This window comes from Leptodactylus fuscus, chromosome 1 (genome assembly GCF_031893055.1).
Source record: "Leptodactylus fuscus isolate aLepFus1 chromosome 1, aLepFus1.hap2, whole genome shotgun sequence".
NCBI lineage: Eukaryota > Metazoa > Chordata > Amphibia > Anura > Leptodactylidae > Leptodactylus > Leptodactylus fuscus.
This window is the reverse complement of record NC_134265.1, coordinates 310,888,325-310,939,627: the sequence shown is the minus strand read 5'-3', so window position 1 is coordinate 310,939,627 and position 51,303 is coordinate 310,888,325. Positions and strand designations below refer to the sequence as shown.

The 51,303-nt window shown below is 42.5% G+C and overlaps 1 protein-coding gene across 1 annotated transcript; it reads right to left on the bottom strand.

Moving 5' to 3' along the window:
- Positions 1–21,225: 21,225 nt before the first annotated feature.
- ENPP6 (ectonucleotide pyrophosphatase/phosphodiesterase 6) lies at positions 21,226–43,199 on the bottom strand. Its single transcript, XM_075266038.1, has 8 exons — positions 42,927–43,199; positions 35,849–36,028; positions 32,009–32,120; positions 30,539–30,680; positions 27,785–27,964; positions 25,641–25,778; positions 23,834–23,960; positions 21,226–22,060 (listed from the first exon to the last, which is right to left on the bottom strand). The coding sequence occupies exons 1-8, from the start codon at positions 43,165–43,167 to the stop codon at positions 21,855–21,857; spliced, it is 1,326 nt and encodes a 441-aa protein (XP_075122139.1). The 5' UTR covers positions 43,168–43,199; the 3' UTR covers positions 21,226–21,854.
- Positions 43,200–51,303: the final 8,104 nt, after the last annotated feature.

The following is a 51,303-nucleotide window of genomic DNA, read 5'->3' as shown; positions in this document are numbered from 1 at the left end:
GACATTAGCTGCTGTGTGCGGCCCCTGCAACAACCTCTTGTTACTCATGTGGCCCTCGGGGTACCCGGAGTTTGACATGCCTGTGCTGGAGTATCTCTAGCAAGTAGCGGCCTATTTACCGACCTCCCTGGACCTGCTCACTGCCGTCCCTCTTCCCCTTGTACTATAGGCTGCGGAGGACGGTAGTGAGTAGGCCCAGGGCCGGGCCGCAATCCCACTGCCGCTATTATTATACTCGGGGGTCTTTTCAGACCCCCGAGTATAATAATCGGAGCCCCAGGGGAGGGAACATAATAAACAATGTTACTTACTTCTCCGGGATCCAATGTTACTCCTAGGAGGCTTCGGGCATATATGGTAATGTCCCAGACATCACCTGGTCTGGGATATTGCCATATAGGCCAAAAGCCTGTGCTAGTAGTAATAGCCTGTTACTGCTACCACAGGGTTTGGGCCTGTATGGTACTGCTAGCACAGGCTTTGGGCCTAAATGGTAATATCATACCTCCCAACTTTTGAAGAACTGAAAGAGGGACAAAATGTGCGGTGTGCGTAGCGTGCCGCGGCAAATTTAGCCCCGCCCACGTTTGTGTTGACTCCGCCCATTCTCATTAATTTTTCATGCGCCGCACACAGTATAATCCTCCTAGTCACCCGTAAATAATATGTCCCCCCTCTATCTCTCCCTCAGTTTCATATACACCCTTCATCTGCCCCCAGTTTCATGTCCCCCCTCCATCTCTGCCCCAGTTTCATGTCCCTTCCTTCTCTGTCCCCAGATTCATGTCCCCCATCTCTGCCCCCAGATTCATGTCCCCTCCATCTCTGCCCCCAGATTCATGTCCCCCATCTCTTCCCCCAGATTCATGTCCCCTCCATCTCTGCCCCCAGATTCATGTCCCCACATCTCTGCCCCCAGATTCATGTCCTCTCCATCTCTGCCCCCAGATTCATGTCCTCTCCATCTCTGCCCCCAGGTTCATGTCTTCTCCTTCTCTGCCCCCAGATTCATGTCCCCTCCATCTCTGCCCCCAGATTCATGTCTTCTCCTTCTCTGCCCCCAGATTCATGTCCCATCCATCTCTGCCCCCAGATTCATGTCCCCTCCATCTCTGCCCCCAGATTCATGTCCCCTCCATCTCTGCCCCCAGATTCATGTCCCCTCCATCTCTGCCCCCAGGTTCATGTCCCCCCCATCTCTGCCCCCAGATTCATGTCCCCACATCTCTGCCCCCAGTGTCATGCCATCCTCTCCTTCATCTGCTCCCAGTTTCACGTTCCACCTCCACATTACACCGGAATCGTGAATGTCCCGCGGAAAACGGGACGGTTGGGAGGTATGGGTAATATCCCAGACCACGTGACGTCTGACACATTACCATATAGGCCCAAAGCCTGCTAGGATTAAAATCGGATCCCGGAGAGGTGAGTAACAGTGTTTATTATGTAACCGCATTTCCCCTGGGGCTCCAGTTTGAAAAGACCCCTGAGTATAATAATAGTTCATGGGTGTGCAACTGTGGGGCATAATAGAGCTTGAAGGGTCCACTGTGGCCCCTGCAAGCTCTATTATGCCCCACAGTGACCCCCTGCAACCTCTATTATGCCATAGGGGGCATAATATAGGCTGCTGTGGGATATATATACAGTGTGTATGTGTATATATATATATATATATATATATATATATGGGTTGGGTGTGTGGAGAAGTGAGGGGTCAAAGATGTCTGTGTCTCAAACTTTACAGATTCATGTCACAGCTGGAAGAAGTGGTCATGGCGGTCCAAAGGGAAGAGACGGGAAATGTGGGAAGATGTCTCCTGTGAGTATTACTACACAAAATATTACTGCATTGTATTTATTGTAATGTTACCGCTAGCACCTCCAACAGTTCTCCCCCAGAGGGCCAGGAGAGGTGAGGGAACATAAAAAACACTGTTACCTACCTCTCCTGAGATCTGGCATCCTCCATCCTTCTGGCCTATTTGGTGACATCACAGACATCAGGTGGGCCAGGCCAACATCCTTATTTGTCGCAACGCTGGCCCGGTTCACGTTACACCTATAGCAATATTGAAGAGGGCCGAAAGCAGCGGGGAGTGCGCAGTGCCCGGGAGAGGTAACTAACAGTGATTTTTTTAAAAAAAATGTTTGTCTTGTTCTATAGGCCTCCAATCATTATACTCTGGGGTCCGTAAAGACCCTAGAGTATAATAATTATTCATGGATGGTCCACAATGAGGCACAATACTATGAGCAGGGGCCACTATGGGGTATAATACCCTTGTGCAGGGGCCACTGTGGGGCATAATAGTGTGTGCAGAGGCCATGGTGGGACATCATACTGTGTGGACAGGTCGCTATGGGACATTATACTGTTTGGAGGGGCTACTATGAGACATTATACTGTCTGGAGGCCATTTTGAGACATTATAGTGTGTGTAAATGGGGTGTTATACTGTTTGCGGGCCAGGAAAGGGGACGCTATGCTGTAGGGGGTCCACAAGGCAAAAGTTTGCTGGAGGCCCAATCTTTGGTAGTAACGCCACTGCCTGAGGTGTATTTTTAACCCCTTCTCGCCACAGGCATTTTTCAATTTTAATTTTTTGTTTTTGATTCCCTTCCTTCCAAACCCCATAACTTTTTTATTTTTGCGCTCTCAAAGCCATATGAGGTCTTATTGTTTGCAGGACAAATTTTTCTTCATGATACTACTATTTATTATTCTGTATAATGTACTGGGAAGCTGGAAAAAAATACAGAGTGGGGATTTGAAGAAAAAGTGCATTTCGACATTCTTATGGGCTTCGTTTTCACGGCGTTCACTGTGCAGCCAAAATGACATGTCACCTGTATTCTATGTTTAGGTAAAATTCTGGGGATACCACATTTATATGGTTTTATTTACATTTGCACTCATTAACAAAAATCCAAAACTGTGCCAAAATTTTTTTTTCTCTAAAACTCTCCATTTTCTTACACCCGTAACTTTTTTATACTTCCGTGTACGGGGATGTATAGGGCGTCTTTACTGCAGCGTCAGGTGTACTTTTCAGTTATATGATTTTGGGGAATATTTTTATAGACTTGTAGACTGGGAATTTTTGGATACAGGGATACCTAATGTGTAGGTGTTTCACAGTATTTCAGTACTTTTATATGTGTTCTAGTGAAAGGGGGTGATTTGAATTTTTAACTTTTTTTTTTTTTTATATATTTTTTTTTGCATTTATTAGACCCCCCGTAGGGCTCTTGAACCTCAGGGGGTCTGATCAGTAATGCAATGCATTGCAAAAATCCGGCATTTCTATTGTAGGCCTCATAGAGTAGCCTGCAAAAAAGTATAGACTGACAGGCCAGAGAACCTTCACAAGGCTCCTGGCTGTCATAGAAACAGTATGCAGGCCCTGAAGCTTGCTCCAGGTACCTGCGATCTCCAGGAAAATGGCAGTATCCAGGCTCTGTCGCTAAAATGGCACCTTGGTCAACTTTGACTGAGGTGCTAGAGGGGTTAATACCCATGATTGATGCGGACACCGATCACAGGCATTGGCGCCGGGTGTCTGCTGTATAAAACAGCAGACACATGGCGGCCACCATCTTTAAACACCCGGCATCCACCGTACTAGTACGGTGGATGTCGGGAAGGGGTTAAAGAGGACCTTTCACCACCTCCTCCCATTCAAACTCTTAGCCCCTGTTTATAGGTGCTGTGCCACTTATTCTATTGTAGTTGAAATTTCTCTGTAGCCCCCACTGTTCCAGAGCAATAAACCCAATTACTTTGGGTGCCTGATGTGCTATTTAAGCTCTGTAATGTCAGAAGGGCGGTGTCAAGCAGGGTGTGTGAATCAAAGCACCAATCATAGATAGCCAGTGTCAGTGCTCAGAATCACACCCCTTGTCTGCTCCTGCCTGGACATCGCCCTCCTGAAAGTACAGAGTCTAAATAGTAAATCAGACACTAAAACTAACAGCATTGATGGCACAGGAATAGTGGGGGCTACAGGAATCCAACTGTGCCATAATCAGTGGAGCAGCTATTAAATGATATAGAGAACTGGACTTGGTGGAGATGGGGAAAGGCCCTCTTTACGTCCCAAGGACCACAGTAAAATTTTTAATGGGGCACCCCATTTCCATGCACTAAAATACTGGTGTCTTCTTATGTTGTAGAGAGGCTTTTGGACTCTCCCCGGCTCCAGGTAGAGAGTGCTATCTCTGCATCCCCTATAGCTATACCCCTGTTTGTGCCTAATAGGGCCGATTTACTGAGACTACTGTGTGTTAGTGGCCTGCTGGAATGAGAACACCAAATGTATTAAAAATAAATTGAATACTTTTGATGCATCTCTAGGGTAACTGCATACTAAAACGTGAAGTCTAGAGCAAGTAGAGCCTGGTGTAGATTTCAGATAGAATGTACTCCGGTTTTCTAGTGTAAATATATATAATTTGGTCAGGCCTGGTCTCTCTGCCCATGCCCTGGTCACTTTGTAAAAAAATCTGGCATGAACTGTGCAAAATATTTAATAGATAGCAAAGTTGCAAAAAATCCTATTTTACAACTTATTGGGCACCAAAATACTGGCATATAGAGCTTGATAAATGCCACTAAATTGGTATTTCCCCATATACAGCACATATAAGGTCTTATGTACAACAGTAAATTGAACCCCTAGAGCTTACTGCCAGAGGTGTAACTTGAAGCTCTGGAGCCCCAATGCAATATCTGTAATGGGGCGCCTAGTTCTTGTGCCATTTTCAATAGTGGTATATTTTATGTGGCAGAGGGAGCTTTGGTTCAGAGTCATGGGCCTGGTAGAAAACATCATTATAGAGGTATTTTACCTTGAATTGTACTGGCATGGAGTGCTGCAGTTTGCTGTAAAGCAAGTGACAGGGAGCCCTACTGAAAAACTGTGTACTATCGTTGGGGGTCCCAGGGATGGGGCCCCCCACCAACCATAAAGTGATAACATTCCCTTACAATGTGCAGTCTCTTTCAAGAGTAAAGCCACAAGTTGCGGAAATGCAGCAGAAAACACTACAGAAAAAAAATCAAATTTGTACATGTATTTTTGTATTACTTTTTACTATTCCCCACAGTGTTTCTGCAATGAAATGACTCATTGTATTTTTGCTGCTTTTTTCATTATCCCATAGAGATCAATGGGTAAAAAAAAACCTCCACAAGTAAAGTGTTCAAAAAACACACACAGATTTTTTTTCAGGTTTCCCTTACAATAAACAAAAAAAAGCTAGATCAGTGGTGGTAAAATGAAATAAAGGATTTTCTGTGGATATTTTTAAGTAAAGTCTAAACTGCTGCTGCTTTTTATTGTAAGGGTTAATGATCTCCTCACAGGGTTGGGGGAATGTTTAACAAACTCTATCATAAATCTCAAAAAGCAGCTATTCCGTAACATTTGGCCTAATTATTTTTCATACTCTCAGCAAAATAATGTCCAACCATATTTACTGCCTGAGTGCAATAAAAAAACATAAAGTAAAGCGACTTTGCAAATAGTCAAATATTAAACTGCAATAACAGTACAAGTGTAATTGTATCCACGACAATGAAGAACATGGTGAGTGAGCAGCACAGTGCCTGGCATATAACCAATACTGGGAGCTGTGTGCTTTGGGAAACAGCTGATCTGCGGGGTCCTAGGAAATAAATGGAGATCCGACACCAGGGGACCCTGCTGATCAACTGATTTTGAAGGGAGTGTGGTGCTTTTGTGAGTGCCATGACTATTTACATTGTGACTCCGTGATGTTTTAGTAAGCCTGATCACTATTTACATCGCACAGTATCTATTTTATAGTGACCATACAATGTAATTACAGACTGTATTACATGTCTGCTATAACACAGGTGGGGTGTGGTGTGAATAGTGAGGGAGCTTTATACACACTATAATATGTTTCCAAGAGCTTCCCCACAATATAATGCTCCACAGTGTCCCCACACAGTATGATATTCTCCACAGCGGCTGCCTACAAAGTACAATTTGCTCCTCAATGGCCCCCACACAGTATAATATGCTGCATAGTGGCCCCCACACAGTATAATATGCTGCATAGTGGGCCCCACACAGTATAATATGCTCCAAAGTGGCACCCACACAGTGTAATATGCAGCACAGTAACCTCCACACAGTATAATAAGTTCCATAGTGGCCTCCCCCACCTTCCAGTATAATATACTCCAAAGAGGCCCCCACACAGTATAATATGCTGCATAGTGGTCCCAACACAGTAGAATATGCTGCACAATGGCCCCACACAGTATAATAACCTCCACAGTGGCTTCCCCCTCCTCACAGTAAAATATGCTGCACAGTGGCCCCCACACAGAATAATATACTGCACAGTGGCCTCACACAGTATAATAAGTTCAATAGTGGCCTCCCCAACATCACAGAATAATATGCTCCACAATGGCGTACACTGTATAATGTTCTCCAATGGCCCCATACAGCACAAAATGCTCCCCAAAGCCCCCCTCCAGCAATTTAGGATGCGGGATGTAATTATGCTGTCACGTGACCTCTTCTCCTACCTTTAGATGTCTTCTTCGCCCCGCCATTCGGTTAAAATTCCATTTTTCCGTCGGTATGCTTACTGTGTAAGCGGCCATTTTTCTTGTGTCCTGTGGGCATGCGCAGTTGGCTCTGCCCAAGGCCTGAGGCCTACAAGTTTCACCGCCTGCGCCAGAAGAAGACGCATGAAGATGACGTTCCAGAAGAAGATGGAGGCGGCGCTGGAGAGTTCTCTTGCAACATTGAAGATGCCCCCAGTGCTGTTTGAGCGCTGGGGCCCGCCCCCAGTACTGCGAGAGAACTCATTTGCATAACGACGGAGAACGTAATTTTAACCGAACGGTGGGGAGAAGAAGACCTCTAAAGGTAAGAGAAGAATAGCCTTTCTGAAGGCTATTCTGACATGTCAACGACAAAAAAAAAAAAAAAAAGGTTTTTAATGTTAGAATCCCTTTAAGGGTCTCACACACAGCCTCCCCCCATCTCCTTCTGTCTCTATCCCCATTCCCTCATAGATTGTAATCCCTCACGGGCAGGGCCCTCTACCCAACTGTCATTGTTAAAGCACCATGGAATCCCAAATGTAAAGCACCATGGAATTAATGGTGCTATATAAATAAACAATAATAATAAACAATAACAGATGACTTAGATGCTCGTGATCACACAATCCGCCATTGTGTTGACGAGGCCCGTAGCCTCCTCTCATTTATATATATATCTATAGATGGGGGGATCCCTTACATCTGGAGAGAAAAGAATTTGGTAGATAGCAGAACTCAGGCTCTTTGTGGAGGTGCCAGTGCAACACAGTTTCTCAAAGGTGGTCAGGGATACCATCCTGGAACCAAACCTAGAGAACATCCAGTGTGCAGTTTGTTAGTAATGTATCCACTCAGTAACAGGAAGTTGCAAAGAAGCTGTGAAATAATTAAGAGGTCTACGTTCCAATGTCAATGGCTCAACCAATGCACAAAGGACCAGGAGTAGACCCACAAATGGGTCAGAGGAAAGGAACCGCACTTCACCCAGGAAAATTCAATCCAAAGCTTCTTTATTCATCAGCAACACACTACACATTTTGGGGTATGAAAATAGTGCTATTTTCTACATGTACGCTTGATAAAGGGGCTTATACCCTGAAACGTGAAGTGTGTTGTTGAGGAGTAAAGAAGCTTTAGATAGAATTTTCCTGGGTGAAGCGGGGTTCCTCTCCTTTGACCCATATGGGGATCCACTCCTGGTCTTTCTGCATTCTCTAGACACCCTACGGTGAACACGGATACTGTGGCTGTTTCCACCCAGAGAGGAACCCTCATTTGATTGGTTCCAACATGTTCATGGTGGTTGTGACCTATTTTGTTCTGCAATTCCTCTTGTGCACCACTTTACCACACTATATACAGTTCGATGCTATTCTGTTTTTTTGTTTGATCAACCAAGTCAGCAAAACAGCATAGGCTTGTTCTTGACCAAGTACGAACCATTGCAGCCATCAATCCCACTGGGAGGAGTCAGTTTGAAGAATTCAAAAAGGCTAGAGGGAACAACCTGCTACAGGTGGTCCAGATGGTCTTAGTTATGCATCCAAGAAGAGACAACTGCTTCCTCCATCTATCCAGTAAAGATATCAGTTTACAGGACAATCAAAGGTAATTAGCAGACTACGGGGAGCTTCACCACTGCCATAGGACAAGAGTACAGTGCTCCGATTGCTTGAAAAAAGAAGGTTATCATAAATGACAAGTCAAGATGGTCAAAGGCCTTATCTACATCTAAGCTAAGGGGGAGGTAAAGAACAGAATTATAGTTTGCCACCTCAGTTAAATTCACTGTCCTTCTGGTATTATCTCCTCCCTGATGGTAAGGAATGAAATTTTGCCTATGATTTGCACCGCAGGAGAAATTGTTTATTGCTTGCCCACTGGTTGACATCAAACGTTCCCCAGGTTATCCAGGGTGGGAATGGCTGTGGATAGTAACATCTCTCTTGGTGAGTGTTGAAGCTTTGAAACTATCTTGGGATTGTGACTGCTTGTAGGTGATGAGGACCGCATGGGATGCTTGGAAGCTTGTTGGACAGCTTCAGGAGTAAAGCCACCTAATAACTGTAGAGAAGTCAATATGTTTCCAGACAGAACTAATGCATCTTAAAGACACTTGTGAGTAAGAGAATGAGTTCTCCTGTGGCAGAGAATGGATCCCCCAGTAGAAGTTTGTTGTTTGGCTGCCACCACCTGCGTTACTGCAAACTAGGTCTATCACTCAACTGTTGACTCATCTGTCATACTACCAATGGAGACATATTAATGGAGACTCTGGCACGTTTGTGGACTTAGCCTAAGTGAGTACTACTTTTTTCTATTATTTTCAGCACAATCTTTGTACAGGGGCAGTAAACAAGCATCATACTGTGTCTGGAGAACTACGGAAGCATCATCTCTTGTGAGAAGGTGACAGGCGAAGTGCTGGAGTTAAAGTATATTTGCCCCCAGGGTCCTGACTTATGTGTGGTCCAGGGCAGATCAGGAGTAGACTTTAGCCCAGGTATAGATTACTGACCCATAAAAGGCTGCTGATCCTGCAGACTAGGGCAGAACCTGGGAGTGAGAGGAGGTGGGAGCTGACCTGACATTTTGAGTCTGGTGAGACGAAGTTGGACTGGCTTGTTTTTGTTTGTGTGGCTGATAGTAAACCACACGTATAGTGAGGTATTTTTGTTAATGTGTAGTTTGTGCTCAGATAAGCAGGTATTTATTTTGTTTTTGCCTGGAATTAAGGCTGCGTCTTGTTTTGTATTGTTTTGTCTGAAGCCAAGGTTTCTGTTCTGTTTTTTTTTTTTTTTTCGTAAATAAACCAGTTTGCTGCACATTTTGTGTCCCTGTCTTGACTGTTCGGGCTAGTTCCATTTCCTTTTTCTGCGAGCTCTTTAATCATTGGAGGCTAAAAGCATAAGAGGGGAGTCCTTATAGTGTAGGGATCCATCTAAAGAAAGTTACCTTGTTATTAACAGATGGGATTAAAGAGGACCTTTCATGTTCTCAGGCGCATGCAGTTTTACATACCGCTAGAAAGATAACAGTGCACTGAGTTCATTGCATGGTGAGCTTTCCTGTTATGTCCCTGGGGGAGAGAGATCTGTGAAATTATCGATACCTCTTCACTGTCAGAAGAGCGTTCCTGACAGTCTTTCTGGGAATGCCCCTCCTGACAGTACTGTGTGTAGCGCTGTAATGTTCCTTACCGCCCAGCCCCAGTACTAGTCTATAGAGGAATACTGTCAGTTGAAGGGGAGGGGGGCATTCCTCACTGCTCAGCATCATGGCTGGGTGGTAAAAATTGCCCCCTTTGACAGTACAGCACTACACACAGTACTGTCAGGAGGGGCGTTCCCAGCTAGACTGTCAGGTACACCCTTCTGACAGTGAAGAACTATCGGTAAATGCACCAATAGCTCTTCCACAGGGGCACATAACGGGAAAGCTGACAGTGCGCTGAATTTTCTAGCAGTATATAAAACCGTATGTGCCCGAGGATATGAAAGGTTCTCTTTAAATACAGGTCTATCAAATTGTAAAAACCAAGAACCTCATTTTCATGTATTCTTATATACAGTAGGTATTTGCAGTAATGCAGTAAGTGCTGTTGCACTTGTTTTCGCATAGTGTAAAAGGTGTTTAAAACACATCATACATAGATATTTAATCCTATTTGTGTTCACATTTTGCCATATTCAACTTTGGTAATATGTTCCAAGGATTTATTATATCTTGATTGTAAACTAATTTCTCTTTCAGAGTTTTCTTTTAAATCGCCTTGTTATCACATACATAGCATTGTATTACAGTCCTATGAAAAAGTTTGGGCACCCCTATTAATCTTAATCATTTTTAGTTCTAAATATTTTGGTGTTTGCAACAGCCATTTCAGTTTGATATACAGTCCTATGAAAAAGTTTGGGCACCCCTATTAATCTTAATCATTTTTTGTTCTAAATATTTTGGTGTTTGCAACAGCCATTTCAGTTTGATACATCTAATAACTGATGGACACAGTAATATTTCAGGATTGAAATAACAGAAAATGTGCAATATGCATTAAACCAAAATTTGACCGGTGCAAAAGTATGGGCACCCCTAACTACTTTTTACTGACTTACTGAAGCACAAAATTGGTTTTGTAACCTCAGTGAGCTTTGAACTTCATAGCCAGATGTATCCAATCATAAGAAAAGGTATTTAAGGTGGCCAATTGCAAGTTGATCTCCTATTTGAATCTCCTCTGAAGAGTGGCATCATGGGCTACTCAAAACAACTCTCAAATGATCTGAAAACAAAGATTGTTCAACATAGTTGTTCAGGGGAAGGATACAAAAAGTTGTCTCAGAGATTTAACCTATCAGTTTCCACAGTGAGGAACATAGTAAGGAAATGGAAGACCACAGGGACAGTTCTTGTTAAGCCCAGAAGTGGCAGGCCAAGAAAAATATCAGAAAGGCAGAGAAGAAGAATGGTGAGAACAGTCAAGGACAATCCACAGACCACCTCCAAAGAGCTGCAGCATCATCTTGCTGCAGATGGTGTCACTGTACATCGGTCAACTATACAGCGCACTTTGCACAAGGAGAAGCTGTATGGGAGAGTGATGAGAAAGAAGCCGTTTCTGCAAGCACGCCACAAACAGAGTCGCCTGAGGTATGAAAAAGCACATTTGGACAAGGCAGCTTCATTTTGGAAACAAAAATTGAGTTGTTTGGTTATAAAAAAAAGGCGTTATGCATGGCGTCCAAAAAGAAACAGCATTCCAAGAAAAACACTTGCTACCCACTGTAAAATTTGGTGGAGGTTCCATCATGCTTTGGGGCTGTGTGGCCAATGCCGGCATCGGGAATCTTGTTAAAGTTGAGAGTCGCATGGATTCCACTCAGTATCAGCAGATTCTTGAGAATAATGTTCAAGAATCAGTGACGAAGTTGAAGTTACGCCGGGGATGGATATTTCAGCAAGACAATAATCCAAAACACCGCTCCAAATCGCCTCAGGCATTCATGCAGAGGAACAATTACAATGTTCTGGAATGGCCATCCCAGTCCCCAGACCTGAATATCATTGAACATCTGTGGGATGATTTGAAGCGGGCTGTCCATGCTCGGCGACCATCTAACTTAACTGAACTTGAATTGTTTGTCCAAAATACCTTTATCCAGGATCCAGGAACTGATTAAAAGCTACAGGAAGCGACTAGAGGCTGTTATCTTTGCAAAAGGAGGATCTACTAAATATTAATGTCACTTTTCTGTTGAGGTGCCCATACTTTTGCACCGGTCAAATTTTGGTTTAATGCATATTGCACATTTTCTGTTAGTACAATAAACCTCATTTCAATCCTGAAATATTACTGTGTCCATCAGTTATTAGATATATCAAACTGAAATGGCTGTTATAAACACCAAAATATTTAGAACAAAAAATGATTAAGATTAATAGGGGTGCCCAAACTTTTTCATAGGACTGTATCTAATAACTGATGGACACAGTAATATTTCAGGATTGAAATGAGGTTTATTGTACTAACAGAAAATGTGCAATATGCATTAAACCAAAATTTGACCGATGCAAAAGTATGGGCACCTCAACAGAAAAGTGACATTAATATTAAGTAGATCCTCCTTTTGCAGAGATAACAGCCTCTAGTCACTTCCTGTAGCTTTTAATCAGTTCCTGGATCCTGGATGAAGGTATTTTGGAATCATTCCTTTTTACAAAACAATTCAAGTTCAGTTAAGTTTGATGGTCGCTGAGCATGGACAGCCCGCTTCAAATAATCTGAAAATAAAGATTGTTCCACATAGTTGTTCAGGGGAAGGATACAAAACGTTGTCTCAGAGATTTAATCTGTCAGTTTCCACTGTGAGGAACATAGTAAGGAAATGGAAGACCACAGGGACAGTTCTTGTTAAGCCCAGAAGTGGCAGGCCAAGAAAACTATCAGAAAGGCAGAGAAGAAGAATGGTGAGAACAGTCAAGGACAATCCACAGACCACCTCCAAAGAGCTGCAGCATCATCTTGCTGCAGAAGGTGTCACTGTGCATCGGTCAACAATACAGCACACCTTGCACAAGGAGAATGGGAGTATGGGAGAGTGATGAGAAAGAAGCCGTTTCTGCAAGCACGCCACAAACAGAGTCGCCTGAGGTATGCAAAAGCACATTTGAACAAGCCAGCTTCATTTTGGAAGAAGGTCCTGTGGACTGATGAAACAAAGATTGAGTTGTTTGGTCATACAAAAAGGCGTTATGCATGGCGTCCAAAAAAAACAGCATTCCAAGAAAAACACTACCTACCCACTGTAAAATTTGGTGGAGGTTCCATCATGCTTTGGGGCTGTGTGGCCAATGCCGGCACCGGGAATCTTGTTAAAGTTGAGGGTCGCATGGATTCCACTCAGTATCAGCAGATTCTTGAGAATAATGTTCAAGAATCAGTGACAAAGTTGAAGTTACACCGGGGATGGATATTTCAGCAAGACAATGATCCAAAACAGCGCTTCAAATCCTCAGGCATTCATGCAGAGGAACAATTACAATGTTCTGGAATGGCCATCCCAGTCCCCAGACTTGAATATCATTGAACATCTGTGGGATGATTTGAAGCGGGCTGTCCATGCTCGGCGACCATCTAACTTAAGTGAACTTGAATTGTTTTGTAAAGAGGAATGGTCCAAAATACCTTCATCCAGGATCCAGGAACTGATTAAAAGCTACAGGAAGCGACTAGAGGCAAAAGGAGGATCTACTAAATATTAATGTCACTTTTCCGTTGAGGTGCCCATACTTTTGCACCGGTCAAATTTTGGTTTAATGCATATTGCACATTTTCTGTTAGTACAATAAACCTCATTTCAATCCTGAAATATTACTGTGTCCATCAGTTATTAGATATATCAAACTGAAATGGCTGTTGCAAACACCAAAATATTTAGAACTAAAAATGATTAAGATTAATAGGGGTGCCCAAACTTTTTCATAGGACTGTATATTAATAATACAGCCAACAATAAAGTACAAAACATAAAGGTCTGCATAATCAATATCAGCCAGTAGATGGAGGTGTTGTACAGGATTACTTCACTAAGCACACTTTCTTCCTATTAGCACACAGGGATAATATGTCCATAATTATAACCATAACAAATAAAACAAATAGTAGCAATTACACAATAAATATCCAAGATGATTTATGCAGTTATATGTCTACACATCTGACTAATTTATTAATTTCATGTAGTTTATATAGTTATTAATGTATTCATTCCATGTTGTTTATATAGTACCAACGTTATCCACAGCACTGGGATTAGTATCTCTCACATCAGTCCCTGTCACTAATGGGGTCCACAAGCTTATTTCTATATCTCACTCACATGTCAGTCAATTAACCTATTGGTATATTTTTGGGAAGTGGAAGGAAACCAGAGTGCCTCAAGTAACCCTACATAGAAGGAATAAGCGCCATGGAGATGTTGTTCTCAAACCCAGGACCCCAGCACTGGAAGGCAGCTGCTCCTCTTCTCGCACCATGCACAGTATTTTATATAAAGAGGTTGTGTGCCACTATTGACACTTTATCCCATTGACTTGAAAAGAGCACAACGGGGTACATTGCTGTATTCAAGCTATAGACAGTTCCCCCCACAATCTCCAACATGGGGGTCCTGTAGCTCTCTGCTTGAATGGAGCTATGGATACGCATATCCATTGCACACATTTTTCAAGTCTATTGAAACTTGGGGACCCAAAAAACAAAAACACTATCCACTTAAAATGTGGTTATCCTACTGAAATTCGCACACAGAGAAGAGTCCTGCTTGAAGGACTCTTCTCTCTACCTATATTGAATGGAATGGGGGACGGAGTCCCGAACACTAGTTTGAATCAACAGCACCATGGCTCACTGGTTAGAAATGTTTCTTTGCAGCGCTGGAGTCCTATGTCCAGCCAAGGGCAATATCTGCATGGCATTTGTATATTCTCAATGTGTTTGACAATATCTTTAAAGCGCTGCGGAATAAAATATAAATATATAAGGCTAGATTCACACCAGCACTCCATTCAAGGATTCTGTCCTCCATTCTGATTGAAAGATGCAGAGATTTCGCAATGCATTTTCCAGGTGGAGACCTCACAGACCCCATTATAGTGTATGCGGTCCATGAGTTTCCACAGGTAACCGCTTTTTAAGTGGATTGTGTTCCCGTTTTTCGGGTCAACAAACAGACCCAAACAATGGACACCTGAGCGCAGGTGTGCACTTAGCATTACCTAAATAACTAAAAAGGATGCAACTGTTAACCTTACTGTAGAGGTTGTATACCTTTCATGTCACACCAAGGTTTCTTATATGTTCATGTTCATGTACAGATGAAGAAATGTGGCGTGCTGGAATGTATATTATCATATGGAGATGTTCTTTCCCTGAGCCGTTACTTCTTGGTCAAAATAATCCTCTGCAGTGCCCATCTAAAGTTAAAGAAGACCTTTAACGTCCTAATGAAAGTGCGGATTTATACACCACTAGAAAGCCAACAGAGTGTTACATTCAGTTTTCCCTGTATGTGCCCTAGTGGTGGAGATATCCGTGCTGTTAGGTTCAGCATGGCAGCACCGAGGACTAAGGCCTAATGGGATTTCAGCGCAGGCCCCTTGAGGAGGAAGATACAGTCCAAGGGTCTTATAGATACAGCCCTGAGCCCTGCAGGCCCCCTCAGCACTGCACCAGCCCAGGAGGTAAGCTAGAAGAAAAACTGAGTTTACTGGCCACCATTGACAACTCCCATTATTTCTACTACTACTCCCAACCTTGGGGTCCATCCAACGTATTGGTGTACAAACACAAAAATAATTTCATACCCCCTTGATAGTATAATTTCCCTTTATTTGTCTCCTATATCGTTCTGTGACTATAGTTTGCACTTGTTTTAATGGAGGCTTATACAAATGTTCATAAGTAGAGACATTGTCAGAAATCAACTGAGCGATTTATGGTTATATACTCCTATAACATGTCCCATAAACCTGTTAGTATTAACTAGTGGTTGAGCAACAAGTCACATGAACATACACAACTCATTTTATGGCACTTGTTAGCTACAAGACAGTAGATGGGAATTTTAGGTTTTATAGGCTGAATAATAGAAACACATAAATAAATATAAATATATTACATTCAGATACACAGATATAGCAGAGATAAAATGAAAAGTCATATTTTTAATTTTTGAATTTTTGTTGTTTTCTGTGCAGTTGAAAGCTGGTCAGCACCTGGAGATCACGAATGATCTTCATGGAAAAACCAACCAATTTCGGCTGATTTTTGCCTTTTATCCCATTCCCGAAATCCTTCATAATAGTACGGCGTATGCCGGTTGTTTATAGATGGTGGGCACTCTGGAGTCAGGTGACCGCCATAGCCGCCGAGTCTCTGTTGTTTTATACAGCAGAGACCCGGCACTAATGCCTGCTATCCCATTTTGCAAGCATCTCATTGCTATGACAACCGAGAGCCTTGTGAAGGCCTGTCATTCAGTAGTTTCTATTGCAGCCTACTCTATGCAGCCTGCAATAGAAGAGCTCTTTTTTTGCAATACATTAGCATTGTAATGCATTGCATTAGTGATCAGTCCCCTGGGGTTCAATACCTTTAGGGGGTCTAATAAATACCCCAAAAAAATCTAAAAAAGAAAAATAAATTAAAAGTTCAAATCATCCCCTTTTCCCTAAAACCCAGATAAAAGTACTTAAATACAGTGAAACACCTACACATTAAGTATCTCTGTGTCCGAAAATGCCTGTTCTACAAATCTATAAAAATCTTTTTTCCATACGGTAAACGCCATAGTAGGAAAAAAATTATAAGTGCCAAACCACCTTGTTTTCACTGTTTTGCCTCTGATAAAAATTTGAATTTGATAAAAATGATCAAAGCAATAACAATTCCCCCAAATGATATAACTAAAAAATACACCTATACATCCCTGTACACAGGAATGTAAAAAGGTTATAGGTGTCAGCATATGGCGACTTTTAGAAAAACATTTTTTTGCAGAGTTTTGGATTTTAAGGGGACAAAATGTAAATAAAACCATATAAATTTGGTGTCATTTTGGCTGCACAGTGAACGCTGTAAAAATGAAACTCGTAAGAAAGTCTTACAAACACATTTTTCTTCAAATCCGTCCCATTCTGAATTTTGTTCCAGTTTCCCAGTACATTGTACAGGATAATAAATAGCGACATCATGAAGAAAAATTTGTCCTGCAAACATTAAGACCAGATATGGCTCTGACAGCAGAAAAATAAAAAAAGTTATGGGTTTTAGAAGGGGAGGTGGGGGGAGGGGATCAAAAACAAAAATCGAAAAAATCTTCAGGCGGGAAGGGGTTAATATAAATAAGGTCCATACCTGTGCCCTTTATTAGGCCAGTTTCACACTAACCAAGCACCAATGTGTGAGTTGGATTTATTGCCTCATCAATATGCTGAGAGATGGACTCCAGTCTCCTACCATTATAGTTATCTATGATGCGTGATGTCCCTGCCTCTCCACTTCCTACTGTTCCGTTGGCCTCAGAGGTGATCCAGAGCTGCTGATGTTGCTCAAAAAGATGGGAAGATGCCCAAGAAAGAACACCAAATAGTGCAAGGTAGCCCAGGAGAGGAGAGGGACGGAGAGTATGTTTGTTTATTACTTTTCTGCACCTCCCCTGGGCCTCTGATTATTATACTATATATGATTTGTGGGTGTTGTACCCTACAAATTCTGGACTCGTTCAAACCCAACATTTATGGAAATTTTGTAGCAAACTTAGGTTGTTAGGAATTGGTTTATTTATTTCTGTACTTAGCGTTGTCCGGGGACTGTTTATATACTTACTTGTGCCAGGCTATTGCAGCCGTTGGACGAAGAAAATCCGGCCATGTTACAACCACTGGATCCCATTATATGGCCTGAGTTTTACATTTTTATCAGTTACTGTTTCTGCAACCTCTAGCATTTTTTTCAGTTTTTCCACAGCTAGTGGGCATAATAGATTGCAAACTGAACTTAAAGGTGAATCAACTACTTCGGGACAAATAGAAAGCTTCACATATAGCAGCTTGCAGTCTCTGTATCTCCTTTCTCACAGACCTTCTGCTCCCCCCTTCCATAGACTTCTATTATAGGCTGTAACATGGCTCCTTTTTGACCTTCTGTCTGCAGTTTTCTAACAAGGCAGAATCAAAAAGAGATTACAGAGTGAAAGTCAGTTTAGCATGGAAGAGAGCAGAGGCAGAACCTAGAGAAAGAGACTTTTTTTCTCATGATAAGATACAGTCATGGCCAAAAGTTTTGAGAATGACACAAATATTATATTTTCACATGATCTGCTGCCCTCTGGTTTTTATGTGTGTTTGTCAGATGTTTTTATCACATACAGAAATATAATTGCAATCATAGTATGAGTAACAAAAGCTTATATTGACAGTTAGAATGAGTTAATGCAGCAAGTCAATATTTGCAGTGCTGACCCTTCTTCTTCAGGACCTCTGCAATTCTCCCTGGCATGCTCTCAATCAACTTCTGGACCAAATCCTGACTGATAGCAGTCCATTCTTGCACAATCAATGCTTGCATTTTGTCAGAATTTGTAGGTTTTTGTTTGTCCACCCGTCTCTTGATGACTGACCACAAGTTCTCAATGGGATTAAGATCTGGGGAGTTTCCAGGCCATGGACCCAAAATCTCTATGTTTTGTTCCCTGAGCCATTTAGTTTGCTTTATGGCAAGGTGCTCCATCATGCTGGAAAAGGCATTGTTGATCGCCAAACTGCTCTTGGATGGTTGGGAGAAGTTGATCTTGGAGGACATTCTGGTACCATTCTTTATTCATGGCTGTGTTTTTAGGCAAGACTGTGAGAGAGTCGATTCCCTTGGCTGAGAAGCAACCCCACACATGAATGGTTTCAGGATGATTTACAGTTGGCATGAGACAAGACTGGTGGTAGCGCTCACCTCGTCTTCTCCGAATAAGCTGTTTTCCAGATGTCCCAAACAATCGAAAAGGGGATTCATCAGAGAAAATGACTTTACCCCAGTCCTCAGCAGTCCACTCCCTGTACCTTTTGCAGAATATCAGTCTGTCCCTGATGTTTTTTTTCTGGAGAGAAGTGGCTTCTTTGCTGCCCTCCTTGAGACCAGGCCTTGCTCCAAGAGTCTCCGCCTCACAGTGCATGCAGATGCACTCACGCCTGCCTGCTGCCATTCCTGAGCAAGCTCTGCACTACTGGTAGCCCGATCCCGCAGCTGAAACACTTTTAAGAAATGGTCCTGGCGCTTGCTGGTCTTTCTTTGGCACCCTGGAGCCTTTTTGCCAACAATGGAACCTTTCTCCTTGAAGTTCTTGATGATGCGATAGATTGTTGACTGAGGTGCAATCTTTCTAGCTGCGATACTCTTCCCTGTTAGGCCATTTTTGTGCAGTGCAATGATTACTGCACGTGTTTCTTTAGAGATAACCATGGTTAACAGAAGAGAAACAATGATGCCAAGAACCAGCCTCCTTTTAAAGTGTCCAGTGGTGTCATTCATACTTAATCATGACAGATTGATCACCAGCCCTGTCCTCATCAACACCCATACCTGTGTTAATGGAGCAATCGCTGAACAATGTTAACTGGTCTTTTTAAGGCAGGGCTGCAATGATGTTGAAATGTGTTTTGTGGATAAAGTTCATTTTCTAGGCAAGTATTGACTTTGCAAGTAATTGCTGTTAAGCTGATCACTCTTTATAACATTCTGGAGTATATGCAAATTGCCATTAGAAAAACTGAAGCTGTAGACTTTGTAAAAATTAATATTTGTATCATTCTCAAAACTTTTGGCCATGACTGTACATTCTAAAGTTTCTTATATTTGCTTTCACTAAGTAACCATTTAAATACTTTATCTTGGCTGGTTAATTTAGGTTATAATAATAATAATTACTTTTCCTACCCAACAACCTGAGACATTTTCCAGTATCGATGGTTTGAAAAGACTTGAACTTGATTAACTGGTTTCTGTTTTCATCCTTACTAAGAGGGTGGGGTCATATTTTGGCAGTACCAATATAATACCAATTTTCATATACATCATCATAGAATTACAGGTGTTTTCCCATCTCAACTCTCAGCAGTTTAACTGCTGTCTCTTCCTCTCACTTCCTGTATTTTTCCACAAGCTGGCGAGTGGCTTTGTCTGTTTGATGGACAGCACACTATGAAGTACCTCAGTACATATAGACATTGCCTTTACCATGAGGGATTATTTATTATGATTACTAGACATCTAATACAAATGCAGCTCAAATAATATGCATAGTAAATGTATATTGCATTACACAGGTTTAGAGGGGAAAAAAACAAACAGGATCCAAGATGGAGAGTGGCATTGCATTAATCTGAACACTTATCTCAGTGATATAACAGGCACTGAGCAAACCCATTGTGTGAGCCCTTATCAGCAAAATAGAATTAGCTAACCCTATAAGAGCTGGAGATAACAGCTCTGAGAGCAAGCAACTCAGTCCCCCTTCCCTCCAGAGAGCAGTGAATTACTGAGATCAGATAACAGACCAGGGACTAAGGAAATAAAGTGTAAACAATGGGAGGAATCTTACTAATATTATAAATTTGAAAGTTTGTGAGTTTGTTTGTTTGGATGTTTTATTATTCTTTCACTCAAAAATGGCTGAACCTATTTGGATGAATTTTGCACATAGATAGTTTGTAACCTCGATTAAAACATAGGCTACTTTTATTTACTTTTTGTAAATGACATGGCTTCACAACTGTTATGAATTTATGTTTATATATTATATTATACTGCTCTTGGCAACAGCTTAGAGATTGCTGATAAAGCCAGGTCTGTTATCTCTCTATGTAAACACACAGTCCATTGTGTACTTGAATTTGCATTTTATCTGATCTGCTCCAGGCAGTGTGCTGACCTTTCATCCAAATTGGCAGTTTACTACTTTTAAACACGCCAGGGGAAAAGAAAATCGAATTTGCCGCAAAATTCTAAAACAACAAGAGCTATGAAGGTAGCCAGAAGTCAACAGAGTTCTCCTCAAGCGGAACTGAGGGGGATCATTGACACCAACAATACGCTCATTATATGGCGTCCCAGTGAGCTGCTGAGATGCGGAACAATCACAGGCACAGTGCAAGGAACAAGTTCAGCAGCAGGCCAGCTTGTCAGCTGCCGAAACGCTAGAGCAAGCGAACCATCAACGACAGCAATTTGCTGAATATAGGCGGATCATCGATACCAACAACATGCAGACAAAGTCGTGGGCAGAGGCTAGTGATTTCATATAGCAGGTAAATGGCGCAGCATTTCTAAAGCAATGTATTTAGGAAAACTCTTGAATTTACATAAGCTAAAGCTAGGAGTTTAGATAGGATCATTGACATGGGAATATCCCTTTAATGATAGATCTGGGTTGTCTATTTATTTTATACATCATATATCCTGATTTCTATTGTTTGTCCAATGACATACATTCTTAATGAAAATTACAGCATTATGAATGACATAAATATTTATTAAAGATGGATCCATGGAGTAATTACCTAAAGTTGTCAATCACAGATTCTTGGTTCTTTCACCACAGACAACCCCTTTAACTCTTTGGGACAAGTCCAACTCAAGTCCAGCTGACATTCACCTGCAGTGGCCGCTTAAGTGTATATGGGTTGAGTCCTGAGGAACCCAAAATGCTGCTTGGTAGAAGCTCTCATCTGTGGTTCATAGAGGGGGGACTCTCATGCTCAGGAGGCCCAATTCTTAGCCATATTTTTGAGTAGCTACAAAAAAGCATCTGAAGGATCTGTCGTGTTCTACGTTACAGACATCACATTGACTGGAATGGGTACTGTGTAATACTTTATTTCTCCTGTGGTGGCACTGCAGAATAAATGAACACTTACTGCACAGGTTACAGCAGGCTGCTGAGGGTCCACTTAGAAGAATCCTACACAGTACGCTGATCTCCGAACAAGTAGGGATTGTACAAGGTTGGGGACCCCTTTAAATTCCATACAATGAGACAGTTATGTTAGGTATATAAATGTATTTTGTCATGAGACTGACAGAACAAACAGGTACAAATAATCATGTGCACTTTTGGCAGTTGTATTGTAAAAATGTGCTAAAAAAAAAATTAAATATGTTATATGAAAGATAAATGTTGGAAAATCCCCTATCATTAATCCTATAAAATGGCTAAATCCACTGTGCCAGAAGTATGAAGAGCAGGGGTATCATTGTGTAAGTGTCCAGGATAGCGGGATGTGCTCCACTTCTTAACATTGACTCCACCCTGGACCAGGATCCATTGTTAGGCTTTGGCTCCATACCAAGGACATGGCACAATACGTTGTAAACGTCGACTGATCTTATTGGTGCCGATTTGAAGTTCTCTTTAAAGTCTGAAAAATATAAAATCATTAAACTTCAGACTGTAAAATCTCCAGGGACACTGACTGATTGTTAGTACACGGAGCCATGAGGGGAATGTAGTGTCATGGCCTACTGATGTTTCAGTTTTATGTCATGCTTCCTCAAGGCCTTATGGGAAGTACTTATGAGTCCAAATTATGAACCTCTCTGATGTGGTTGATCACTTGTTGTAGGCATGACGAAGAAAGAAGACAACAGACAAGGGGAGGAGGCAGATGAAGAAGAAGGACGCCCCCATTGCTGCTGAGACCTCATTAGCATACCGGTAAGTACCAGTATTTCTAAGGAACGGCGCAACGGAGACCACATCTAAAGGTAGGAGACAAATAGCCTTTCTTAAGGCTATTCCGACGTGGTAATTAGAAAAAAAGTTACTTTAATGGTAGAATCCCTTTAAGGTAGGTTCACACTACCATCTGTCATAGGATGAGAGCAACAAGCATTAATGACTGATGCGGATGGAGCCCCATCTGTCTGCATTCAGCCTCATGTGGAAAACATGACAGAAGATTTCTTTCATCGTGTTTTTGACAAAAGAAAAAGTTATGCATATAGGACCTTTTCTTCTGTGATAATAGGAAGCTTCCACAATTTTTTTTTTTTTACATTAGAGTCAATTGGAATAGAAGGCAGACGGTGGGGGCTCTATCTTTGTCCATCAATCTACTACCATTAAACTTCATCCTATGACGGATGAGAACAATGGACATTCATAGTGGTAGTGTGAACATACCCTTACCTTACAAACGTGTCTGATTGTTTTTCTAATATAAAAGAACCGGCAAGGGCAAAGTAACATACACTACATATCTGGACTTCCATGCAATGAAGTGCTGTAGTATTGTACTGATCTACTGTAGCTCCAACCGCGGTACAACACTCTGTATTGCAATGACTCCACCTAAGAGTGGTAACTACTAGAGATGAGCGAGTAGTGTTCGATCGAGTAGGTGTTCGATCGAATACTACGGTATTCGAAATACTCGTACTCGATCGAACACTACTAGCTGTTCGAAGTTTAATGTTCGATGCAGAACCAGAGTTGATGGGCAGAATGCTATACATTCTGCCAATCAACGCTGGTTCTTCTCTTACCTTTCCGAAGTCTTCTCCGCGCTGCGTCCCCGCGTCTTCTTCTGGGTGGAATTCACTCTGCCTAGGCATCCGGCCTAGGCAGAGCCGACTGCACATGCGCGAGCATGCACGCGCATACATGCGCACGCATACACGCGCATGCGCAGTCGGCTCTGCCTAGGCCGGATGCCTAGGCACAGTAAATTCCACCCGGGAGAGGACGCGGGGACCCTGCGCCAGGAGAAGACTTCAAGCAGAATCCAGCCCGACCGTCACTCGTGGACTTGGTAAGTATGATTTTATCGAATGTTGCCTACCCCTGAAACGAGCATTCCCCCCCCCCCCCATAGACTATAATGGGGTTCGATATCCATTCGAACAGTCGAACATTGAGCAGCTGTTCGAATCGGATTTCAAACCTCGGACATTTTAGTGTTCGCTCATCTCTAGTAACTACACCTTCTTTTATCTGGGTCACATATTCAGTTTGCTGCTTCAGTCTTATATCTCATTTACGTGACTAAGGTGGGGTAGCCTGATGGCATTACCTGCACCTAAATCCCTCACCAGTGCCAGACCCAGACTACTCCTTTGGTTCTCCTCAATCATGATAACCTGTTAACAACAGGCTGAAAAACAGGATTGCCTAGATCATGATGAATATTTACCTGGGCCAGATGCCAAAAAGAATGCTCTCATATCCATCACCTCATTGTCATATCCATGCCACCCATGCTGCCAGCCTTGATTCGGCTTGGTGGTGTCATTATTCCAAAATGGAAGCTTCTCCTTACTCTAAATAGAATAATAATAATAAAACATAAATTTTATTTATATAGCGCCAACATATTCTGCAGCGCTGTACAATTTGTAGGGTTCAAATACAGACAGAAAGATACATTACAAGAAAAGTCATTTCACACAATGGAACTGAGGGCCCTGCTCGCAAGAGCTTACAATCTATGAGGTAGAGGGGGTGACACAAGAGGTAGTAGGGGCGGCATTGCTTATACAGAGCTCAGACAATTTTGTAATAGAGGTGACTGTCATTACACAAATATAAAACTTTGAGCTGTCACCAGTCATGTCCTTTAACATGTGGATGGAGCTTGAACATATAGAGTTAGCCTGAAATGGCATCATATCATGTGGGGTAATGTGGGAGCTGGAACAGAGGAGGGTTAAATTTTGGGGATTCTAATGAAGACGGAAGGGTTTACATTAAGAATTGTGATAGGTCTGTCTGAAAAGATGTGTCTTTAGTTTGCGTTTGAAACTGTAGAAATTGGGAGTTAATCTGATTGTCCGGGGTAGAGCATTCCAGAGAAGTGGTGCAGCTCGGGAGAAGTCTTGTATACGAGCGCGGGAGGTTCTGATAATAGAGGATGTAAGTGTTAGGTCATTGAGTGAACAGAGAACACGGGTTGGGCAGTAGACAGAGATGAGGGAGGAATTGTAGGGAGGTGCGGCATTATGGAGAGCCTTGTGGATGAGAGTGATAACTTTATATTTTATTCTATAATGAATAGGCAGCCAATGTAGAGACTGGCACAGACCAGAGGCATCGCTGTAGCGTCTAGACTGATAGATGAGCCTGGCCGCTGCATTCAGAATAGATTGTAGAGGGGAGAGTTTAGTGAGGGGAAGACCGATTAGTAAGGAGTTACAGTAGTCAAGGCGAGAATGAATCAGAGAGACAATAAGTGTCTTTAATGTATCTCTGGTAAGGAAAGGGCGTATTCTGGAGATGTTTTTGAGGTGGAGGTGACATGAGTGTGCAAGTGATTCAATATGGGGGGTGAAGGAAAGGTCTGCGTCAAACATGACCCCGAGGCAGCGAGCTTGCTGCCTAGGAGTTATAGTAAGGCCTGAGACTGCAATGGATATATCAGGGACAGATCTATTAGATGGTGAAACAGCAGTAGTTCAGTCTTAGAGAGATTTAGTTTCAGATAGAGCGAGGACATGATATTAGAGACAGCAGAAAGACAGTCACTGGTGTTCTGTATGAGTGCAGGGGATATGTCACGGGAAGATGTGTATAATTGGGTGTCATCAGCATAAAGATGGTACCGGAAGCCAAATCTGGTGATGGTTTGTCCAATGGGGGCTGTGTAGAGAGAGAAGAGCAGGGGGCCTAAGACCGAGCCCTGAGGAACCCCAACAGCAAGGGAAAGAGGGGAGGAAACAGAGCCCGCAAATGATACACTGAAAGTGCGGTCTGAGAGATAAGAGGAGAACCAGGAGAGTGCAGTGTCATTGAGGCCGACTGAGCGGGGCATAGTGAGGAGGAGTTGATGGTCGACAGTGTCAAAAGCTGCAGAGAGGTCCAGAAGAATAAGAAGAGAGAAGTCACCATTAGATTTAGCCATTAGGATGAGATGTATAAGTAGAAAGTATGTATAGAATGAGATGTATAAGTAGGAAAGTAGCAAACATAAGACCAAAATGTAGAATCACACAATTCATACCTACCTGAGCTATGAACCAGCCCTTTTCAGCTACCAGAGTTAACGGAGCCACAAATTTTCCATTTTTGTAATAAAATCTATCTGGAATTTTGTCCTTTTCGTAGACAGTCATGTGCTGTACGTCCTTCAGCTGGTTGTACACCTATTAAATGCCACAAAACACTGTATCAGAAACCCTACACAAGTGGAAAATCTGACAAACTGCAAATATTAATTTTACTTTAGAGTTCTAGGTTAAAATGTTTTTTTTTTTTTTTTTAATAATTGAATAAAAAGACTTTGTGATTGACACATTTCCAACCGACCCTTAAGAAAAATGTTGGCCAGAGTCCTTAGAGTAGGACCACAGCCTCCGCAGCACTGTGTTGCCGGCCCTCTCCCTGCTGCTCTCCCAAGTCCTGCTTCCTGGTCTCGGGGACAGGCCAGGACCTCCGCAGGGATGGGTTATTTAGTGTTTCCTAGTGTTCCTGATAGTAAGCATTCCTCTCCTGTTTGATTGCCTGTGTTTCTGACCCCGTGCTTGACTTCTGACTCTGCCTTTTGCCTCCTGATTTGTGTACTGTACCTGTTCCTGTTTATGACCCCGGCTTGCTTCCTGAACACAGTTTTTGTACTGCTCCTGCTACTGACTGTGCCTGCCTGACTTTCCTACTGTACTGTGTTGCCCTCTTGTTGACAAATCCACACTATGCTTGACTCTCTTCTGCCACCTGCTGACCCCCCTCCTCAGCCTTCTGGATTCCTTGACCTGCACTGCCACCCAAGATATCTGCTGGTAAGAGATATCAGTGTCTGGTTTACTGTGATTTGTGGTGTGTTGTGTGTTTGGTGTTTCCTGACCCATACTGCTCTGCCCATCAGTGCCGCCAAGTCCATCCCCACCATTTGGGGCTCTGGTGCACACCACTGTGGGGTTGGAGTTGGTGCGGCCCAGGGGGTGTTGGACACACAGCTCCGTATTTACCATTCTGATCAGTGTTTCTAGTACTGGTTCTCACTATTAGTTCAGAACTGCATCTGCTATCCTAACACAGAGCAGCTATAAATCAAATTAGTCACTCTGCAGGACTGATACATCCAGGCATTACAGGAACAGCCCTTCATTTTCAGGCTGAGGTCCCATGTTGCGGAAAAGCAGCTTTTTTATGTAGATTTTGCTGCATTTTTGTAGCCAAACCTTGCAGTGGCTACAAAAGGAAAGGGAAATATATAGGAAGTTCTTATACTTCTACTTTCTGCGCAATCCACTCCTGGCTTTGGTTAAACACCCCCCCCCCCCCCCCCCAAAAAAAAAAAAAAAAAAAAAAAACAACAACAGCTTTTCCGCTACAAGGGGCCTCAGCCTTAATAGGACATATGTAATGCATCATTTCACCTCTTGTGGCACTGCATGCCAATGGAGCCATACAGGTTACAGTTAATAAATAGGGTTGCCAGCAGGAGAACATAATATCATCAGCTTATTGTTTGGGGAGGTTTCTAATTTAAAAAAAAAAAAAAAAATTCTGTTTTTTGGGGGGGCTAGTCAGCAGTGGAATGAGCAGAAGGGAGAAGTATAAGAACTTCCTATATATTTGCCATTCCCTCTGTAGCCATTCTTAGCTTTAGCTCATAAAATCGCAACAAAATCTGCAACAAAAAAAGCTGTGTTTCCGTAACGTGGGGCCTCAGGCTGGGTTTCCACTGCACTTTTTTTTATATGTAATTTTTAATTGCAGTAATGAGTAGCAGACATTACTATGCACGTCATCTGTATACTAATGGACATTACATTGTAAAACTCTGGTTTACTGACATAGAATCTGCTACTTATGGCTATTAAAACTGCATGCAGTACTTCAGTAGAGCAGCGCTGTGTAAACTCAGCTTTAATGACTTATCTTACACACAAACCGTCTTCTGCTGAGCTTGATACCATCTGGTTCTGATTTTAGATTTCAATAAAATAGTTCCTTGTTTATCATTCTATAATAGGACAAGGAACTAATTGGACACAATGCTTCTCTTAATCTTTCATCTTATTTCCATACAAATTACCCAACACCTTCGCCTCAAGGTATTTCCAGCATCCTGGACAACCAGGATATGACTGACGCGATACTGAATATGCCATAACATGTAATGGAAGTATAAAGCAGCAGCACGTACCATGGAGAGCTTCCCCTCTGCCGGCCACAGACTTACAACAGGACCCCTGTCTTTCATTTGTACAATATCACCAAAGCTAATATATTTCTCGAGTTCTATTACTTTCTCCATCCAGGATATATCCGTCATCCCATGGTCAGAGAAGAGAACAACATTTACTTTATTCTTTAGACCACTTTCCTAACAAAACAGGACAGAAAAAAAATATTATGATATTGAATACCATTTAGTTTTAACCCAAATAAAAAAACTCTGTTCTGATAAATTTCTGTATAAATATTTCAAATTTTGTCAATGCTCTGTTGTTCTGGTAAGGAGCAGTGACCATCAAAATATACTTCTTGTCCTATTTTTGGCCTTTTTCACGGATCCCTCCATACACTGAAATGTATGGGGGATCCATGAAAACGGTGCCCCTCGGGTGCAAGATGGCTGTGAAAAATGGATGTTGTATGCATGGAGCCTTACAGATGTGGTCCTGCAAGCACCATGATCGGAGAGGTGGCTGCAAATGTGGCGAACCAACAGGGGACCCACATCTATAAGAAATGTATGGATTATCCTGTGGATCTGCTATAGAGGCAGCCAGCAGGTTATGCTCTGAATATAGCATAAATGTCTGAGATGGGAATTTTTTTCATATAACTTTATGGCTTTGCAAAGGATTTGGATCTGTGCAGAATTTTGGACCTAAAAAAACATTCTAAACTAAGTATTTCTTTCTAGTAAAGAGGTGCAGCATTGTATAATATGTGCAAATTGTTTATTAGGCTGGTAAATATTGTCCTCAATAGAGGCCGTGTGAACATGAAATGTATTCTGGTCACACACTAGGAGTCCTGGTACTTGTGGAATGTGCTTTGAATGCATTTTAGTCTTGAAATATTTAACAGGGATTGAATATAGAAGAACATGTTACAAGTTAGTTTCTAGCAAGTCAGAATAAGGCTGCATTCACACGGAGTAAACGCTGGCGTTTTTTGTGTGTTTTTTGCACATAGCGCCTCGTTTACGCCGCGTAGCGTCGCGTTAACGCCGCATATACGCCGCGTTAACGCCGCGCTATTTAGCGGTGGCGTTGCCCGGCGTTAACGCGGCGTATACGCGGCGTTAACGCGACGCTACGCGGCGTAAACGCGGCGCTATGTGCAAAAAACACACAAAAAACGCCAGCGTTTACTCCGTGTGAATGCAGCCTAACATGACAAAAGATGGCTTGTAATTGGTTCTTTGGGACTTTAGAAAAACTGATATCAATATTAATCCCTTATCAAACTACCTGGACTGAAAACAACATTTAGCAAAAGGTTATATCTTGCAATAGTTAGCAGAGGGAGATTGAAGGTTGTTTTTGAGTTAACACAGCCTAGTCACTGCTGAAATTAAATTTTTTGTGTATATATTTATATTTTAGTTCTTCCCCATTTTATAGATCGGGATATTCAACTGGGGACTGTGGTCCGAAAATCGACTGTGGACACTAGCTATCTGGATCCCTGTTGCCTGGCTCTTACAGTGGTGAAGAGGATCACTCATCTCCCGACCACCGTCCCCTAAGCCCTGATACATTACAATTAGAGATGAGCAAATTTTCCAAAAATTAGATTTTGTAGCTTCGCTAAATTTTCTGATACAATTCAATCTGAATTAATTTGCTGCAAATCACATTAAAAAATGGCTATTTACTGGCTCCAGAGAGCCTGAATAGTGGTGTAGGACACTGCCTTGCAGTGGTTTTTAGTGATGTCCCACCAGGGGACCTGAATCAGCGATGCACTGATCACTGGTTCAGCACTATAGACTGCAATACACGTGTAATGCAGTCTCACATTTGGCAGGATCAACCAGGTACCAGGGGCAACTAGCAGCTTGGAGACACTGGGCAGACCATGGACTGCAGAAGATGCATATTGGTACCTCCCTATCTTGCCATGGAGGGTGGTTAGGCAGACATGTAGCATGGCGGAACCCATTGGATACTTCGGTCATGTTTGACCGTGGCATCCAAGGGGTTCAAACCTGCAATCGGAGCTTTGCTCTGACCGGGCGTTATGGAGCTGGGAGTTAGCTGTCAGTTACAGCTACCACCCACTCTCAATGCCGTACTTGGTCATGAAGGCGTTAAAGGGCTATGACACCAGAGGTCTGGCTGGCTGATTGTCTGCACACATGGTATTGTGGGTTATCCCATGTTCCCAGAGTTCCTTGCTCCATGTCCTAACGCACAGGAGCCATTTTTAGAAAAAATTTGATTTGTTACCACAAAGCGTGAGGAAATCAGGATTCGATGTGAATCAAATATTTTCTGAAATTCAGATTGAATTCCACTTCATCAGCTTCCATTCGCTCATCTCTAATTACAATCATAATTGTAAAATCTGCAATTGTTCCTGCCGTCTGCGCATAAGTTACACCCTTGTTGCTCCAAAGATCTAATTTGGATATTGACAAAAACAGTGATCTCATGAACAGAGGCCCTGATTGACAAGGGGAAAACGGTTTAATTCAGGTGACTCTTATCTACCTGTGGGGCTCAGTTGATATACTGGGGGTGACAGATTCCCTTTATGGCCCCATTACTTACAGGTTTTGCAATAGGGCCTTGAAAGAGCAAGTTACTGTATATCTTATTAATAGGAATCAGTCACATGGTCAAATGAATTTTCGGAGCTTCCAGGTCTGCTGTTGGTAATACATTGCACGTTCTCGGTGGCTTGAGTGAAATTTCAGATAAAAATGGAAATAAATAATTACTGTAAGTTGTTTGTCCAGGTCTTGTAACATTTGATCTACTACTCTCGTTGCATTTTTTCTTGGCTCAGACCAGGGTCCAAAGTGATGACCTTCTACATCAACGCGCTCGTAATATACGGCGGCCATTTCAGCATTGCCATTTCTACAAAATAATGATCACAATATCTTATAATATGATTATTTTAATAATAATATAATCAATAAATAATATATTTACAATAAAAATAAATGATAGAAAAACTTCCTTCTACTCAATATTTAAAGGGATCCCATCATTAAAAAGCTATTTTTTTGTGACTAACACGTAGGAATAGACTTAAGAAAGGCTAACCTGACGGCCTCACTTAACCATACTGTTGAGGCGTTCCAAGCTATATGGTCTTCTTGGGACACATACTGTATTTTGAATGGTCTCTGATTCCTTCCCCTCCCCTTCCCCCTCCTTTCCACTCTCACGTTTTTGTTATGTGTGTGCATTTTCAATTTACTTGACGATATGTGCATTGTTGTATGTTCATATTTTTTATGTTTTCAATTCTTGTGTTGTATTATATTTTACAAAAATCCTTTCAATAAAAATTACAGTTAAAAAAACCCCCAAAACAACAAAATAAAAGAAAGGCTACCTTTAGATGTCTTCTCCGCGCCACCGTTCAGTATACATCCCGGTTTTCGTCGGTATGCAAATGAGTTCTCTCGCAGCACTGGGGGCGTCCCCAATGCTGCGAGAGAACTCTCCAGCGCCGCCTCCATCTTCTTCAGGAATGGCCTCTTCAGGCATCTTCTTCTGGCGCTGGGGGTCAAAACTTCTAGGCCTCAGGCAGAGCCGACTGCGCATGCCCACAGGCCACAAGAAAATGTCCGCTTACAATACTGTGTAGATGCTGGAAGAAGACGCAGGGAGAGTCCGCTCCTGAAGAAGATAGACGCGGCGCTAGAGAGTTCTCTTGCAGCATTGGGGACGCCCCCAGTGTTGTTTGAGCGCTGGGGACCACCCCCAGTGGTGCGAGAGAACTCATTTGCATATTGCCGAAAACCGGGATTTATACCGAACGGCGGTGTGGAGAAGACATTTAAAGGTAGGAGAAGAATAGCCTTTCTTAAGCCTATTCCTACGTGTTAGTCGCAAAAAATTGCTTTTTAATGATAGGATCCCTTTAATGTGAAAATAGATACTCTAGGACTGGTGTAACATAATAAATTGTATGATACAGTTTGTTCACTACAAAAGCATTATGTCACTTTATGTCCCTTTTCACATTGCTCAGACCCAGTTTGAGTCAGTAGATAATAGAATATTACGTTGACAAAAAAAAAAAAAAAACTGCCTTAAAATTGCACATTGTACATACAAATCTCAACGTAGTGCTACAACAATCTACTTTCTTTAACATTTAGGTTTTATTACATTTTGAACTATGACTCTATTAAAAAAACTGTACAGAAAACGGGAAATATATTGTACAGTACCTCAAAATTTGTACAGCCTCATTGACTGCCCTTGTAAAATTAGCATCTGTCGGGGAATTGTAATAGTCGCGGCAATAATTGGGTCGAACGCCGAGAATTTCAACTTCACAGCCTGTAAAAGGGTTAATTGACAGTCAAGCTGCTCTCTTATATAAAAAGGACAGATTCATGATGTAACTAGAATATGGCACTTGAATGGTGAGATATAATATATGATGTCTGGCATTATCCTTCTATGTCACATTTTATGATGTCTGTCTTGCAAAGTGACAATTATTTTCCATGTTTAGTCCACCTCAGGCTGTATATAATCACTGCGACCGTCTATGCGTGTATAACAGTTGTCTACTAGTAGGAAAGAGTCTGCTAATTGCCATCTGTCTCATTGGGCCAGCCTGCCTGTACCTCTGCTGCCCCCTTCCCCAGTGAGCCTCTCTATGTGATGACAGTATTCCTAGGGCGAATTTGACCACGACTTCCATTACAGACCAAAGATCTCTGACTCTACTTATGATTCCTTCACCAATATTAATGAAAGTCCTGAGACTGCGACTTCAAGTGGAACATAACTTGCCTTTTTTGTGACTTGAAGACATGGGCTTCCTTGGGGTCGCACTATAACCAACATTCACTAACAAGAGTGAAGGAATCGCAAGGTGAACTGACCATCTTTGGTTCCATGATGCGAGTTGTGGCCAATATCGCCATGTAGCCCCAGCCTATGACTTGTTCTTAACCTCTTACATCTTACAGAAATATTTCAGTTTTCTAAAGTCTGTGTATCGACTAAGACAACTAATCTCAAGAAAGGTCTGTCAGTCTCTCGCGCATACCCCTGCATTAATCTCATTGGGAGAGCCCCAGATGGCCAATTGCAGTGTTTGGTAGTCTCCAGGGCTTCCAATAGAGATGAATAGAGCAACAACGCTCAATACATATATAGAAGACAGGACTGTTCTTGTAATAGTTGGGGGTCCCAGTGTTTGGGCAGCCATGATCTGCAAGTTCTTGCCTGTAATATTTGAGAAACCTGGTTCAATCCAGCAGGGAATTTATGGGATTCTGAAATATGTAACCTCCGATTTTATATTTGCTATATCTGTACACTGAAGCTTACTTGGTACCAAAAGTGATCTAAACATAGAACATTATCTATGTAAGAAAACACAATGGGATCCCTTGAGAGATATGGCAGAGAGGATATGAGAAAGATACTGTGGTAGGGTTACAGATCTGAATTTTTTCATCAGCATTTTGAACCCTGTGTAAGAAATGGACGCCTTATTTTTTACAAGCTTGGCAGAAGAATTTGCTTTCCTTTTCTTTTTGTCTAGACAGAAAACTACAGGAGTCTTTATAGGATCGCCTTGACCCACAGTAAGATTGTATCACTCAAACATCACCTCAAATTTCAGGACTTTTAGAAAAACAAGAACACAGCAAAGTAGAAATTTGGTCAGTGCCGCAGTCATTTCCATAGTGTAAGGAACACCACATTCTCAATCCTTATGTTCTTCAAACAATAAACAATATCACCAAACCATTTACACAACCTTATATACAGTCCTATGAAAAAGTTTGGGCACCCCTATTAATCTTAATCATTTTTAGTTCTAAATATTTTGGTATTTGCAACAGCCATTTCAGTTTGATATATCTAATAACTGATGGACACAGTAATATTTCAAGATTGAAATGAGGTTTATTGTACTAACAGAAAATGTGCAATATGCATTAAACCAAAATTTGACCAATGCAAAAGTATGGGCACCTCAACAGAAAAGTGACATTAATATTTAGTAGATCCTCTTTTTGCAAAGATAACAGCCTCTAGTCGCTTCCTGTAGCTTGTAATCAGTTCCTGGATCCTGGATAAAGGTATTTTGGACAAACAATTCGCGTTCAGTTCAGTTAGATGGTCGCCGAGCATGGACAGCCCGCTTCAAATCATCCCACAGATGTTCAATGATATTCAGGTCTGGGGACTGGGATGGCCATTCCAGAACATTGTAATTGTTCCTCTGCATGAATGCCTGAGGATTTGGAGCGGTGTTTTGGATCATTGTCTTGCTGAAATATCCATCCCCGGCGTAACTTCAACTTCGTCACTGATTCTTGAACATTATTCTCAAGAATCTGCTGATACTGAGTGGAATCCATGCGACCCTCAACTTTAACAAGATTCCCGATGCCGGCATTGGCCACACAGCCCCAAAGTATGATGGAACCTCCACCAAATTTTACAGTGGGTAGCATGTGTTTTTCTTGGAATGCTGTTTCTTTTTGGACGCCATGCATAACGCCTTTTTTTATAACCAAACAACTCAATCTTTGTTTCCAAAATGAAGCTGCCTTGTCCAAATGTGCTTTTGCATACCTCAGGCAACTCTATTTGTGGCGTACGTGCAGAAACGGCTTCTTTCTCATCACTCTCCCATACAGCTTCTATTTGTGCAAAGTGCGCTGTATAGTTGACCGATGCACAGTGACACCATCTGCAGCAAGATGATGCTGCAGCTCTTTGGAGGTGGTCTGTGGATTGTCCTTGACTGTTCTCACCATTCTTCTTCTCTGCCTTCCTGATATTTTTCTTGGCCTGCCACTTCTGGGCTTAACAAGAACTGTCCCTGTGGTCTTCCATTTCCTTACTATGTTCCTCACAGTGGAAACTGACAGGTTAAATCTCTGAGACAGCTTTTTGTATCCTTCCCCTGAACAACTATGTTGAACAATCTTTGTTTTCAGATCATTTGAGAGCGGGCTGTCCATGCTCGGCGACCATCAAACTTAACTGAACTTGAATTGTTTTGTAAAGAGGAATGGTCCAAAATCCCTTCATCCAGGATCCAGGAACTGATTAAAAGCTACAGGAAGCGACTAGAGGCTGTTATCTTTGCAAAAGGAGGATGTACTAAATATTAATGTCACTTTTCTGTTGAGGTGCCCATATTTTTGCACCGGTCAAATTTTGGTTTAATACATATTGCGCATTTTCTGTTAGTACAATAAACCTCATTTCAATCCTGAAATATTACTGTGTCCATCAGTTATTAGATATATCAAACTGAAATGGCTGTTGCAAACACCAAAATATTTAGAACTAAAAATGATTGATTAATAGGGGTGCCCAAACTTTTTCATAGGACTGTATTACTTCAAGAGACTGAGTCCCATAGAAAACCTTTGACTCCCCCCAAGTGGTATTACACTCCCATTACAGTACAACGCCCCTTTCACTGACACCCAATGCAGTATATTGTTCACCATGAAGTATAATGCCCGCTTTATTGGCCCACACACAGTTATTGACCCCAACACTGGCCCCTGACACAGTGCACCATTATTCACCCCTTTACAGTAAGAGCCCCTTTTACAGGTCCCCATACAATAAGTGACCCCTTTACTGGCCCCACAAAATGACTTTTGGCTGCTGCCTACTGGAAGATTTCAGTGGGTAATAGCCGGTATTCACTTACCCATTCCATCCCCTGTCCAGGGCTTCCTCCACTTTGGCTCCAGCTAGGCATATTACATTCTGGCATCCACGTTCAATGTCAGGACATAATGTGCAGCTCCCCTTAGAGGCTGGAGGCAAAGTGAAGGAGACCTGGGAAAGAATAGTGATGGGTAAGTGAATATTGACCATTACCTGCTGGAGTAATCCAATAGGTAACATCCATCGATTAAATAAATTAAAGATATTTATATAAAATAAATAAAAGCAGTGGGTGGGCCTATGGCGGTAGATCCACCACTATACATTATATAATGTTCCATACAACATAATTCATTGCAAAGCAGAATATCACCAAGATAAATATTTCTCAAAGAAGCAGTTACCTGGCCAATAGTACATAAAAACGTTCCTTTTTTCTTTCACCATTGTCACCCAGATTGGTTCTGATCCATCCCACCACATTGGCAAAAAACTGTCATTATTAGCGCCAATATCAAATGATTTGTTGGTCTTCGGATCCCACATATAGTTTCCAGTCATCTGATGAACTTCAGTATGCCGCCCTGCAGGAACACAACAGTTATTGCAGTTATTTATCCAGACACAGAATAGAATCATTTCTTCTTATAATCATTGTACAATACACAACAGCTACAGTTTTAGAACATAGCAGAATAAAGTGCAAGATGAAAGTAAAGACCTCGAATTAAACGCCCAATAGTCAGCAAGTTTAACATTTAGTATATTGGTTATATTTCTACAGTCTTCATTTCTTACTATAATAGATGTCATGGAATGGTAAGTGAGCTTATACAGTTTGGTCAAAATGAATGCTAAGAATCTCATGGTCATGTTTAATATTAATATTTTTGGCTACATCAATCACAAGCTGTCCGTGTATTACAAGCACCTGCCCCTGCAGGGGAGCGGTCTAGCTGGCTACAGATTTGCCCATGAAAATCACTGGTGTGTGGCTCTGAACTATAAGGGTGCATTGACACGGAGGAATTTGGTGTGGAATTTCAGCGCTGAAAAAAAAGCCTCCCATTGACTTCAAAGGGTTCCAATTTCAGAAAAAGGAACCCATTGAAGTCAATGGGAGTATTCTTTTTCAGTGCTGAAATTCCGCATCAAATTCCTCACCATTTTCCTCCGTTTGAATGCACCCAAAGGTGTTGTCACTGATAAAACAACCCTTTAACTTTATGTGGGAGATTTACTAAGCAAAATGCACTAGAATTCTGACAGAATGTGCACCAAAAATTGTCTAACATGAACCAAATTTCTCAACTGTTTCAGGCACTTTTATGGAATAGGAGAGTTTCACAGGAAGTGGGCAGGGCATTAGTTGTCACGCCCTGTGCAAAAAATGCATTTGCACAATGTTGTCTTTGATGCGTGCAGGACTTGAGGCGTGAATAGACCCATATAGTCCGTGGGTAACTGCTGTTTTGGCGGATGGATTCTCCATAGTTCGGGAACTACATGTTCAAATGTATAGTAAACATTTGAAAGACTTGTGACTTTTTTGGGATCAGTCCCTTTTTTTCAAATGCAGCACGCTCTAAGATATTGCACGGTTTTTGCCATTTTCCTATAAGCTATAGACTTGAAAAACACCAGATTAATAAGAATGTTTATTATCACCGCCCTTTGGTGCACTTGGGTGAAGACAGTGAAGAAGATTTGTGATATACAGTCTCACACTGTCAGGAGATATCAAAATGTTGTTTTTGTACCGTGTTAGCCAGTGGGTAGGAAATATAAAAAAACCAAAAAACTTGAGAGTCTTCAATATATGATACCTTTTTAAATGGCTAACTCATAATGAAGACAAATTACAACGTTTCTAAGCTCCCGGCTTCTTCTTCAGATATAACTGTCAGGAGATAATTAACTCTTTCAAGGCAAAAAGAAAAAAAAAAAGAAAATAGCAACAAATAGTCATAGTGGGAGACTGTGGCACAAAGGTGGCAATGAGTACTATGGGAGTGGCTGATGACATGGGAGTGATGGGAAGCTTGTGTCTTACTCATGGCCATGAGTAAGAGACAAGTTGTCTCAAAACACGCAGGCTGTTTCTTTTTGATCACTGAGCCCATGGATTGAATTGAATTTTTTTTTTTTTTTTTACTGAATGATTAAAAGCTATATTTTCTAATAATTTTTGGTTTTGGTGCTGAAGTATTTTTAATCATCTAGCAAAGATGGTACAACATACCTAGAAGTACAGGCATCAGGTTACGGCATATTGTAAGCTAGAGTCAGAATTTTAGATATAAAACAATTATGTTTCATGTAGAGAAGAATGTGAAATATTAACAACCAAACCCACGAATAACTAGGATTGCAAGAAGAGAGCAATGGAAAGATAAAATGGATGGGAAGTGGAACCCCAAGAGAAGACACCTCAGGCTGAATTTACACCTGTGCCTGGTTTCTGTTCAGGGATTCTGTCCCCTATTCTGCTAACAGGACTTCTCTCGCTGCATTTTTTGAACGGAAACTGGTGCAGAAACCTGGCAGACTCCATGATACTCTATGGGGTCTGTTGGTAACCACTTTTTAAGAGGACTGGATTTCCATTTTTTTGGGCCCCAAACTGAATTGAAGAACGGACACCTGTGCGCATGTGTGAACCTAGCATAAAAAATGGTTAAATAGGAAGAATGCAGACTATGTAGCGTCAGACATGGTTGATATTTAAGGCCTAATTTCACAGACATATCCAGAAACATAGCAAACTTGCCTCTTCCAATACTTATAAATTAAGGGGTACACGGTAGATTTGTTACAGAAATTTCTGCAACTGAAAGTCAGTTTCATTCATCTCATTTGGTTTGTTTTGGCAGCAGACACATGGATTTCTGCCAGCCCCATTCAGATTAGCACTTTTTGTTTGGTGGAATGCAAAGAATGGAAAGTTTGGTAGTAAGGGGTCCATTAAAGGGTGAACATAGAGACGGGTGGTGAGACAAGAGTACACAATGAATTCCAGAGATTTAGTTCAGATGTGCAGAAGTCAAGCAGCTCAACTAGTGTGGTCAATATTATTATGCTCTATTACATAAAGGGCACAAGTTCATCCAAAAACAGTAGACTCATCATTTCACTGATGTTATAACATTCTTATGTAGCATCTAGGACAGAGTGGGAGAAAATAAAAGTGCTGTGTGATCCTCCAGATTATTGTACGCTCTTTACTATAGATATGCTGGGAAAAGGAATGGATAGACCAAGAAAAGGTTAAAGAACTACTTCTAAAATGAATCCTGCTATCAGATATCTCAGCGGACTCCAACCTGTGGCCTTATAACTGTTGCAAAACTACAACTCTCAGCATAATCTGACAACCAAAGACAGTCAGTGCAACAGCTGGAGATTACAAAGTTATAGACCACTGTATTTATCTAAAGCCCCTTAAAGATGACCATAGGCAAGATCAGTGTGCTATCCATGTTTTTCTCAGATAGCACACTGACCCATTCATTTCTATGGGCCCATGCACACAATCATGATTTCCACGGATCAGTCTGCAAGCTGTGAGTCTGTGCCGCAAAATATTGAGCAGGCCCTATTCTGTCCAGTGTTTGCGGCACGGACTCACCTATAGAAGCATATGGGAGACTAAAACCCACGGACGGCACACGCATGTACTCCATGTGTCATCAGTGTGCCATCCATATTTACAGACAAGCTAAAGACATAGGATCACACACTGATGACACACTGTCTGTTTTTGCAAGCAGCGAGTAATTCTGTGCCGGTAGGTAGGGTTTCAGCCACATGCCACAAGGACACAGTGGCCACTTTGTCACGCTAAGGCTTTATTCACACCACCATATGCTCTGTCAGTGTGCTAGCAGTGTTTTCATAGCTAGCATATTGACCCATTGGCCTCTATGGCCTCATACACATGCTTGTGTATTATTTGAGGTCCTTGGCAGCCTGGGGCAAAACTCAGGACAGGTCTTATACAGTAGATAAAGTGAATAGGTCTGTGAAAGCATTGGATGCACACAAATGTCATCCATCTGCTGTCCATGCTGTTTTACCACAGATCGGCACAGGTACATATAACCTCAGACTCAGTTTATCAATACTGGCCATCCATGATCATATCCGAGCAATGTAGTTGAGGCTTAGATATTTCCCTGTTCAGCATAATCTGAATTAATGTGGTTAATTGATCAACGAACAATAATCATATCACAAGTGCAGAATATAAAGTCCGCTGTCTGATAAATTGTGAACCCAATAAACCAGAAGCAGATCATTGAGTTACCTGAGGTAAAGGGATTGCTAGTACATACAGTCTGCTTGTTACCAGTCACACTCCCTGTGTTAGGGTGCCTTCACACGGAGTAACGCTCCGCGCTTTTTGGCCATTTTACACGCAAAATTACGCGCTCAAAAAGATGCGCATAAGCCATTGAACTCAATAGCTTACTACATTTTACATGTGTAAAATGGACAAAATGCACGGAGCGTAACTCCATGTGAAGGCACCCTTAAAGGGGTTGTCCTACAATACCTTATCACCTATCTACAATACAGGACAGGAAGTAAGTGTCTGGTTGCTGCAACCCCCACTGATCATGAGAACAGGGTTCCTTGTCCTTGCCAGGGGCGTAACTACCGGGGTAGCAGCAGTAGCAGCTGCCACAAGGCCCGCGACAGCTGCAACCTCTGTTTTGTTTTTTGTTTTTTTTTAAATAGGTCATTACCAGCTGGAGTAACTCCAGCCAGTAACGGGCCCTATTTACTTACCTCTCCTGGCTCCAAGCAGGCTTCAGGTCTACTTGTGTGACGTCCCTAACATCACATGACCGGGACTTGCGTCCTTTCGCGTTGCAACGCAGGCCCCGGGTCATGTGATGTCCTGTACATCATTGAAGATGGCCGATATCAGCAGGGAGTGTAGCGGAGCCAGGGAGAGGTAAGTAACAGTGTTTGTTATGTTTGTATCACACCCCGGGTCTCCGATTATTATACTCTAGGGTCTGAAAAAACCCAGAGTTTAATAATTGTTCATGGGTGTCCACAATGGGGCATAATACTATGTTTGCAGGGGCCACTATGGGACATCATACTGTGTGTGCAGGGGCCACTATGAGACTTCATACTCTGTGTGCTGGGGCCACTTTGGGGCACCATACTGTGTGTGCAGGGGCCACTATGGGGCATAATAGTACATGCAGGAGTAGGGGGTGATCAATCAGGGTCTTCAGCATTGGTCGGGGGGGGGGGGCCCATGGCAAAATTTCACTATGGCACCCTTGTGGAGACAACTGAGTACAGTGCCCAGATACCTTCATCAGTCTTTTGATCTTTATTCACACAAGATGTGAATTTCTCTGCTGTGAAAAAAAAGAACAAATTAGTCTAATTTTAATGAATTTATTGACCTGACCCACTGATCTGTTTTACCGTCCCTCAGTTGAAAATCCATTTTGAAATCATATAAACAGACTAAGATAGAACATGTCCAGTTTATGATGGACCTGTAAGGATGGCAGAATATGCTGCGGTTGTGTGAATATAGCACAGGGATTAGCAACCTTTGGCACTATAGCTGCTGTGCAGTGGCGTAACTAGGAATGGTGGGGCCCCGTGGCGAACTTTTGACATGGAGCCCCCCTCCCCGACCAACGCCAACGTCGAAGACCTCGACCGGCCCCTCCTCCGCACTCTATTATGCGCCATAGTGGCCCCTGCACACAGTATTATGTCCCTTAGTGGCTCCTGCACACAGTATTATCCCCCATAGTGGCCCCTGCACACACTATTATGTCCCTTACTGGCCCCTGCACACGGTAGTTTGTCCCTTACTGGCCCCTGCACACAGTAGTTTGTCCCTTACTGGCCCCTGCACACAGTAGTTTGTCCCTTACTGGCCCCTGCACACAGTAGTTTGTCCCTTACTGGCCCCTGCACACAGTAGTTTGTCCCTTACTGGCCCCTGCACACAGTAGTTTGTCCCTTACTGGCCCCTGCACACAGTATTTTGTCCCTTACTGGCCCCTGCACACAGTATCATCCCCAACAGTGTCCCCTGCACACAGTATTATACCCCATAGTGGCCCCTGCACACAGTATTATGACCCATAGTGGCCCCTGCACACAGTATTATGCCCATAGTGGCCCCTGCACACAGTATTATGACCCATAGTTGCCCCTGCACACATTATTATGCTCCATAGTGGCCCCTGCACACAGTATTATCCCCCATAGTGTCCCCTGCACACAGTATTATGTCCCTTAGTGACCCCTGCACACAGCATTATACCCCATAGTGGCCCCTTCACACAGTATTATCCCCCATAGTGTCCCCTGCACACACTATTATCCCCCATAGTGGCTCCTGCACACAGTATTATGTCCCATTGTGGACACCCATAAACAATTATTATACTCTGGGGTCTTTTCAGACCCCAGAGTATAATAATCGGAGGCCTGGGGGAATAAAAACATAAAAAATTACTGTTTCTTACCTGTCCCCGGCTCCTACGCTGTCTTCTCCGCTGTCTTCTGAAATTACGTCAGACGTCACATGACCCGGAGGCCGGGTTCATGTGACGTCAGAGACGTTAGAAAGGACGTCAGGAAGGAGGCCTGGCAGGATCGTGGAGAGGTAAGTAACAGTGTTTTTTATGTTTATTACCTCTCCCGGTCCGCCGATCATTATACTTGGGGGTCTGCAACCCCCCCCCCCCGAGTATAATGATAGTATACGTGGGGCCTGCGGTGTCACTTACCGATCCCGGCCCAGCCAGGATCGACAAGTGAATAGGGCCCGTAATGGCCTATTAAAAAAAACAAAACGCAGCTATAGCGGCTGTCACCGGGCCCCCTAATGGCCCGGGCCCTGTGGCAGCCGCCTCCGCTGCCTCTACGGTAGTTACACCCCTGCTGCTGTGGAACTACAACTCCCACCAGGCTCCATTCACTTCCATGGGAGTTCCAAGCACAGCAGAGTGAGTATGCATGCTGGGAGTTGTAGTTTGACAACAGCTGGAGTGCTGAACATTGCCTATCTTTGGCTTAACACTTCTGTCCTGACATGTTACTCCACTTTCTACTCCAAATGGATGAGACCATTAGGAATGGAGTTGGAGTTGAATCTATTAAATCTGATCTACACCAACCTGCAGGTTAACCAACCAACTTAAAAACGTGGGGTAAGAATCCTAAAACGTTTAAAGTTGAAATATAACAGAAAAGTTGCAAAACCATAACACTGAATTCTATTGCGTAGGATTTGAGTTCATATAGGTTCTTTTTTTATGGCAAGAATTGTTCTGCAGCTTGCACTAAACTGTTAATAAATCCATGCTAGTGTGAACAGAATCTTAATCCCAATATATGTTATAGTCTATTAAGTGTAATGTTAATTGAAGAATATGATTCCTGATGAAGTAAGGAGCATATATATACTACGGTACTAGAAGAAGCACTTACCTGTCATAAGAGTGTAGTAGTTGGGGTAGGAGAGACTGGGGAAGTCTGGGGTCATATAATCCACCACGACTCCACTCTGCACAAATTTCTTAAAGCCAGGAAGGACTTCAAGTTCTTTCTCACTAATATAATCCCATCGTAAGCCATCTATAAGAAAGACTAAAAGCTTGTTGCTTGCTAAGGAAGGGATGACCAGGTTGAGGGTGAGGAGCAGGACGCAGAAGGTTCTGTATGGTGCCATGGTTTTAGCTGGATGTTTCCGCACTGTCAGTGCTGCCAGTCACTGAATGAGAGATGAGAGTTACTGGCTGCTCTACATAGAGGGATGGGCTTGACTTTGGCTCAGTATCAGCCCTGCAGATTGCCTTCTCCTACAATGTGTAACCCTTTGTGATACAGGTGACAACTTTGCAGAAGTTACACCAAACTGGCAATAAATTCCCATTTTCCAGCCGTGTATGAAGACTGAAACATAACTTTTATTAACTACCTAATACATATACCTAAAGACAATATGTGGCATGGTGATAACTGGTGACTGCTTGTCAGCTGGAAAGTAATGAATCTGCTATCACCATGTGGGTGTGCGTCTAATAATAGTACATGGGGGTTCAGGCTGAAGGACGCTCTGCGGGCGCCGCAACACGGACAACGCTGTCTCAGTATATAACAATTTTGCATATATCTGTATCTCTCCTTCTCTTATATAAATACTACATTGTGTGATATAGAACAACATTATAAGAGGGAATATTCCCTATTTGTACAAGAGAGTGATAGCAGATTATCACAGTGCCACATATTAGTGTTACTTGCCCTTTTTAGGGTGTAAATTGTGCCTTTTTGTGGTCTTTATTGTGCCTTTTTTTTCCCAGATTTTACACTGCCTTTGCCACTGTTGCATTTTGTTGGGAGAGAAGGCCAAGACCTTAATGCAGATCCTGCTCACACTGTATTTGACTTGCGATTTTTTTAGATAGGGGCAAAAGATGCACTAATGTAGTACATGGGCGACGTAAAAAAGCCCATCAGATCAGTGATAAAAAAGGGCAATTGCATATTTGTAACTATAAAGTACACGTAACTTATAAAGTCGCATCTATACTGACACATGTATACAACATTTTACAAAGGCGTCAATATCATGGAGACACCACAGTAACTGGTCTAAAAAAGGCCCACCTGTGAAAAATATATACAGAATAGAGAAAATAGGAATTTGTTGGCAATAGGTAATAGCCTAATTTTTGTATTTGCCTGTCACCTATGTGGGTCACCTTATTTCTGTATAGGTAGCTTTCCATTAGAGATGAGCGAACAGTGTTCTATCGAACTCATGTTCGATCGGATATTAGGCTGTTCGGCATGTTCGAATCGAATCGAACACCGCGTGGTAAAGTGCGCCATTACTCGATTCCCCTCCCACCTTCCCTGGCGCCTTTTTTGCTCCAATAACAGCGCAGGGTAGGTGGGACAGGAACTACGACACCGGTGACGTTGAGAAAAGTAGGCAAAACCCATTGGTGACCATGTGACCTCTAATTTAAAAGAACAGCGCCGCCCAGGTTCGCGTCATTCTGAGCTTGCAATTCACCGAGGACGGAGGTTTCCGTCCAGCTAGCTAGGGCTTAGATTCTGGGTAGGCAGGGACAGGCTAGGATAGGAAGGAGAAGACAACCACAACAGCTCTTATAAGAGCTAAATTCCAGGGAGAAGCTTGTCAGTGTAACGAGGCACTGACGGGCTCAATCGCCGCAACCCAGCTTTCCCAGGATCCTGAATGGAATACACTGTCAGTGTATTCCCGTATACCCGATATATACCCCGATACCCGTTCCAACGGTGTGCCCCCCCACCTTCACCCCAGAAATACCCTGCAAGTCCCCTAGCAATAGAATTGGGGCTATATACACCCACAATTTTTACTACTGGTATACAGTGCCATTGTCTGACTGGGAATTCAAAGAATATATTGGGAATACAAATACCCTCATTTCTTGCTACTGCCATATAGTGCCAGTGTCTGACTGGTAATTCAAAGAATATATTGGGGTTACGTGCACCCACAATTTTTACTACTGGTATACAGTGCCATTGTCTGACTGGGAATTCAAAGAATATATTGGGGTTATAAATACCCTCATTTCTTGCTACTGCCATATAGTGCCAGTTTCTGACTGGTAATTCAAAGAATATATTGGGGTTACGTGCACCCACAATTTTTACTACTGGTATACAGTGCCATTGTCTGACTGGGAATTCAAAGAATATATTGGGAATACAAATACCCTCATTTCTTGCTACTGCCATATAGTGCCAGTGTCTGACTGGGAATTCAAAGAATATATTGGGGTTACGTGCACCCACAATTTTTACTACTGGTATACAGTGCCATTGTCTGACTGGGAATTCAAAGAATATATTGGGAATACAAATACCCTCATTTCTTGCTACTGCCATATAGTGCCAGTGTCTGACTGGTAATTCAAAGAATATATTGGGGTTACGTGCACCCACAATTTTTACTACTGGTATACAGTGCCATTGTCTGACTGGGAATTCAAAGAATATATTGGGAATACAAATACCCTCATTTCTTGCTACTGCCATATAGTGCCAGTGTCTGACTGGGAATTCAAAGAATATATTGGGGTTACGTGCACCCACAATTTTTACTACTGGTATACAGTGCCATTGTCTGACTGGGAATTCAAAGAATATATTGGGAATACAAATACCCTCATTTCTTGCTACTGCCATATAGTGCCAGTGTCTGACTGGTAATTCAAAGAATATATTGGGGTTACGTGCACCCACAATTTTTACTACTGGTATACAGTGCCATTGTCTGACTGGGAATTCAAAGAATATATTGGGAATACAAATACCCTCATTTCTTGCTACTGCCATATAGTGCCAGTGTCTGACTGGGAATTCAAAGAATATATTGGGGTTACGTGCACCCACAATTTTTACTACTGGTATACAGTGCCATTGTCTGACTGGGAATTCAAAGAATATATTGGGAATACAAATACCCTCATTTCTTGCTACTGCCATATAGTGCCAGTGTCTGACTGGGAATTCAAAGAATATATTGGGGTTACGTGCACCCACAATTTTTACTACTGGTATACAGTGCCATTGTCTGACTGGGAATTCAAAGAATATATTGGGGTTATAAATACCCTCATTTCTTGCTACTGCCATATAGTGCCAGTTTCTGACTGGTAATTCAAAGAATATATTGGGGTTACGTGCACCCACAATTTTTACTACTGGTATACAGTGCCATTGTCTGACTGGGAATTCAAAGAATATATTGGGAATACAAATACCCTCATTTCTTGCTACTGCCATATAGTGCCAGTGTCTGACTGGGAATTCAAAGAATATATTGGGAATACAAATACCCTCATTTCTTGCTACTGCCATATAGTGCCAGTTTCTGACTGGTAATTCAAAGAATATATTGGGGTTACGTGCACCCACAATTTTTACTACTGGTATACAGTGCCATTGTCTGACTGGGAATTCAAAGAATATATTGGGGTTATAAATACCCTCATTTCTTGCTACTGCCATATAGTGCCAGTTTCTGACTGGTAATTCAAAGAATATATTGGGGTTACGTGCACCCACAATTTTTACTACTGGTATACAGTGCCATTGTCTGACTGGGAATTCAAAGAATATATTGGGAATACAAATACCCTCATTTCTTGCTACTGCCATATAGTGCCAGTGTCTGACTGGGAATTCAAAGAATATATTGGGAATACAAATACCCTCATTTCTTGCTACTGCCATATAGTGCCAGTTTCTGACTGGTAATTCAAAGAATATATTGGGGTTACGTGCACCCACAATTTTTACTACTGGTATACAGTGCCATTGTCTGACTGGGAATTCAAAGAATATATTGGGGTTATAAATACCCTCATTTCTTGCTACTGCCATATAGTGCCAGTTTCTGACTGGTAATTCAAAGAATATATTGGGGTTACGTGCACCCACAATTTTTACTACTGGTATACAGTGCCATTGTCTGACTGGGAATTCAAAGAATATATTGGGAATACAAATACCCTCATTTCTTGCTACTGCCATATAGTGCCAGTTTCTGACTGGTAATTCAAAGAATATATTGGGGTTACGTGCACTCACAATTTTTACTACTGGTATACAGTGCCATTGTCTGACTGGGAATTCAAAGAATATATTGGGAATACAAATACCCTCATTTCTAGCTACTGCCATATAGTGCCAGTGTCTGACTGGGAATTCAAAGAATATATTGGGGTTACGTGCACCCACAATTTTTACTACTGGTATACAGTGCCATTGTCTGACTGGGAATTCAAAGAATATATTGGGAATACAAATACCCTCATTTCTTGCTACTGCCATATAGTGCCAGTGTCTGACTGGTAATTCAAAGAATATATTGGGGTTACGTGCACCCACAATTTTTACTACTGGTATACAGTGCCATTGTTTGACTGGGAATTCAAACAATATATTGGGAATACAAATACCCTCATTTCTTGCTACTGCCATATAGTGCCAGTGTCTGACTGGGAATTCAAAGAATATATTGGGGTTACGTGCACCCACAATTTTTACTACTGGTATACAGTGCCATTGTCTGACTGGGAATTCAAAGAATATATTGGGAATACAAATACCCTCATTTCTTGCTACTGCCATATAGTGCCAGTGTCTGACTGGGAATTCAAAGAATATATTGGGGTTACGTGCACCCACAATTTTTACTACTGGTATACAGTGCCATTGTCTGACTGGGAATTCAAAGAATATATTGGGAATACAAATACCCTCATTTCTTGCTACTGCCATATAGTGCCAGTGTCTGACTGGGAATTCAAAGAATATATTGGGGTTACGTGCACCCACAATTTTTACTACTGGTATACAGTGCCATTGTCTGACTGGGAATTCAAAGAATATATTGGGAATACAAATACCCTCATTTCTTGCTACTGCCATATAGTGCCAGTGTCTGACTGGTAATTCAAAGAATATATTGGGGTTACGTGCACCCACAATTTTTACTACTGGTATACAGTGCCATTGTCTGACTGGGAATTCAAAGAATATATTGGGAATACAAATACCCTCATTTCTTGCTACTGCCATATAGTGCCAGTGTCTGACTGGGAATTCAAAGAATATATTGGGGTTACGTGCACCCACAATTTTTACTACTGGTATACAGTGCCATTGTCTGACTGGGAATTCAAAGAATATATTGGGAATACAAATACCCTCATTTCTTGCTACTGCCATATAGTGCCAGTGTCTGACTGGGAATTCAAAGAATATATTGGGGTTACGTGCACCCACAATTTTTACTACTGGTATACAGTGCCATTGTCTGACTGGGAATTCAAAGAATATATTGGGGTTATAAATACCCTCATTTCTTGCTACTGCCATATAGTGCCAGTTTCTGACTGGTAATTCAAAGAATATATTGGGGTTACGTGCACCCACAATTTTTACTACTGGTATACAGTGCCATTGTCTGACTGGGAATTCAAAGAGTATATTGGGAATACAAATACCCTCATTTCTTGCTACTGCCATATAGTGCCAGTGTCTGACTGGGAATTCAAAGAATATATTGGGGTTACGTGCACCCACAATTTTTACTACTGGTATACAGTGCCATTGTCTGACTGGGAATTCAAAGAATATATTGGGAATACAAATACCCTCATTTCTTGCTACTGCCATATAGTGCCAGTGTCTGACTGGTAATTCAAAGAATATATTGGGGTTACGTGCACCCACAATTTTTACTACTGGTATACAGTGCCATTGTCTGACTGGGAATTCAAAGAATATATTGGGAATACAAATACCCTCATTTCTTGCTACTGCCATATAGTGCCAGTGTCTGACTGGGAATTCAAAGAATATATTGGGGTTACGTGCACCCACAATTTTTACTACTGGTATACAGTGCCATTGTCTGACTGGGAATTCAAAGAATATATTGGGAATACAAATACCCTCATTTCTTGCTACTGCCATATAGTGCCAGTGTCTGACTGGGAATTCAAAGAATATATTGGGGTTACGTGCACCCACAATTTTTACTACTGGTATACAGTGCCATTGTCTGACTGGGAATTCAAAGAATATATTGGGAATACAAATACCCTCATTTCTTGCTACTGCCATATAGTGCCAGTGTCTGACTGGGAATTCAAAGAATATATTGGGGTTACGTGCACCCACAATTTTTACTACTGGTATACAGTGCCATTGTCTGACTGGGAATTCAAAGAATATATTGGGGTTATAAATACCCTCATTTCTTGCTACTGCCATATAGTGCCAGTTTCTGACTGGTAATTCAAAGAATATATTGGGGTTACGTGCACCCACAATTTTTACTACTGGTATACAGTGCCATTGTCTGACTGGGAATTCAAAGAGTATATTGGGAATACAAATACCCTCATTTCTTGCTACTGCCATATAGTGCCAGTGTCTGACTGGGAATTCAAAGAATATATTGGGGTTACGTGCACCCACAATTTTTACTACTGGTATACAGTGCCATTGTCTGACTGGGAATTCAAAGAATATATTGGGAATACAAATACCCTCATTTCTTGCTACTGCCATATAGTGCCAGTGTCTGACTGGTAATTCAAAGAATATATTGGGGTTACGTGCACCCACAATTTTTACTACTGGTATACAGTGCCATTGTCTGACTGGGAATTCAAAGAATATATTGGGAATACAAATACCCTCATTTCTTGCTACTGCCATATAGTGCCAGTGTCTGACTGGGAATTCAAAGAATATATTGGGGTTACGTGCACCCACAATTTTTACTACTGGTATACAGTGCCAATTTCTAACTAGGAATTCAAAATGCGCAAGGCTCCCGGAAAGGGACGTGGACGAGGCCGTGGGCGAGGTCGGGGGAATGGTTCTGGGGAGCAAGGTAGCAGTGAAGCCACAGGGCGTCCCGTGCCTACTCCTGTGGGGCAGCAAGCATTGCGCCACTCCACAGTGCCAGGGTTGCTTGCCACATTAACTAAACTGCAGGGTACAAACCTTAGTAGGCCCGAGAACCAGGAACAGGTCTTGCAATGGCTGTCAGAGAACGCTTACAGCACATTGTCCAGCAGCCAGTCAGACTCTGCCTCCTCTCCTCCTATTACCCAACAGTCTTGTCTTCCTTCCTCCCAAAATTCCGAAGCTTTACAGAACAATAACCCAAACTGTCCCTGCTCCCCAGAGCTGTTCTCCGCTCCTTTCATTGTCCCTCAACCTGCCTCTCCACGTCACGATTCCACGAACCTAACAGAGGAGCATCTGTGTCCAGATGCTCAAACACTAGAGTCTCCTCCATCTCCGTTCGATTTGGTGGTGGATGACCAGCAACCCACCCTCATCGACGATGATGTGACGCAGTTGCCGTCAGGGCATCCAGTTGACCGGCGCATTGTGCGGGAGGAGGAGATGAGACAGGAGTTGGAAGAGGAAGTGGTGGATGATGAGGACACTGACCCGACCTGGACAGGGGGGATGTCAAGCGGGGAAAGTAGTGTGGATGTTGAGGCAGGTGCAGCACCAAAAAGGGTAGCTAGAGGCAGAGGCAGAGGTCAGCAGCTTAGGCGAAGCCAGGCCACACCCGGAATCTCCCAAGATGTTCCAGTTCGTACCCAGCCCCGAAAAACTCCCACCTCGAGGGCACGTTTCTCGAAGGTGTGGAGTTTTTTCAAGGAATGCGCCGAGGACAGATATAGTGTTGTCTGCACAATTTGCCTCTTGAAATTGATTAGGGGCTCTGAGAAGAGCAACCTGTCCACCACTTCAATGCGCCGTCATTTGGAATCCAAGCACTGGAATCAGTGGCAGGCAGCAACGGCAGGACAAAGGCCGCCTGCCGTTCACGCCACTGCCACTGCCTCTGCCACTGCCTCTGCCTCTGCCACTGCCACTGCTGACTGTGCTGGCGATGCACTCCAGAGGACGAGCCAGGACACCACTTCATCTGCCTCCGCCACTTTGTTGACTTCTACCTCATCCTCCCCTGGTCCTGTCTTATCTCCTTCTCCTGCACCATCAAAGGCACCATCAGGCGTTTCTTTACAACAACCCACCATCTCTCAGACATTGGAGCGGCGGCAGAAATACACTGCTAACCACCCACACGCGCAAGCCTTGAACGCCAACATCGCTAAACTGCTGGCCCAGGAGATGTTGGCATTCCGGCTTGTTGAAACTCCCGCCTTCCTGGACCTGATGGCAACTGCGGCACCTCGCTATGCCGTCCCTAGCCGTCACTACTTCTCCCGGTGTGCCGTCCCCGCCTTGCACCAGCACG

What these genes read in the sequence shown, in the direction of transcription:
- ENPP6 (XM_075266038.1), bottom strand. Translation starts at nt 43,167, where the DNA reads ATGGCACCATACAGAACCTTCTGCGTCCTGCTCCTCACCCTCAACCTG. An exon ending in TTTTATGTACTATTGGCCAG is followed by an intron (nt 32,121 to 35,848) that starts GTAACTGCTTCT and finishes ACCCTTTTACAG; the next exon opens with GCTGTGAAGTTGAAATTCTC. An exon ending in AGGGCTGGTTCATAGCTCAG is followed by an intron (nt 23,961 to 25,640) that starts GTAGGTATGAAT and finishes TATTCTATTTAG; the next exon opens with AGTAAGGAGAAGCTTCCATT.